Below are 72,089 nucleotides of genomic sequence, written 5' to 3'. Positions count from 1 at the left end.
TAAGTGCTTTCCACTTTAAGATTTATTTCTTAAATTTCTTACCAAAATTGCTACTAAGAAAATTCTTGTCTTGATGTTTGTTTCTGCGTGTGTTCAACATTTAACCACTTCACCTTTACGGCTTCTAAGCAACCAAGTTTAGTAGCGCCTTTGGTTTGCTTCAGTATAATGGGCACCCTTACTTGTGTTTCCAATTTTGTTTGGATAAAAGTGAGGCATGTTAGAATTGGGGATCTTATCTTAACTTCCCAAATCCCTTAATACTCCAAAGCTGGAAAGAAAACACAACTAAGATGGGGCATCTGCAGGCTTTTTCTTTGTAAACTAGCTTGAAAGGGGCCTTTTCCACAGGATAGTTTTAAGAAACAAACATAAAAATAAGCCCTGCAAGATATTATTTAATTTTCAATGAACATCCCTTTTGAGCAAAATGAGTACTAAAAATAAACATTTGTTCAGCCCCCAGAGTTATGGGTTGAGGCGTTTTAGAGAAGGCCTGGATTATTTTGGATGGCTCCAAGAAAAAGCTCTTAAGGCTGTGAAACATGAATCCTTGCTCTCCATCAAGGTCCTATTCTTCTGTCCTCAGTTGTGTAAACAAAACTGCATTGGCTACTTCTTTTCCTCAGTGCGTCAAGGCAAAGGAACTCTTGGTGGTTGCTTAATCTCACGCGGAAACAAAGATTAAATGCAAGTAGCATAAAGTCTTTTTATTTATCTAGGAGGAAGTCAAGACCTCCTGGGTTTCTTTTTTTTTCCCCACCACCTCTGCTATTTTAGGTGACTTTCAGGAGGAGGTATGAAAAAACCTGGGTCAGAGTATTTCAAAATCCAACCAAGTATTTTTCTTTTGAGTGTTACATAAAACAAGGTGAAGCTGTATGGGCTTTGGAATGGTCTCTGAGTTTTTGAAATAGGTAACCACATCCGGACTCTGGATTTATTTCGTGTATGCTACTCTCCGCTCCTCTACCCCCATTTAATTATCAGCAGGAGCAGCTAATCAGTTTGTTTACAGATATGGAAAGGAGGATGTGAGCACCAATTATAGAAACCAACAATAAAAAAATTTTCTTCCCTGATCAAAGAGACCAAGAGATCCATCCACGCTGAGATGAGCAGAGGTCGTTTTTCCCTCGGCATTCCCGGCATTTACAATATGTGGCAAACTCCACCAGGCTCTCAGCAGCATTGCTGAATGTGACAGGCCTAATCAGATGTTACACAGGCCAGACACACATGGGCAATTAGCACTTTCCACAGGTCTCTAACCTGTGACCCTTCATTCTTTCTTGATTAACACCCGGGCCTCTGATCCACCGACATTGGTAAACAATTCCAATCCAAGTATGGTACCTAGAAAGGATGGAAAGGGATTCAGAAAGTTGCTAATCACATTCAAGTCTGCCAAAAACTGAGAGACATGCTGGACTCTGTGGAATAGCCATATAGTATAAACTCATTATGCATTAGTATGCTACGTGTTAAAAATTCTGCCCCCTGCCAGATACGTTACATTAGCATATTTATAATGGAATACTGGATTAACAATGTTTGACATCTTCATTGCGTTCACTTTCAGTTCTATTATTACTCCAAACAGTTCCTTCAAAAACATTCACTGGCTAACAGGAGAATTGTGAGCAATTTGGAGGAAAGAGAAAAGATTATTAAAAAGCTATTTATATTTTTATTGAGTTGCTTTTTGGAGAATGATCCTGGATTAGTTATAGCATTATAAAAGATGCTATAATTTGGAACACTCTTTCCCGTATTCAGTCACACGTAGAACTAGATTCATAAGACTTCTCTGGAAGTTTCAAATCAAACACAATGAAAATGGTCTAATTTTTGATAAGAAAATGGCAGAATGCTTGGATAATTTCACACCTTATTGGTTAAGCAGAAGAAAGCCTAAATCTTATTCATCCATCACTACCTCCAAAGGTGATCTTTTTATTTCTAAATGTCTCAAAAGGACTTCCTGGTAGGTACCATATTTGGAGGATGGGGCCACTTGTTTTAAGGGAGAAACATCAGCTTTGCTGAAAGGCAAGCCTGGGCTTGAAAACATACTGGGTATGTGACCTTGGACAGGCTGCTCACTCTTTTCTGGTCTTCTTTTGTTTTTCATTTACAAAAGACGATAATGTTTTTCAGGGATGATTTAGGATTAAAAAAGTAACTGTAAGAAATGAAGGCAGATCACACTTCCCCCAAAAAAGTCACTATTCCTAGTCTTGTATCTCACTCAAATATAAAAATCGTTCTGAGAAAATAGTCTCAAAGTTTCCATTTAAGTCACTAAAAACGAATTAAATGATCCACTAAGCATGAATTTCTCTTCAGAAACATTTCCTAATCTGATCTTGTCTGGCTATGCACAAGATGGTAGTGAACACAGCGCCTGGTCCATCAGACAGCTTATCACGAAACTCTACAACAGCACTAAAGCTTAGAAGGTCACGTGCTTTTACGAGTCCCTGGAGAATTGCTGCTAGTCACCATAAACCACTGGTTCCAAACGCTTGGCGACAGAAGCAAAACAAGCCACCCATGAATTTAACCACAACTGTATTTTTTATGAAGACACTTGAAATTTTGTTCCAGAACAATATTTTATGCCTGGTAAGGCCATTTCTCTCTTACCAGCTTGTTTAAAAAATAAAAAATAAATGTTTCCAAATGGTCAGTCAGGCTTCTTTCATGAGAATGCTTGATGGAATGTTTTTCGTTAAAAGTCAAATTTTTTTCATTATTAAATGTATACTAAGAAAAATAATTGATTTAATTGTACTAAAGGAAAATAAATCATACCTACACGCACACGCTCACAGCTGGACTGGAATTATTTCCCCTGAAGTTTCTGAATACAAACTTGTGTTTTGACTGAGATCAATTTAAGAAACTTCAGTTCAAAAGCATTTGCATTAAAGAGTTCTAAACTATGCGTGCATGGAAAAATGAAATGGTAAATATGCTCTTAATGTTATTTGAATCCTTAATTTAAAGTAAGTTTAATGGGAATTAATATTTGTGACATATTTGCAAATAAGTGTCATAACATTCACATGCATATCTGTATCATATATGGGCCAAGAAGATAATAGAACATCAGAGTAATTTAAATAATTAGGTAATATAGGGCAGATTTTTCTTAAAGGACAAGTTTGAATAACATCATATTTAATGAGATTCTAAAGTCAAAATATAGGCAAGTTTAGACTCAGTGTTCTCAAGCAAAAATATCTCACAAGCCTGCCATCCATGCTTATCATGTTCTCATCAACCACCCCACTTCTTACACTTTCTTGAATCCCAAATCCTAGCAGGACTTCTCATGCCCAGGAGCCACGCTTAATTGCTGAGGATTTTTCAGAGATTACACATAAAATATATATAAACCAATAATACATATCATACAAAAGCATGACCCATAAAATACCTGTCAAGTGAAACTCTTTCTCGTCTTGCAAACTCAAAATTCATCTAACCACAACAGATAGATAAGGCCTATCTAAATTAATTCTTGCTCTGAAGATCCTTGAAAATACTGAAACACAAAATTTTTAAGCATTGTTTTGCATTAAATTCAATCTAATTTTTCAAAAATTTTACTCAGTGCACACTTTCTTTTTAACAATTCAACTCCAACTACAAGAAGAGATAACCAAATGAGAAACCTGAAATTTTAGTAGAGTGCTGTTAAGATTAAGAGAACTTCGGGGCCGTTATTCCTTCTCCTGGCTCTCATTTGAACGTCACTTTTTAGTCTATTTGGAGAAAAGAAAAGTAATATGAATATTTCATTAGAGGGGAGATAAGAGAAAGCGAAATTAATATATGAAGAAAAGACAGGAATAATGAAATGGGAAGCCAGTCAGCTGAACGTGGTGTTAAAAAAGGAATGAAAATGTGGGACTTTGTGAAATGTTGTCCTCTTTCCCCAAAAATATAGAATGAAAAGAGAAATGAGGAAAGGTGGTCATTTCAAAGCACACACTAGCCTGTGCCTCCTAGCCGGTTTCAACTGGCTGATGCAAGTTGGAATGCAATGATTTTGCCTGAAATTAGACAAATTAGCTGTTTTTAGGGGTTTTTTTTCTAATTTAGAAATCTTAATATTAGAAACAGCTCCTCTTTTAGAACTGTTCCCTCTCTAGTAACAAAGAATACACTTACAGAATCCCTTACCAGTTTTGGCTTATTGTTCGAGTAAAGTTGCTATTTTTCTTTTACGATATATTGAATAAATGAAGAAATACCAAAAATAATTAAGAAATTATTGCAGTATATGATGCTCAAGTTGGGCAGAGTTCCATTTTCCAAGCTCCCAGGGCCTGAGGGTCAAAAATAAACCCAGTTTGGGGGGAAAAGAAAGAAGACATTCCCTAATTTAAATGTTTAATCTTCAGAAGGTAAAAGTTATGCTAAGAAATCTTTCAAGAAAGGCTGTTTTAATTAGTTTGTTTTTAAGCAGCCCCAGGTTATTTTTGCTTGTCTAAAATGAAAACACAATTAGACAAGAATGTGAAATCACTCAATAAAATTTTAAACTATGTTTCTGTTTTAAATCCAGCAAAAGAAGTTTTAAATGGATACGCTAGACATCATTATACCCATTAGAAAACCACAAAGCCTAGGAGGAAAAGATTGGTCACCTCTGACAATGAGTGTGTTCACTCATGCAGCCCAATCAGAGGGGAACAATTGCCTAAGCTCTAAAAACATTTATAGACACTTTTAGAAAACGCCAAACTACCACAATTGCAAGCTGAGGTAAACTAAGTCTTTAGTTTGCCTCATTGGTTTCAAAATGAAGAATAGAAATTCCAAAATTCACCCAAATCAGAACTCCTCAACTTCCGCTTCCCACTCATCAGTTGTACTAGCAAAAGCTACAAGAAACCCTTGCTCCTGGAATTCAACAACAATCCAAATCATATACTTTTTCTCTTTTCAAGATTACAGTTGGGTTGACCATCAATAAATATCCTTCTTTGTTAACTTGGTTCCTAAGTTATCTTTCTTCTTATTTGAATTGCCATGTTACAACATATTTGCAGAAACATTAACTTGAGATTCAACTTGTATCTTATAAATGCATTATTTATGTATGTGTATGAATGTTGAGGAAGAGGAAGAAAGAGCTTAAGCTCCCGTGGTGTCCATGACTGGTACTGAGATGTGGTAGGTTCATTAAGGGTCAGCTTGCATGAGACACTGAAGATCCTGCTGCAGAGAACTTTTCTTACGGGAGAACAGAACAAGACAGACAAATCAGGCCCAATAACAAGGCTTGGGAAATCAGAGGGATGAAATGGACTTTACTAAGTATTACATGGTGACAAGATCAATATTATTAACTTGACATTTTTGTTATTTTTAAAAGACATTTTTTCCTTATGGAAAATAAGACCCAATTAATTTGAGTTAAAAGAGTTACACCACCAAAGTAATTTTGACCTCCCTAGAAAATTCAGACAGAATACTTTCTACCACATTAAATACTTACCAATTAGTTTATAATATTTGTAATATGCTATGCATTTACAAAAATTATAGAAAACTCATTTGAACACTCATAGTTCATTTGGAATTTTTCATTAAATATTTTTTCAAAACTGGTAATTAAAGAGGGGTTAATTTGTTTTCACACAAGTTAATCACTGGTTAGAATTTGGACTGATGTATTTTGTGACATCTTTGAATCAGAACTGTAAAAATATGATTTCTTGTTTAGAAATAAAAAAGAAAGAAACACTCCAATTTCTAATAAGTGGCTATTGCCACATTTCCTCACCCCGCATTTTCACCTCCTTCTTCCAAACCCTTCTAGTTCGTTCCTTCCCCCAGTTCCCATCTCAGGATTTGTTTCACAGGTGTTCTGGTAATAATAAGTCGTATTTTAGTATTTTAGATACAAATGGAAAGAAGAAGAAGAGAAAGAATAACAAAAAAAATACGAATGAGAATAAGAGTAACGGCTGACGTTTACTGAGTTCCTGCTGTGGACTAGGCACAGTGTTGAGCGCTATGTGTCTATTACCTCACGTAATCCTCATGGCCCTGTTAGTTCATTGACATTATTATCTCTATTTGCAGTTGAAGAATAGGGCAGAGAGAGATTAAGTAACTTTCCCAGATTACAGTTAGTAAATGAGGCAGCTGAAATATGACTCTAAACCATCTGAATTCAGCGCTTCCACTCTGAATCACTCTGCTGTTATAGAAAAGAAAATAACTTGAATTGGTTTCATGAAACTAACCGAAAAGGTTTCAAGATTAATTAACTTTACTACTTTATCAATAACCTATTGAAAAATAATTCATGATCAAAGAGAAGATACACTTTCCAGTTTTCCACTTGTCACTACAAACTGCACTCATTTCGAGCAAAAATAGGTTACAGTGAGTTTGAAAACATTGCACTCTTTTCATCAACCTCTATTTAACTGAGTTGCCAGAATAACTGAGGTTCTCCATTTCCCAGTGAATTGTACTATTGCTGCCCACAGGATGTTAACTCCTTGTAGCTAATAATGAAATGTGAATCTACCCATGCCCATTAGCTACCACCAGTTGAGTTGTATGCTCACCAAGAATTGTTTGTTTTCAATTCCATTTCTGTACTTTTTTTTATAATTATTAAATTTAATAGGAAACTATGTAAAGTGATGACTGAATGAAAGTATGGAGTTGTTTCTATGAAAATCAAGTTGAAATCTTTGGAAAGACTCAGTAAACTCAAGTTCCTAAAAAGTAAAAATGCAATTGAATTAAATATGAGTAATATTTATTAATATAAATATAATAATAATAAAACAGTGAAAGAATTATGAATTTTTAAATTGCTTCACCACTTTCAAAGCTGTGCTTTTGGAAAGAAGGAAAATCCAGTCTATTCCACCTGGTCCTACATCATTTAATTAGCAAATGAACTTATATATTTATATATTTTAAATACATATGCATTACTTTTAAAAATAATTCTCCATTCATTTTCAATTTCTTACAAACTGCTGGGGGTCCTATTGTTTCAGCTTCCACTGTACTTTTGAGTTAAAATTTATTTGGAATAATGTTGTTTTGAAACTGTTAGGACAAAGATAGAAAAAGAATAAGTTATTGATATACTATTTATTTTGTATTGGTTATAAGGAAGTACAATTTAGTGGAAACATTTAACCAGTAACAATTTAAACAAACCAAAAAGCTTCCAGGGATCTTGACTTATCCACCTAACATAAAATAGAGGGAAAAACAGACCTTACTCCATACCGTGATACGACACACATGTTCTCTCTCATTAAATATTGTCACAAACAAAGGAAATCTCCTTTAGCAGTTCCAAATTCTTCTCATATAAATATTCACTAGCATGAAAGACAAAATCTGGGCATGCAGTGTATATGTGCACCAGACTGTCACACTGAGGTTGACCAGCTACAGAGACCTATGTAGTCATGGAAAATATGAACTAAGTGGTGTTTCCAGGACTGATGGAAACTTTGTGCCACAACTTTATTTTTTTACTAGCCATTGTTTGTTAACGGGATTGCACGTTTCTGAAAACAAACGCTAAAAATATTTTTATAATCATAATTCTGCTATCCATTGACAGCTTTTCATTCAACAGTTAATCTCAGGCCCCCATACAGTTTTATCGTCACATCTGGACCTTTCTTGACTGTCAGGTGGTGTTAGAAACTACAGCACACTGCCTGCCAGTCTGTGCTCTTTTCCTTATTTCACTCTTTCCTCTGCTTACAAGTATTATTATGGATGCATTCTCCTTCTTTCACATGCCTTCCTCTAGTTAAAATGTATGATCTTTCCCTCAAAGTAAGGCTATGACTACTGATAAAGAAGAGTGTTTGGGTTGAAGAACTAGGAGAAATCGAGAGTCAGCAGACACTTAGAGGATGATGAATATTTCAGTGTACCTAAAGTACTCGGCTGGATATGGATAAGGATGAGATGCGGAAGGATAAAACGGAAAAGGGACTTCAGGGGCCAAGTTACGCAACAGAACTAAAACAAATTCTACCTTAAGGAGAAGTTCACCTAATTGCATTTCTTTAAAAAACCCAAGAAATTGTAATTGCATCAAAAATTATGTTCCGTGATAAATACAAATAGAACAGGTCTTTTTTCATAGCCAACAGCTGCAAATTAACAGTGAAATTGAAGATAAAAACATATCTGGCTTTTAGGCAAGTTTAATTTAGGTCAAGTTCCAAGATAAATAAAAGCCATTTATTCATCTTGCAAATTAGAATGTTCTCTCTTCTCAGTATTCTTGTTGCTTTTTACCTTTTAATGGAGCCCTCACTCTGTGCCTGAATGTCTCTGTTTGTTTGCTTCCAGCTTCGCAAAATGTGGGGTTTGGGCATTTTTCTCTATGACATAAGACAGAAAACTCTATGGAAAATGAGTGACTTATAGGTCTAAAAAAAAAATTTCATAGAGTTAGTAATATTACCCAGTATCACTTAACTCCAATCTGAAAAGGATCAGCTTTGATTTCCACAAAACCTTATAACCAGTGAACATGTGACCAGTATTTTTTCCGACTGAGAAGAGAGGTCTGAGCATTAGATTTCTAAGGACCACAACTTCTTAGGGACAGAACTTGGAGACCAGTCAACTGGCAATTTACATATAGGTCACGAAGGGCAGAGTTCTGAGGTTAATGGTCTGTAATTTCTTTCTTTCTTTGGGATTCACATACCAAACTATTACTTAAAAACTTTGCTCTGATCTTGTTGTTTATTGTGGAAAAGGAGAAAAGAGTTTATTTGAGTTTTTAATTTTGGTTTCTCAGCCTATCCCTATTCCATTCTGTTTCATCATTCCATCCCATCCACCAATCACAGCAATCCAAGAAAAGGCCTGGGGAAAAAGGGTAGCAGTCTGCTCCTCACACACAGGTTCGTGTCTCTTTTGGCTTCTGGCTTTCAATTTGACATAATCACAGATTTCTTTGTAGAGCTCAGGTCAGATGTCACTTCCTCAGAGGAACTTTCTCTGACCTGCCTGTCTAAGCAACACACCCCCCCTCCCCACCCCACTGCCATCCCTGGTCACTCTCAAACTCCTCATCCTGTGTGAGTTTTCCTCACAGCATTATCTCCATATAAAATAATAGGTTATATGTACACATTTAATTTTAATTATAATAATAATAGGTAACTTATTGAGCTCCTAATATGAGGCAGGGACTGTTTTCAGGGTGCTAAATCATTTGATACTCATATATCCCCATGAAGGAGAAACTAATGTCCTCCCCTTTTAACAGATGGAAACAAGCCCTGGAGGTTAACTAACTTGCCCGAGGTCATGCAGGCAGTGCTGGGCTCCCTCCGGGAAGTCTGGTTCCAGAGCCTAGCTCCCCACGGGGGAGTTACCCAACCTCCGTAAGACAGGAATTTGATTTATTCCACCAACATGTTTCCTGTGGCCAAAACTGTACCTAGCACAGAGAGGTTACTCAATCAGTATTGTATTTGTACAATGAACGAAGGAGTGAATGAACGAATGAAAGGATGAGTATAGAGAAATTAGGAAGCAAGTTAATTCCATATAGCATGTCAAACCTGCTGCATTCCAGAAAAATCAAATTAGCAAAGACAGCCAGAGTCAAGATGTAGGTAATTAGCTAAATGTAACAGGGCAACTGATTTTGTTCCAAACTCTTAAAATCCTTTGACTCATCCTGACCTGTAAGGATTTTTGTGTCGAACATCTTCCTTTAGCCATTAATGTCTCTAATCCCCTTTGAGCCTGTTTGATAAAGTGAGTATTCCAAGGTCGTAAATAGTTCTGAGTTTTTCAGTATTGTCTTTATTTTTAATCATAAAGGAGGAAAGACTACATTGAAATCCTGTTTCTCATATAAAGTAATATTATTACTGGGTCAGAAAGAGCTAAGAAAATGTTTCATTAAAATGCTAGAAGAGATGCTGTCAGTGAAAACTGCTAAACCGTAGCATGCTGTGTTAAGAGACACTGTTCTTAGGGGGAGGCACAATTTCCATTTAAAATTATTGGTAATGGTTTATGTGCATAATTTGGAGGGCAAGATAGAGGACAGAGCAAGAGAGTTTTGGAATAAAATAAACCTACATAAATTGAAGTTATACGTCTAGTTTAAAGGGAAATGGGAAGTTAAAAACAAAAGGCTTTGCTTTAATTTTCTCTTATGTAGACCAAAGTTCGTTGACTGGTGTTTAGATGAAGCCTGTATATATGACATATTTTGAACTGTAATTCTTAAAGTAGTGGCTTTCAAATATTTCAAATAATGCTGTTATATTTTGGGAAATGATCATTTTTGGAAGACTGATAGAATTTAGGCCTCACACCAATTTCAGGCTTTGGAAACATTGCTTTTCTTAGAAAACTTTGGTAAAACTATGCCCTATGTGGAACAAAAATTAGTCAACTTACAAAAATCAGAGCTATTCAGATTGAAGTCAGAATGGGGGAGGAAACTCTCCATCCCTCACTCTCCTCTCCCATATGAGGTCTCTTGCAGAGCTTCAAGACACCATAACACAGGCACCACTGAGCTAGTAGGATAGAATAGCAACTCCTTTTCAACATGGAAACGTTTATGAAGCATAAAATCACTACAACTTATCAATATCACAAATATCTTTTAATTTTAATTTCTATCTATCCTTTGAGCACAAAAGCTGACGTGTGAAGTATATCTAAGATAAAATTATTTTTCTTATCACTGAACACCAAAAGCTTTATAACAACTCTCCACCAGACTTTTCTATATTGTAAAATGGACGTGTGTTTTGGAGTCAGAACAATCTACGGTTGGCCTCTACCTCTGGCACAGGTCCTGACACATTCGATGCTCAGTAAACTCGGTTCCATAATTACGTTCGGAAATCACCTCATCTGCATGTGTAGATCTCTCCTCCATCGCTTTTTGCCTGCATCCATTCTCTTCACCATCTCAGAGCTCCACATTCCTTGCCTTGGTTCTCTTGGTTTCCATGAGCTTCTCCCTAGCAACTGTCAGCAACCATGTTCTCAGGTGGTACGTGTCACCACAGAGTACTCATCACAAGCACCTGTCTGCTTAAGTTTGGAGCAGTACTAGTTAGAAAGAAGCAGATGCTCGAATTTCTTATCTTCTACTGAAATGCTATTTTTGATTCTTTTCCCTTTTTTTGTATACACATTTCTAGGCTTTCTTAGACCCTCGTGTAAAGACATCATGCTCTTTTGTCACAGCACTTAGTACTGCTACAATGAAATGAATTTCATTGAACGAATGAATATCTTTCTGCTCTGGAAAATGTGTTAAATAATTCAAACCACTGTTCTCTGAAATCTGAAATCGCCAAATAAGTATCCTCCTTGAGTCACGTCTTCCAATAATCCCTAGTTGTCCCCGAGTACATTAAAACTCCTCAAAAACCTTATATGGCTTTTGAAAGACCATGTAGGGATAATAACAGTAGCTGATATTTATTTTTTATTTTATATTTTCCAAAGCACTTTTTTATACATGACTGTTTCTGATCCTCAATATAATCCTGTGAGAGAGATATCTAATTATTCTATTCTCAGATGAGAAAATTGAGGTTTGGAGATTATAGGATACTTGCCTTTGATCACTATCTGACCAGTAAGTGACTAAGTAATTCTAGGATATAGACTTCTTTTTTCTTTTCTGTTTTTTAAAGATTGTCACCTGAGCTAACATCTGTTGCCAATCTTCTTTTTTTTCCCTTCCTCTCCCCAAAGTCCCCCCAGTACATGGTTGTATATTATAGTTGTAGGTCCTTCTGATTGTGCTGTGTGGGACACTGGCTCAGCATGGCTTGATGAGCAGTGCCATGTCCGCACCCAGGATCTGAACCAGTGAAGCCCTGGACCACTGAAGCAGAGTGCGCGAACTTAACTACTCACCCACGGGGCCGGCCCCTGAAATATAGATTTCCCCATTCCAGATCCTGTATCTTTTCACTACATTAACCTAAGATTCTTGGCTTAAAACAAAATAATGTCAAATATAGAATAGAATAGAATAGCCAAGTTCTCCTAAAATTAAGAGAAGATAGAAGGGCTGAAAAGTGAATGAGAAGTTTGCTTATATATGAATTCAGCATATTTTTATTGGGCATGAACATGTACTAGTCACTAGTTAGCATGCTGGGAATACAGAAGGGAAAAGATAAAAAAGGACTTTTCCTTATGAATCTTACATTCTAACAAGAGAAGAGCAACTAACTCATATGTCAAACTGAAGACTAAAAATGAAAAAGTAGACTCTTCGTCTAGTTTTCATGTGTGTGTGTGCACACGTGTATGCACACGTGCGTATCTAAGATAAATAACAGTGAACAGGTGCCAAGAAAAAAAATAACACCCTAAAATGAACACTATAAAATAAACTTACAGAAGAGAGAGCCTCGCCAGCACAGCCCTGGATCTACTGAGAATCACAAACACAGGACGTGGGACCAAGAAATGTAAACTCTTAACAAACTCTCCCAAATGACCACTTGTCGACTATACTAGGTAAAAAATGTTAAATATGAGATAGAATAGCAATAAGTTTAAGTAGCACTCACGTTCAAGGTCAGAGGATTGAGAATTAGACATCCTGAATTCTTCGAGATACATGCTGAGTACTCAGTACATGTGTCATTTCAAGTCAATAATTTAACCACTTTATGACTTAGTTTCCTCATATACGAAATAAGGATCATAAAAGAAGGAGGAGGAGGAGGAATGTGAGGATAGAGAGATTGTGAGCAAAAAAGTAAAATGCTGTAAAATTACTACTTGGGCTTCAACCAAGAAACAAAGGCACAAACCAACTTAGATGGAAACATATGAGTTGATTACTAAGTCAACAAAACCATAAATTAGGTACGTAGATTGACCTAAGGTTTTTTGCTTGGTATTTATGTGTAGTCAATCCATATAAGAATAAATCCAACATTGTACAAATAAAGTCTTTTTGAAGAATAGAGAAAAACAAAGCAACAAATAGTTTAAAAAGTTTTATTCACCCTTTATAAGTTCCAGTTTTTCCAGAAAGAGTTTACAATGTCCTTGACATTTGATATAAAATAGTCATATTTATGGCTCTCATTTTATAATGGTATTTCCTAATATTGAAATAAATTGCTGTCCTAAAAGGAATCTATCATATTTTAAACTAAAAACCTCATTCACTCTAGGTTAAAATTAATTTATACATTTTATGTGACAGATTGAACTAGCAGCCCCAATTTTTCATTTCTCTGTAATAGGAATATACTGCCACATACTTGCTAGGCCTTACGGTGGGCAGACTGTACTTCCCCAAACCACGTCTGCTTTGGCCGGAGGCTTGAAATGTGCTGGAGTGCTCATGTTGCCCTTTACTCTTCTGCCATTGTCCCCAGAAGAATGTGCCTAGGCAACCCACTGACTCCACGTAGATGAGAAAGTGGGGCAGAGTGAAACCAAACAAATCACACCCAGCAAGCCCAGCTTTGCGGACGGGGGAGTGAGAAAAAAGGGCTTATTTTTGCACGTCACTGACATTTTGTTAGTTATTCAGCATCGTTTTGGCAATAGCTGTTGGGTATGCTGGAGTTTTCCTGCAGCCTGATGTAGACTTACTCCAATCCTTTCTCAGGCTTACGTCTTTCAGATGCCTGCTAAACTCCTTAGGAAACTCCAGAAGAAAGAGGACCCGTTTCAAAAATATATTTGTACTATCTAGCATTTAATAAAGAGTAAATCAAAGTCATTCATGGGCTCTTTATTCTGTAGATGAGCAGCGCCTGGGTTCTACTTAACGTTTAAATAAACCGAAAAGAAAACTGGCTGTTTTTTGTTTTTTTTTAAATCTACCCATCTCAATCCCACTCTTCCATTTGCAAGCATACAGTATTATTTTTTTTCTGCCCTCCCTTTTTCTTTTATACCCCAAAAATAGGAATGGAAAAAAGCACTTGTACCCAAATCACACGGTATTTGCAGCACCTACTAATTTACACGATGGCTGGGTTTGGGGTTAAATAAATATGTTCAAGAGCCAAAATAAAATCCATCACTTGGCATCAAACTAATGCCAGACTGATATGCCACTAAAACTTTGGGTTCCATGGCTACACAGACTTAGGCCAGGAGTCGAAAGCTACCATTTGTGGTGAAGACAGTATTCCACACCAGGCCATCCCTTTTTCCATTTTTGATATTCAGCCCTTTTACTTTATGATCTATTGCCTTAGAAATTTGGGACAGACTAAGTTGGGGTGATGTGAGTGAGGAGGGGAGAGGAAAATAATTTACAAGACATCATGGAAATGAGAAATGGCAAAGAAAACACACAGACATCGAGCCAATTTCTCACGTGTATTTCTTCATTCTGTCCTTAATAATAGCAAATGGCTAAATGAGATTGTGTCAGTTTTACAGATTTTAATCTCAAATGTTTTAACAGTCTTTCCCTATATTTGCTAAATAAAATCCTCTGAAGGTTGTTCACATATTTACAAATTTGTATATAATCAAAGTTGATCATAAATATTTAAAAATATTGCCTGACTATGAGAGCACTGACTCTCAGATCACTGGCTGTGAGAAAAAAGAAAAAAAAGCAAACAGTGACTGTGTTTCAGACTCAAACTAAGGATTGTTCGTCGGAGAGTTTAGCAATGATAGAAAACACAAGTTTTTTTCTTTAAAGGTTGGCCCTGAAGTAACATCTGTTGCCAATCTTCCTCTTTTTTCTTTTTCTTCTCCCCAAAGCCCTCCAGTACATAGTTGTGTGTTCGAGTTGTAGGTCCTTCTAGTTGTGCTGTGTGGGACGCCACCTCAGCATGGCCTGATGAGCAGTGCTAGGTCCATACCCAGGATCCAAACCAGCAAAACCCTGGGCCGCCGAAGCGGGAGCATGCAAACCTAACCGCTCGGCCACAGGGCCAGCTCCAGAAAACAAATTTTGGTATAAAGGACATGGAAAAAAATAAGAGGTGACCATTTTAGGGTTTATGCTGATCTCTGTGACTGCCTGTACTTTGAAGACTGGGGATATTCATGTTGTCCTATATGAATGTCAGTGTACCGTGATCTAGTTGGTTAAATAATACCAGGAGCTATTTTGTCTGAGTTCTAAACAGGCCTCTCCTGGCCAGTGTTCTCTACGTATAACTGGAAGACGCCCAGAAGCCCTTTGGAAGAGGAGAGAATCTATTAAACAAGCCCCAGTCTGGATAACATTCCCGTTTGTTGTTACCTAAATTCAGATATCTGGATCAATACAAACTACTTCAAACTGACTTTTCTTATGGAAAGGGAGGTCAATGGGACCATTTTAGTGTCGAAATGCTCAACAAATGTTGCTGGAGCACCCACTAAGTCCAAGTACTGTGCTAGTCTCTGGGTACAGAGTCGGGTCAAGTAGTAAGAAAGAGCAGCCTTTGTTCGCATGAGCACTCACAGTCCAGTGGGGGAGATATCTAATTACAAAATTAAGAGATATCACATACGTTATTATAGATACCGAAAAGATCCCTGAAAGGAAGAGTGAAGGAATATTGAGTGGGGGACCTTCTCCAGGATTCATCATCATCAAATCCTAAATTGCCAAACTGGATTTGAGTGACTTTCTTAACTCTGATGGATAGTGAGATTTTTCAGGCATTTGAAATAATTATTCTCATCTTTTTATTGTTTCCTTCATAATTTTTTTGGTTAATTTATTTGCATATAATGTTAAGGATAGTGTCATTAAGACTTTGTGCTTTGGGGTAGCTAGCTGAGGGTATGACTTACATCTTTTCCAACATTGTTGATGTTTATATCTTTCAAAGCCTGCAGATGCTGTCCAGGCTGAAATTGGTTTCAATCTTTTTGAAAGAGGACTATTTATGTTTTTGATTACTGGCCAAAAGTATGTTACTTATTTGAAATACTATGTGCATAAAAATATGCTAACTTTATCCCAGGACACTAGTAATGCAAGCACCAACTTTTTAAAATGTAGTCAGTTGTTGTTTCTAAAACAACTGAATTATTTTCCCTAATCATCACGTGGGTGAGGATCAAGTTTATTTTCTCATGTCTTTTGAAGCTCTCATGAGGGAGGACAATGTTTTGAAATGCTATCTGGTGACTGTTTGTTCCTGGTAATTCTTGCTGCCCTGAAGTTCTCCACCCACCGCGTGAGGCATCCTTAGCTTCAAGGAGAGGGCAGAGGCCAACCAAGAGCAAAGGTGACCCAGTTCAGATCTTGACTTGTAAAGCTAACACTTAATACTCTCTCCAGAGACGATAATTGTGGGAATCCAGACTCTTTAGAAAAGGAAAAACATCTTCTAAATTAAAATAATAGTAATAACAAATGTGATTTAAATAGTAACAAGTGGAGATTTCCAACCAGGGAGCACAAGATTTTTAGCATAAGCCACAGAGTAAGACAGAAGCATATATGAGCTGGAGGTAGATCCCTCCCAACAGACAGGAAAATGTCCTCGGAGCTGGACGGAAAATGCCTGATGGAATTGACAAGAATGTGTAGCCTTCTCTGTGTGTGCGTGTGCACATACACACCCACCCTCACTCGCACTCCCCGTCTCGGCCGAAATCCCAACATACAAGAGGACCCTTTCTCATAAGACCCAGCACAGAGCAAGGTCAGGTGGAGAATGCAGCTGAGACTTAGAAGGTCAAACAACACCAGCAGTGGCCCGGAGGTGATCGCCCCCAGCTGGATGATAAGGTCACGCTCCCCAAGGGCAATCCCTGTGAAGTGTGTTAACCCAGGGGAAAGAGCATGAGTTAACTAGACATGGATTCTTCAAGAGGGACACCATGAAAACAGGCTGGTGCCCAAAGAACAGATTGGACTAGACCCCTGAGAGCCAGTCGAAGACAAATATCTTTTCCTGGTCAGAAAAAATATGTAAGCCCGATCCATATTGAGATCAGGCCTTAAGAGAAGGGCAGATGAAGGGAAAAAGGGAGAATGCTGAATCTGACTAAATGTTTACCCATAAGGGACTAACTTTATAAGCCAGAAGAGACTGAGATGCCTTAAAACGGTAATATTAGGTCCTCCTACCATCATGAATTAAAAATAATAGAACTTATGCACATTTGATTTGCAGTATATACGTTTAAACCTATTACACTTAAGGCAGTTATTTCATTTTGCTATACCTCAGTTCAAGTATAAATATTATAAGGAGGAATGTCAAGTTCTACTTATAGAGTACACTCATTCACTTACAATATTCTCCAAACTACGTGTTCCACCAAGGTAGGAGCTTGAGGCTGTATTGTTCATGGATAAATCTCTATTATCTGGAACAGTGCCCCACATATAATTGATATTCAATGATTTTTTTAATAAATAAGTAAAATACAAAATTATTCTTTAGTTATTTGATAAAAAGTCCTTAAGAGATTTAAAGACCTCTAACTTTCAAGCTGTTTATGCTGGCACCCTTGCTTTATTCCTGAATTTAATATGAATAACCAATCTGATCAAAAAGGGTGAATTAGAAAGTACTATTACTGAATTGCGTCCCTGCAAAATTCGTATGTTGAGGCCCTAAACCCCATGTGATTGTACTGGAGTTAGGCCCTTAAGGAGGTGATAAAGGTTAAATAAGGTTATATGGGTGGAGCTCTGATCCTTTAGAACTGATGTCCTTATAAGAAGAGGAAGATGCATCGAGTTCTTTCTCTAGCTGTAAGGACACCACAAAGAAGGTAGCTGTCAGCAAGTCAGGAAGAGGGCCCTCACCGGAACCCAATGATGCTGGCACCCTAGTCATGGATTCCAGCCTCCAGAACCATGAGAAAATAAATTTCTGCTGTTTAAGCCCCCCAGTCTATGATATTTTGTAATGGCAGCTCAAGCCAACTAAGACAGAAGGTGATTGTATTTCACTACTAAAAATCATCTTTGCAGTCTATCTAATATAAAACAGTAAATAGCAAACTTCCTTGATACATTTAAAACGCGATCACTTTCCATGCAAATTGACAAGATCGTGTCTATAATTATCCATAACCTGCACCAAGCAAATCTCACTTGAGGCTCTAGTGTATGTATGTTTAGCCCTGAACTGAAAAATTGAAAAACTCACCATAAAAAAGCTGACATCCTTGAAATTAACCTTTGGGAATTCAAATGGACACACAATGGTCAAACACATGTAACACTATAAGTAAACCGGGCTAATTTTCAAAGGTATAAAATTTCTAATTAAAAAAGCCTTGACCTTGCCTCTACGTTGCCTTATGGTTGTGTAAAGTTTCATTTTCATTATCATGCCCATTTCCTACCTTCTCTTCCTACTCCCACTGAGATTTTCTTAAGCTTTTCTTTTCATGTATTATGAATACATTCAAGGCAGTTGTCTGGGATTTATTCCAAGTAAAGAACAATGAAACTTTAGCTTTTGATTTTTATATTCATAAGTTGTTTTTGGAAGGGGACCATTTGAGAAACACTAGTAGTAATTGCCTGCTATGTGGAGTTGTGAAGGATCGGTACCCACAACTGCAATTCTCTTGAAAGCAAAGCACCAGGAGCCCACAAATTGCCTTCAGTCTAGTGCCAAACCTACGCTTCATTCTCTGGAAGGAACTGTTCCTTCCACTGGAAAAGATAGATACCAAACTGAGAGTCTTCTCTGTGTTTGTTTTGGGAACGACTTAGTCATTGGACCCTAAGTAAAATAATTCCAGTGCGGGGGGAGGTCAGGGGTGGGGAATGTTGATATTAATTTACACAACTGAAAGGTTTTAAAACACAGTTGTGTTGCAGTAAGAAATGATCTCAAAATCTTAGTTGCTTACAAAAAGGGTTTGTTTCTTGCTCGCTGGAGTTTATCACACAACAACTGCATTTTCCCTCCTTGTCCTTATACCAGAAACCAGGGAGAAGAAAGAGCCTCTATCTACATTTTTTTGATTACCATGGCACAGGGGAAGAAGAAATGGCCATCAATACATTGGCTGTTAAAGTTTATGTTCAGAAGTAACACATCTTATTTCTGTTCATTTTTATGAGCCAAAGAGAGTCATATGGCTAAGTCTGGAGTCGTGGGTCGGGGAACTATGGTCCTCCCCTTGCGAGGAGCTTCAGATGTGTGGGAACAATAACACAACGTGCCACAACACCTTCCTATACAACTGGATTCTACATTATGATATATTCACTTACAAATAAATATAACTCTTTATTTAAAACTTTTCTACTTAATAATATGAATATGAATATCCACTCTGTTTTTATTAACTGTCAGGATCAGTGAGAGGCGAAGTGTTATTTCATTTAAAACACAGGTACATGATTATCCCCATTTTAAAGATGAAGCTAGTGAGGCGTGGTAAAGTGAACTTGCTCCGTGTTGCATAGACGGCACAAGACGAGGTAGAGCTGACTCAGACTCATCACACACACTCACAGTAACAATTTGCTGGTGTACAAATGAACTCATGATCAAAACGACTCTACTATTTGTTTTCTTTTTTCTTTATAACTTGGGTTATCTCGAGATACAGCGACAGAGGTCTCTGAATAAAATATCGGTCTAGGGCCCACAGAGAGCAGCACCCCTGAGAATAAGGGTGAAGAGAAGGAAGCTGCTGCCTCCACTGAGCTCCGCAGAATGGCGCTGTCAAATGGAGGCCCGCCAGGCAAACCACGAAGGGGCCCTGGGCAGTGAAAAGTTGAGCATCTAATGGTGGAGACTCATTTCTCACATGTGATGTCTGATCCTTTAAAACCGAGCAGAACTAGCTTTATTATTGCTAACATTTTTAATTTAATCACTTGACTTTGGGAAGAATGAATAGATGCAAGAGAGGGGAGATAGTGAATTTTGATAGTCTTCTCAATTAATAAATTTATTTGATTCAGTCTATCAAAAGTCTATTGGCAACTATGAAAACAACGGCAAAAATCTAAATTTTCTTTGTCAGTTTTAAGAGTCCTCAAGAGGCATATGGCTGGTGCTGCCGTCTGTGTCCTCACAGTGACAGCAGTAGCAGCATCCTGCGGGCACATGTAGAGCTAATCCCCAGGGCTTAACTTGTCAGGCCGATGATTCAGTCTGAAACTGGGTAAGCGGTCCTGAAATGCTTCTCATTAATAAGTCCAGAGGGAATTGCTTGGTTTTTATGTTTTGTTCGGATTTGGTTTGCTTTGAATAGCCTAATGTGCCTTTTCTTTCTTCCCTTCTACTTTATCTTGCAGGACTTGTTCGGATCATAGAAAACAAGTCCAGGAGCCTCTCCTACCGACTGTTATTTCTGCCCCAGACCACCTCAAATTTTTGTGCTCACATTTTATTAAACAAAGCAAATGAATATCTGGAATATCTGGGACCTTTATGAGGCATTTGAAGCAGAATATAGAGTGGTCTCACCTCCTTCTTTTATCTTCCTTCTGGTTGGAATTTTCCACTTGTATCATAGATTTTTATTACTAATGTTCTCTGCTGTTTTTAGGTATGAAGTTGTGTGCAAATGTGGAGACCCAATGTTTTGTCACAGGCATAAATTATACACATAAACAACATAATAAATAAATAAACAACAAATTTTCTTTATAGTCACAAAGCATGCTCATCTCTAACTGAGGTGTCAGTAAGCCTTAGTTGCTAAAATTTGCAATGCTTCCTGAATCTGCTCAAGCAATATTTTTTCATTCAGCCTCTTGTATACTGACCACTATCTTTGGCATGTCCCCTGTTGCTTCTTGATGCTGACCATTGACCACCTGTTGTAAACCCACTGCTTCCATTGGACAGGAGGCCACGCAGTACCCTGGACCCACAGAGTGTTTACTCATCTCACTATCCATGATTCAGTCTAAAGCAGATTGCAAATAATGCTTCTTCCCCTATCTCCAAGGATGCTTTCATGTACATTCATGGCTTTAAATCATTAAGTGCAGGTAAGTACATGCAGTCTTCAGTCATATAAAAGAACTAAAGGATTAAGTGTATTATGATTCTCCAGAGAAACACAATCAGTAGGAGATATCTATATCTATATTTATACTTTTATATATGGAGATTTATTCTGAGGAATTGGCTCATGCTTTTATGGAGGCTGAGAAGTCCCATGACCTGCTGTCTACAAGCTAGAGAGCCAGGAAAGCCAGTGGTATAATTCCAGTTCAAGTCTAAAGGCCTGAGAACTAGCGGAGCTGATGGTGTCAATCCCCGTCCAAGGGCAGAAGCAGACTGCTATTCCAGCTCAAACAGTCAAGCAGGAAGAAAAAGGGGTGAATTCCTCCTTCCTCCACCTTTTGTTCTATTCAGGCCCTCAACAGATTGAGTGATGCCCACTCATGATGGGGAGCGCAACCTACCTGATTGAGTCCACCAATTCAAATACCGATCTTATCCAGAATCAGCCTCACACACATGCCCAGAAATAATTTGTAATCTGGGTAGTCCATTGTGCAGTCAAACAGAAACACAAAATTAACCATCACATCAAGTAGACTAAGATAATCATTCAAAAGTAAGAGTGTCTAGGAGCTGGCCCGGTGGTGTAGTGTTGAAGTTTGTGTCATCCTCTTTGGCAGCCTGGAGTTTGCATGTTGGGATTCTGGGTGCGACCTAACACTGCTCATCAAGCTGTGCTGTGGCAGCATCCCACAAAAAATCTGGCAAAGAAGTTAGCTCAGTGATAATCTTCCTCAAACAAAAAGAGGAAGATTGCCAAAAGTAAGAGCGTCTCTAAGTTCATAGAAAATGTATTTATTATAATTGCTGAGATTTTTTAATTCTAACATGTATTGCTGACAAATCTAAGATTCATTTTCCAAAGCCAATATTCTCTGTAAAGTCAGACAAAATTTTAAAAATATTTAAACTATTTTGAATATTTATTTTCTAGAAAAGGATGTGATCATCGATAAGAATGGCTCCTTACAAATGGGAAAAAATATCTCTTATTTTTCGAATTTTTTTTATATCAACATTTTTATAGAATGTTAATTGTTGAGTCCGTGACATTATATCATGTTTATTAATATGAAGGAACATCTCATTTATATAAAAAATAGCAGAATGCAGTGGAATAAATTTTATAACAATGTTCAGAGCCAAGTTACATTTTTCATTTTCTGGTGCATTATGTCCATTCAAATGTATAAAATAGTTTGTTTTAATAAATATTAGATACATATTTGTATGGTTAAATATCATTTACTGATACAAAATGCTTTTTGACTGAGTTCTTTTAGTTAAGATTCAAAAATATCACAGTATTTTTAAGGGAAATACAGTAATTTGAAAATTTTTTTAGATGCAAATAGTCTTGGGAACTTTACATACTCCTTTCCACCATCCTATGTAGGAGTAGTATAAGACTAAAGTAATAAATGCAGTAAAAAATTTTAAACCTCCAGATTTCAAATGTTTTTTTCCATTTTAGGCTACAGCTCAGAAACCATGATCACTAGAAAACAAATTATTAGAAATTTATTAGAAAAGAAATAAGCAGAATATTTTTTAAAAGAAAAGAGATTGATTATAGATAGATATAACTAAGTGCTATCAAAAAATTTACTTTCTATGGAAAATCTTTTGACAAATTTTAGGAATTATGGGCTTCAGGTCCATAAATGGGTCAAAGGAAATCTCACAGTGCTCTCGCTTCAAAACACAAAGCTAACTCCACATAATTTTTTTCTTCAAGTAAAACTTGGAATGGGGCTGGCCCAGTGACGTAGTGGTTAAGTTCGTGCACTCTGCTCAGGTGCTCTGGGGTTTGCTGGTTCAGATCCTGGGTGAGGACCCACACACTGCTCATTAAGCCGTGCTGTGGTGGTGTCTCACACAGAAGAACTAGACGGATGTACAACTAGGATATACAACTATGTACTGGGGCTTTGGAGAGAAAAAAGCCAAAAAGAGGAAGATTGGCAACAGATGTTAGCTCAGGGTCAATCTTCCTCACCAAACAAAATAAATAAATAAGTAAATAAAAGGAAGAAGAGAAGAACAGAACTGGGAAAATAAGCAGAACCACGCTGCCACCCCTCCCTGTCCTTTAAAAAGCAAAAACGAAAACTTGGGATTCAGGGTTATCTCAGGACTGAACTTATTCAAGAAATTATTCAATGGTTCTGACCACTCTTTAGCAGGTCTAGTTTCATCCCTATGGAAACCGGATTACCCCTTATCCCTAAAATACGTGAACTTTAAAAGAAATCCATTAGACTTTTTAATTTTTGAAAAATGTTTAAGTGATTACTTTATGCAAATAGCAGATATAGACATAAACAGGTTAAGAGGGAGGAAGAATGTTCCTGACATACTTAAACAACATTCTCCTATGAAATGAAATGAGCATATCCTATGTAGATGAGCCTAAGAAATACAACAATAGCTAATAACTTACAGTTTCCCACAGTAGAAGATGTCTGAGGATCACTAGAAAAAACTAAATCAGACAAGTCAAATGGCATGTAGCCACCTCAGAAAGCTGAGAACAGAGCTGTGTGGACAGAGTGCACATTTACCCATAGCAGGATGACAATAGGATGACTTTTTCATAACATTTTATGACACCAACAGTCATGCATGGGGACTCTGATTTTCATCTCTACCTTCCCCGCTGCACAAACACGCACACACATATACATCCCCACACTCTTGTACTCACCAAATCCAAACAGCTTTTCTACAGCCAAGGCATCGTTAAATCCACCAGACCAAACAAGATAACTTAGAAGTCCTCTGAGCTCACCAACGCAACTGCTTGCTCACCTTCCATCTAAGTATAGAGTAACCGCCCCCACCCCATGTTGTTCTGATATCTTCAGAACAGCTTTCTCATAAGCCGGCAGTGAGAAAGAATCCGAAAGAGACTCCTTTTATAGACTCATATTTTATGACCATGAAACTCCATCCTATTCTAGAAATACCGAAGAAATTAACTCATTTTGCAAACAAGTCACAAACTTGCAAAGATTAAATTAATGAAGCAAATAAACTGTCTGTCTGGAATCACTGAAATTGTATTCTAAAAACACTTAGCATCTAGGTTCATGTACCACACAAGGTTAAATAATTCATACTACTTGATAGCATCTTGTTTTCTAGAGCTTTTTAATTGTTAAAACCATTTCACTGAAGGGAGTTGCACACTCTCCAATCAATAAAAGCATAATGCTTTTGAAAGAAATGAGCAAAACAGAACCAGAGAACAAGATGTCTTCTTCCAGTAGAAGATGATATTTACTTGTGAGTCTGGCTCCCTGTTTTTAAGCAGAATATTGTTATAAATAATTCACATTCTACTCCCCAAATGTTTTACTTTCCATTTTGTGTCTTGCAGTATCTAGACACATCCTGAAAAGAAGGTCTATGAGATCATCGAGCCTACTAGAGGCTGCTTATATTTGTTGAGTAATTTAGTGATGGGCAAAGGTATACTCTTAGGAAGGTGGCAGAGATCTTGGTAATACTGGGTTGATATTGAGAGGTGGGAATACAAGGGAAGAGGTAGAATTATTGAATGTGTGTAAAACAGCACTGGCTTAAAAGGCTACTTTGGGCTTTCAGTGTAGAGTGCCTTGGAATCACTAATGCCTCTTTATGTTACTTTGCTACCGTAAACACAAGGGAGTCAGCAAATGGAAGGCTGTTCCAAGTTCACCAAAATGTTATATTGTGCTCTAATATTTAGTTCTCAATTCATCTTTAGTTCAAAAACAACTAAGTGACGGGACTGGCCCGCTGGTATAATGGTTAAGTTCACACGCTCTGTTTCAGTGGCCAAGCGTTCGTGGGTTGGCATCCTGGGTGCGGACCTACACACTGCTCATCAAGCTATGCTGTGGCAGTGTCCCACATACAAAAATAGAGGAAGATTGCTGCAGATGTTAGCTCAGGGACAATCTTCCTCACACACACAAGAAAAAAAACGCAAAAAAACCAACCCTAAGTGACTATTATGTACAATGCACGGTGTTTGATGTTTGGAGGATTCAAAAATAAATAAGCCGCAATCCTCCCCTTAAGAAATTTTTGATGTGGGAAACTGAGAAGGATGAGAAAGAAACATTTCTACACATTCTACTATTTACAAAACACCAAGTTCAAATGTATCCTCTTATTTAAGCCATACAACGACTTTGTGAAATACCTCACGTCCTATTCATCTCTTTTTATTGATGGTTCAAAGATGCTCAAAGAGGTTAAGAAAACATCACAGCATGTTAAAATTAGCTAAAGGAAGAACCAGAACTAGGGTCCAGATTATCTAAAATTAGAGTTAAAATGTGACCATTGGTTTTTTTTTTTCACTATGTGACATATGTGTGTGTGCTTGGGTGTAGTTAATGTACAATTTTCTACCTTTCCATGGAAACATTCATGAAAACATAGAGATGCCAAAGTCCCAACTGTGAGAAAAACTGAAATTAACTATCTAGAATATTTCATATTGTAAAATGGATGTTATCTTATCACGGGTGGCTCTTTGAAACAGAGAACTTGCCGCTCGTCCCTCATGGAATACCCTTAGCTCAGATGCCCAGGGCTCAGTACACAGCAGGCTTTAAGCCAGTCCCCACACCATCCCTTTCCACCTTTTATAGGGGTGTGTGCCTTTTGAAGTTTCCAAAACCATGTAATGTGATTTGTAACATCTCCCGCGAATGCATTCCTTCTACAACCGCCCAAGGTACCATCATCTGTAATAATTCCCATGAGTACATTTCTTTCTACATCCACCCATTCTGCAACCAAAGCTTTCTATAAAGTAACACAGCTAGGACTGAAAGTGACTAGTTAGCACTGATGATGTAGGGGCTTCCTAGGACATTGGAATTGCATTGGGAAAGGGGGGGAGATGAAGACCCGAGAGAACAGCATCTCTGGGATTGTGGTTTTTCACTCACTGTCTCAAGGAAGAAAGCTCAATAAACTGCTTCAAATTACCTTTGATCCATGGGCCCATGTATTCCAGCTTTGTGAGAATGTATTAGCTACTGGTTCAGAGTCTATACCACATCTTGTATAATAGAAATCCAGCCTCTCAGGGTGTGTCATGTTCTTCTGGGCAATGTGAGACATCATGAAACTAATAAATCTTAAGGGCATCACTTCTTAAAATGTAAAATGAGCTCCATCATCAGTAGCAGTGATATGTAAAATATCATGACAGAGAATAAGAACTCAGCAAATGCAAAGAATTTACTACTGAGTGAAATATAATAGAGGAGGGTCCATATTCAAAAATAAGTGTCTATTCCAGTGAGGACAACTCTCTACTCCTTCCGTAAAGGAAGGAGAAGAACATTATTAAAATTTTCCTAGCAATCTAGCTGGTCCCAGCAAGCTATTGCACCTTCTCAGAGGCTCAGGGTTGACCACAGCTTGGGTATTCATCTAGAATAGCAACCAGCTTGATGAAGGGAAGTCCATGTTACTGAACTCATGCATAACCTCCACGCTGCTACAATGGCCACCTTGTCCATGAGTTCATTGAAAAGACACTGAGGAGGCTGGGAAAGAGGCTGACTGCCATTAAGAGAATCAATCACTCTCTGGCCCTACTATTTGTGTGTCTCCTGGATAGGTGTTCAGGGAGAGCATTCACAGGGGCACAAAGATTCTCAGACTCTGTACATTCCAATTTGTTCACTTCTATTGCAGACTCTTTATCACTGGTCCTCTTGTTCCTTCCAAGGTCCTTCTAGTTTCTAATTGACAGTCACTACCAACAAATATATGCAGATGCATACTTCTAGATAAAGTGAACAAAACCAGATATACTGTTCAAATTTCTGCCCTTTGAAGGCTTTCCCTGACCCAGTTTTTCCCTAGGCTAAGTGGCAGCCTACGTTTAGGCTTGTACCAGCATATTGCACAGAATCATCTGTAAACTGGCTCAACTTTTTTCTCTCTCTTGGTTAACTGGTTAAAAGGAACTCCCCATGAGGTTTTATTTGTGGGTTGAGGGCAAGGTGCCCATGCAGCAGAAATCGGTGCCATGGAGGTCTGAGTAACCTGCGCATACAACCTTTTCATGCCTGTAGGACTTGCTCAAGCCTGACGGCCTACAGACCAGTTTTTCTGGATGATATACAGCAACTGCACCTTCTATACTATTTCTCGATGGATCAATAACACCCAGTTTATAAAGGACACTCGGGTTTCATGGTCACTTGGTCACTTGGTGTCCCACGATCAGTTGTTCAGTCTTACAAAAGCCTGGTAGCAAGCCAAGAGCCATTTTTCAGTAGATAATTGACAAAAAGGAAGTCAATTTCCTCCAAACTCCTAAATTCCACACCGCAGGTGTCAGTTGGGCTCCCTGGAGAGTCCACACAGCACCGCGATCCGCTGCAGACTCTCAAGCCTCGCTGTGTGACCTGAACAGCAAAGCTGCTTCTACTCCAGCAGGTACCAGCCACAGAGCTGCCTCTTGCTCTGGACGTTATTGAGTGGGCAGTCTTATGAATCACCCTGTAAATGAGCTGAAGCAGCATTCACAAATATGGCATATGTCGCCTCCAAAATTAAAGAGGCCAATAGCATTGTGCCTTTGTCATAGAGATCGGTGTTCCGGGTCAGTAACCTGTCTTTTCTCAGCGGAGAGGCAGTCTACATGCTGCAGACCACGGAGATCCTAGAGGTTTTACATGGCACATCTATCTGTGCAGAGGCCAAATGAGCATGTTAAATTGACATTTGATAGGAACCCACATCTACAGCTCTTTCAGGTACCACTAACCTTGGGTATTTCCATAGGAATGCACTGCTTTTTGATTTACGATTTTGGTGGGTTGGGGTAGTTCAGGGATTCAGTCCCTCCTATATTACAGTCCTCACTCCTTGGGTCAGCGAGCCAGCAGACACCCCTCTACTGCTCTGCTACTTTAACGATACATCCTTTCTGATGGATCTCCTGTGAAATGAACTGTGGATGATATGGTTTGAATATACGACCCCTTTAAATTCCTACTCTGCTGAACCACAATGGCATTTTATTTTCCCAGGGATTTGAGTAAGCTCAGAGTCAGTGTTTAACACTCTCCTAATATTCTGAGCATATCTCTTTATCCAATATACAAAGACTATGTAAATGGCCACAGGTTCCTTTGGGAACGATTGCAGTGGGAGGCAGAGGGAGCTGAGGAAGGGTATTTATAATGCAAACTTGTAGCAGTATTGCAGTGTTTTTCCTTTAGGGAATGCATCCTCTCGACTGTTTAAGGGACTTTGAGTCTGGGAACAAACTGAGGTCAAGGAATTGGATGAGGAACCAAGGTTCCTCATCACTGTAACTTATATCAGGTCTCTGTTCTCCACATTTAGAGTTTCATTTTTCGACATATATATCAAGTAGGAGTCAGCATACTGCTCATGCAGACGTATGTGATTCCTAGGGAAATCGTGACTGCTACGGGTCACATCAATCCAGTTCATGCTTTGGCCCTGTTACACAGTAAGATATTCAAACATCCTTCACTCCTGGTGCCTAGGAACTACCACATATCTCTGCATTTCGGGGATTCCATCATCCCATTGAAATCAAGCAGCCATTTCAATCACGGCATCTTCCACTGTCATCTCCAGCTTTCAGAAGATAGTTACAACAGACTTTCCCCAGGAAATTGATGCTTCTCTCATCAATGTATTTCTCATTGATGATAGCAGTACTTTTAGAAATTTCTTGGGGTACATAGTGGTGTAGTGGATATATTGATAACGTGATAAACTCTCAATGCTTCACTTCCTCTAGGTGTAAGTCAAGATAAACTAGATTATGCTGCAGTAACAATCCTCAAATCTCAGTGGTTCTATATTAAAGGCTTATGTTGCACTCATGCTGCTTGTCCACTGTAGGTCAGCAAGGGGGTTCCACTACTAGAGTCACTCAGGCAACCAAGCTGATGAAACAGCCACCATTTTGACCATCACCTATTGCTGTAGCAAAGGGATCTGTAGCTCTAGAAGTGTGGCATCAATAACTAAATACCTTGACCTATTAATGATGTATGTCATGTTCTCCCACAGTTTATTGAACAGAACTAGTTACACACCTTCCACTAACTAACAAGGGGGCCTGGAAGTGCAATCCTTTGATGTTATCAGCAGAAGACTTGAAATGTTTGTCAACAAACACTAGGGTCTACCACACTCCCCATTATACCAAGGAAATTTGGCACCCATTTTAACTTAATGCAGGCCACCATTGAAATTTCTGTTCACGAATCAAGCATATTTTCAATGCTGATCTCAGACACTGAAGCTAACACATTGAATCTACATCTCTGGTAACTATACCCTTATAGATAAGTTCAACCCACACTTGCAAGTTTCTCCCTTCCTCATCAGCACTCTTAGAATTCATTCCCATACATATTGCTCAGGGTTCTACCAAGGTAAATTAGCAAGATCTTAAAATTCTCTTTGGTGTGTAGCTATTGTCTTCTGCTTCCAAATTTGTAATTGTTCTTCTGAGACATGCTGGCATCTGACTCTAATATGGATCTGACGGCAATGAGAGGTGGACAGAAGAGAATTGGCATCCCTTTGTGGGTAACTGACTCAGGTAAAGCCCTTGCAGGATCCTCAAGCAAGACAGCACTAGCTTCATCTGTGAGAAGGGATTACTGACAGCAACGAAGCTCAGCGGGACTTGGTGGTTCACAGAACCCAAATTCATCCAAATCCACCAGTTGTTCCTATCTCATTCTTAGAGTCACACTCTTTCCTAGTCAATGTCCTAAATTTCACATAAAAGATATGGTGAAGCAATGAATTTAAACTGTGTTGGAACTAGGCAAACTGCAAAATAAGACTATGTCTTGTTTTAAGCCACATCAACTCTGCGTCTACAAAAGAAGAGATTCTTAGAGAATTCATAGAAAGTCTCAGGTCCTCAGACCATGCTGTGAGATCAAAACTTAAAATTTGCAACGTTTTATCCTTTAACTCTTCATTATTTCTGGAAGTAGCCACTGACCCACAGTGGAGGTAGGTATTCCTTGGTCCCATCACAGTGATTTATGACTCAGCTACATAATGTGCCAAAGCCTTGCCTTATACAGCCAATTCCCTCCAGGCAACCTCAAGTAATCCTTAATAGATAGTTTTTTTAATTTATTCAATCAACTGCCAGTATCTCATTTTCCACTGGCAATGAGGTCATTGTTGCCTGCAAGCCCAACCTGGTGAAATAATATTCCAGATTCCAAACTTTGTGAATCTGTTTATGGGAATAGGTTTCAATGTAGGAAGGAGAGATCAGCCTAGATATTTCACACAGAAAAGGAATTGGGCACTCACAATTTTACTGGAATTCATGGAAGAGTGGAATCATGAGGCTACCACCAGACTACAAGGCCACACCATGCAACTACTATCCAGAGACCAGAAAACTTGCTGCCATTCTGAAGTCAGGAAACATCTGGAAACTGGTGTCACTATCACAGCTGCCCATTCCACCAGAGAATGCCAAGGTGCAGTGTGGCTTCTGAAAAACTCGGGTCTGCCAGGACTTGTCCATTGACCATCAGCACCACAAAACAAAAGCCTCCACGTCATCCACCTTCCAGATTCCATACAAGTGCATATCTTCAGAGTGTTAATCCTCCTTGGTAAAACGACATCAAAGTACATATTTTATTTTGTTCTTTCTAAGTTAACTTGTAGCAAAATGCAATTCCCATAAAAATCTCCCCTCCTTTTTTTCACTGGTACTTGAGACATTGACTCTGAAGTTCTTTTGGATGAACAAATAAGTTGAGAAGAATAATGAAAGAATTTATGTGCTCAGAAATGAAAATGCATTATAAATTTTTATCAGCACGTATTGTGGTCATGATATAAGATTGGTGAGATAGACCAATGAAAAAGAACAATCATCCAGAAAGAAAGTTGTATACATAATAATGTAATAGGGGATGACAATAGCTTCACAAGTCAATGAGAAAAGGAACAGTTGCTCAATTTACCATAACAATTTTTAGGTATTTGTAACAAGAATAAAAAGTCAAGTTTGAGCCATTATTTCATAACATATTTTAGACTCCATATTTTTTAAGTAATTGTGTGTAAAATTATAAGCCAAAAAAATGGAAAATTGTAAAGGTAAATACAATTTTCATGAATGAAACTTCCGAGAATAAATGACCCCTATTGCTCAGTCATCAGCCAAGATCCATCCTATCAGACTTCATCCAACATCCATGGGAAGCTTCTGCTTTCCTAGGGGTGGTGGTGGGTGACAGAATGGATAGGTAATAAACATTTTTTAAATAAAACACTAGAGAAGGCCTTTATTATTTTCTGAGGATCATCCTCAACTAGCATTGGGGAAAAATTTGCTGTTATGAAAAAAAATTAAGCATTTTAATACGGATTCTAAAATTCAATCTCAACGTAATTTCTTCAAAATTAAAAAAATAAAATATAATGATAATTTAGAGGAAAAACCTTCTTGTAGAGAGAAGAGCAGTGCAAAGATCATAGACGAGAGTGGGTTTGAAAGTGTTCAAGGAACTATAGTAAGTAGCTAATGTATATTCATTGAATGAATGAATGAAGTTCCCCCCAAACACTAAGGTTGTCTTAGAATAACACTAAGCCAATGACAGTTTGCATTTCTTAGGTAAAGTTGCTTTTAAAAAAAAAATCAATAAACAAAGTAAACAACAAAATCATCATTTTCTACTTTGCTTTGCTTAAACTTTTGGTCTGTAATTCTTTTGAAACTGAGATCAAACCCTAATTTGCTCTGCCTTATATTGATGTACCATCCATACTCTGGACTCTTTCCACATTTTCAACCCATCTCCCTATATTCCCAACTATTTCTCAACATGAGTCCTCCTCCAGTCAACCGTGTCTATTTATTATTTGTCAAGCACACCATATTCATTTCCATCCCAAATCCTTTGTTCTTGCTGTTTCTCTGATCTGGAATGCCTTAATTCCTCCTCCCCCTAACTCTGCTGATTATCGAAATCCTGTCCACACTTCAGAGCTCACTTCAATTTTCGGTAGTCCCTGAAGCCATCATTCATTCCCTCCATAGCCTTACCTCTCAGAACTCTAAATACCTTTTTCACTCAGTTTACTAAATAATTATATTCTTATTGATGTTACTGTTCCAGTTTAGGTTGACAAATTTCTAGTAACTTATTTTGAATTTCAAATTTACAGAAAAGATGCAAGAAGAGTACAAGGAGCTTTTGTATTTCTTTCATCTAGCTTCCCCAACAATTGTCAAAATCTCACCATATTTGCACTCTCAATCATATATATATATATATATATTATGATTTCATTAAATTTTTCTCAGTTGTTCTCAAAATATGTACTCACACAATAGAAGAAAAAATATTTTAATTATCTTCTTAAATAACCAGAATTACTTACTAATGAGATGTGTGTGCCTGTCAGGGACACTGCACAACTTTTCAGATCAGACTAGGCCTCACCACGGTCATGTCTTGTTCCACATATATTTTCACACAATACTTGCTTTTATCATTACAACTACCAAAAACTCAGCTTTGCAAAAATATGATGCCATTTAAAGAAATGTATTTCAAACTATTGGAACTATGTGCTACCTCAAGCTAGTTGACGTGGTCTCAAACAAGTGTTGTTAAGTTGGATTGAAATCTCCAAATCTAAAATTTCCCATTTTTCTGAATGCAATTTCAAAGGTTTCCTAAGGCTATGAGAGCTCAAAGTCATACACACAAGGAAGTATCAGTTTAATCAGGTATGGTGTGACCTCAGGTAAAAATTTTAGGAAGCTTTCCAAACCTTCTCAGCAAAGCCATTTTAAATATTCACTTTCTCTAATTTAATTTTTGTGCCCGTCTTTGCTAGATAAACGAAAAGTAACACATAACCTATTATTGAACTCTTCAAAGAAGCTTTGGAAAGAGAATATGGTGACTATTCTGGCTCTTTCTTTGGAGGTAAACATCTTTGAAAATCTCATATGAAAGAAATATAGCGATAGAAATAACTGTTTAATAGGTATTGTCTTTATAATAATTATCTTTGCTTCTGTTGTTATAATTAATAAACCATTTCAGATCATTCCTCCTACATTTCATGAGTAAATTAAGAAATTTTGGTCACTTATTTTGAATGAGTGTTGTCAAGCAGCCCAGTTTGGAACTGTAACATGAGCTTTGTTAGCATTTTAGGCTCTGCAAGAAGACATCAACATGTTCATAAGTTTTAATATCAGAGAAAGAGTGTTCATTAGCGGGCTTCTGCCTAAACTTGTCTGGCCTTCAACAGGGTTCAAATCCAGTTAAATTCTTATTTCATTCAAACAGCTGCTATCTCCTTCTTTGTACATCTTTGCCTCAACTATAATAAGACAGTGATCTAAATTTGCCTGACAATTGGACCCTATCCCGAGAACTTGAAGTGTGTTCTGGCCAAATGCAGATTAAATTGGCTAAGTAACAATACCCTTCAAATTGCTGCACCCTGCTTCATAATGAAGTATAACTCCTAGAAACAACTTAAAACCAAGTTGTTCTTCAATTTATATGCCCTTCCTTTTACGTTGAACATAGTTTGAAGCTTTGAAAACATCCGCAGAGGGAAAATGGGATCAACAATGATCCAGCCGTGACCTCACTACTTAATAATTGTGCTTTTAGCTGACTCCACTACTTGTCTCCTAATCTTGCACATTTTTAGCGGGAGTAGCACTAATCCATTGATCCACCAAGCTTACCTTTTAAAAAATGAGCACAGGGAAAGGCTTTACCGTCAGTGATTTACATAAAGTTTCAATAAAGTGCAACTCTGTAGTCACTGGCTAGAACTTGTGTTGTAGAATTCAAGTGCTCAGAACTAAAGATCATAATATGATTGAATTCAAAAGAAAATCAGAAATATCCGGTTATCTAGTGAAGATGAAGGCACTCTGAACATCACCCACTCATATTTTGCTTTGTTTTCACTACTGACTTTATCCCAAGTGAAGAATCTAAGAAGATTGTCTGTTTCTCACTTTCAACACTAGCCCTAAAATGACAAGGCTCCTGCAGGATGAAATCACAGGCTCAGACCGGCTCTTCAACAGAAGGTCAAAGGCAGTGGTGAAGTCACCTCTCACTGGAAACACCCAAAATCTTCCAGGCTGAACACGTCTGGGCTCAAGTCTTGCCTTCCCCAAATTCACAGGTCTCTTGGGACATCATTTCATGGAGCTGCAAAGGATGAGAAATTCCACCCCAGAGAATTCTGTTTATAAGAAATTATTCACATCTAATAATCTCAGGAGATACAAACACAGCAGCGTTGAAAATTACCTATTAATTGTTAACACTTGGAGAAAAAAAATTAGACAATTATTTTTGAAAACATAAAAAAACCTCATATAACAAAAATTAGACTCCCACATGTGAGTCAGCTTCTACTGACTAATTAAGGAGAAGTTAATAATTACTAAATTGCTAGCAATAAAAAATCATTCATCACTGGAGAAGTGATGAGCTTTTACAAGAAATGATCAAGAATATTCTATTGGCTTTGGAGATTTTGGGATCTAAGAATTTTCCCAATATATATACACGCAGCTTGTCACCCTGCTTAACTTTCCAATAATTTAAGGTTGATTTTCTTTTACTCATATAGTAGTTAAGATTTTATTTCATATTGTAAAACTCATTGATTAGTAGTTTAATAAATTGTTCTTTCTGACAACTCCATTTCACTTTGACAGATAAGGCTCTCTCACAACATAATAAGTTTGGCTTCAAATTTTCAACATTGAGTGATTTTGAAATCACGCCAATTTTTTAAAATCTTATAGCTGAACTCTAATGTCTGTAGATGTTGGCCAAAAGCTTAGCACTCAAAAAGAAAAAAAAAGCAAAGGGAGGGCGCTTGTCTTTACAAATGATCATATGTGCCTTTTAATGGGTACTTGTTTAAAAGTTATACATTTTTACAAGGTGGTTATTTACATTTTGCTTAGAGCATAAGTCTTCTTAGCAGACCAAATCGCATAAATTAGAGAACATTTTGGTCACTCCGACAGTTAAAGATACATTGAAAGCCTTGTAAAAGTAGTAAACTTAAGTGTGCCACAGCAATATTCAGGGTCTTATCATCTCATCATAACAGCATAAAGCTGGGGGTCCTCTGTAGTCAATATTTTCAAGATTTCTTGGTTATCGAAGTCACTGTTGGCGGTACTTTCTAGAGTGCAGCTTTTACCCTGCCACTTCGCCAGTCAAAACCCTGTAGCTTCTCCTCAATCCCTTCTAAGTAGAACACTAATAATGTGCTCTGACATTTTTATTGCCCTGAGTAATCTGGTCCAACTTGAATTCCACTTCTACAACGTTCAGGTGTTGACGTCATTGTCTGTATTATTTGCTAAGGAAAACATCCTCCCCTTCTCCCTTCTTTCCTGGGAGCGTGTTAAGTAAGGAAGGAGGTTGGAGAATTACGGCTTCTGCTTTTCTCTCCACACCCTCACTCACTCCTTTCTGAGGAGGCAAAGTAATGCATCTAACTGAAATTTTGAATCTGCCTACCTGCAAGGAGCACGCACTCCCTATTTTCTCTTGCCAATACAGAATTAACGGAGCAGGCTCTGTCTTATTCCACCAGAAAGGCTGCAGCGGAACAAGGCAAATTCAATTCCTAGGAATTGAAATGAAAACAAGTGAAAATATCTGTGGAGACCCAGAAACTACAAAAAAGATCTGAAAAATAACTAAATTAACTGTAGAATTAATAATACAATAATTAAAATTAAAAACTCATGAGCCACATTTGGACATATGTTCTCAAGACAGAATTAATGAACTGGAAGAAAGATCAGAAGAAATTACCACAAATGTGACAAACGTCAGTCCCAGATGACTTTACTGGTAAGTCTACCAGACATTCAAAATTAAGAAATTAAAAGTCTAATGTTGATCTCATATAACCTCTTCCAGGAAATAGAAGCAGTAAAAATGCTGCACAACACACTTCCTGAGAGTCGATACCAAAGCTTGACAAGGACAAAAGAAGGGGACATCTGCAGGGCAATCGCATCCATAAACACAGATACAAAAGTTCTAAATCAATTACTAGCAAATTGAATCCTGCTACATATAAAATGAATAAAACCAAGATTAAGTTTATCTCAGAACTATAAGATAAGTTGAACATTGTCAAATCTATGAATGTATATAAAATAAGCATAGAAAAAGAGCTTGGTAAACAAAAGAACTTTTAGCAAACTAGAAACAAAAGAGAACTTTCTAAATATATGAGTTGTCTAAAAATAAACTACAGTAAAGGTGCATGATGAACTACTGAAAGTTTTCCTTTGGATATCATGAATACTACAACGATTTTGCTATCAACACTTTGATTCCACATTGCATTGGTGGTTCTATCCAATACGGTAAAAGGAGAAATCAGGTCTATGACGGTACTGGCATTACAGATCACTGGAAGGAAAATGGACTATTCAATAAATTGGTACCTCAATAATTGGTTCTATATAGGCAAATTGGATCCCTACAAAGCAACCCACACAAAAACTCTCTCCAGATAGACAAGGGATTTAAAACTTTTAGAAGAAAACATAGGAGACTATTGTTGTAACTCTAGGGTAAAAAAAAATTCTTCAACATGGCACGATATAAAAATCATGCATAAAAATATTGATAAATTAGACTACATCAATTTTAAGAACTTATGGAAACTGATGTTTCCATAAAGATACTGGAAAGGCAAGCCATAACTGGAAGAAAATATTTACAAAACACATACTCCCTACAAAAGATTAGTACCCAGATAATATAAGATATATTACAGAATATATATGAGTCAACAAGAAAGTAAAAACATTAAAATAGGATAGATGGCAAGCCTTAAAACAGAAATGACCAATAAACTTGCGAAAAATGCTAACATCGTTAGTAATCAAAGAAATAATAATTAAAAACACAATGAGGTCTCTTTCTCATCTACCATTTTGGCAAAAATTATAAGTCTAACAATTTCAGGAGTTGGTGAAGATGTGGAGTAATTGAAACTCATAAATATCCACCAACGATAGACTTAATTAATAAATTGTTGCATGTTCACACTATGCAGTAGTGAAATTAGGCAACTATAGGGATGCAAAGTGGCATGGAAAACATAGAAAACAATTATGAATGAAAAAAGCAAGCCACAGAAGAGCACAGACAGTATGATTCCATTTATATAAAGATGAAAAAACAAGCATAATTGAAAAGTGTATTGTTTAGGGATACGAATGCACTGGGTAACGTATAACACAAAGTTCACGGCAGCAGTTACTTGGGGGTGATGGTTAATAGACGTCTAGCATGTACAGCACATGTGGAGGCAGCACATAGCACACCTCCAGAGCTGTCCCCATCACTGGCGTGTGTAAGGATTTTCTGAGGCTACACTGAAAGTTTCGTGAGGTCAAGGACCCAGTACTTTCTCTTCTCCGTTTTATTTCCTGAGTCTAACAAAATGCATGGCACATTGCATGTGCTTAACAAACATTTATTGGTTAAATCAATGAATACACAGCCTTTGTAAACTGTAAAGCTATGCAAATCAAGACTTTTTATTATTTACTATAGTGTAGCTTATAGAATCATATACAAGGTAATGAACCATAATATTCAGGAAACACTATTGAGAGTTTGACATTAACCTGGCACGATTGAATTGAAATGAAACCTGGCAAAATTAATTAAAATTTTAGTTTCTAAAAATTGTGATAATTACAATTAAATTTAAATTGCCACATGAGGATAAAACACAAAATCTGACTTTGGAGGAGCATAATTTGAGAGGCGAAGCCAAAAAACAAATAAAAAGGAATGAAAACTTGAGCTGGTCAAAGTCTGCAAGTTTTACTATTTAAGCTTTTTAGAAAATAGTTGACAAGTTGGAAGTTTGTGAAATGTGGTTAACATGGAAGTAATTGAGAGAGTTTGTAAACTCAGATGCCCCTCTACCAATGTGTCTCCAATTAGAAAAAGACATCAGATGAATTAAATGTTCATTATATTTGAAGTGTGGAATCAAGCCATAGTAACCCATTGTACATTTGCCAGTTTTCTGATTTTTTGGCTCCATTATCCAATCGTCCTGCTGAGATGTTTGTATATTATATGTGAAAAATATGTATTTGTACGTCCATTACAGCAAAGTCATATAATCCACATTAGATATTGCTCCCGGCTGTGTTTAATGGAATTTATCCAACGAGTGAGCAAAGTCTTCAAGTTACCAACGATATTCAAAGAGGACTTATATCTCAACCAGATACTGTGCTTTCTTCATGTTACCTACGCAGGAATTTCTATGTACGTATAATTTGAGCCAGGTCGCCAATAAGGAAGATTTGTTTAGAGGAAGAATTGCATGTTTTGAAGGCCAAGCTTATTATTTTATTTTACTTCATTTTATTTATTTTTTACTTATTTGCTTGTCACATCTCTGGAACTGTGTCCAAATAGAACTTTGCAGATAAAATTCCATGAAAGAAATTTGTTGAGAAAACATGTTTTACTCTAGGAATGGGCAGCAAACACATATTAATAAGCTTCCTTTGCACTCACCTCACCAATTAATTCTGAGCCGATCTCCTGGCTGTATTTAGGAGACAACTTGGTGACAGATTAGAGAATTACTTTATCGTTCAGAAAACAGCCTCGTCTAAGAAGAGGGCAACTTCTGAAGCAGGGTATCCCTTCAAAGTTTGGTTTTCCTTCTGCACACACACAAAATAGCGTATTATGGTAAAACATTTGGTTTTTAAATGGCAGCCACAGTTACTATCCATCAGGATATATTTTGGGGCTTTGTATGTTCTATATAACATTTAAAAAAAGCTTATGATGTATTAGGTAATGTAAAATTGGTGTACATAAACAAATTTTACAAATTACTACAGGGTTCAGCAAACTCTTTCTGTATAAAACGTTATATTATATCACGACTTTTTAATATTCAAACGGTTTCTTGGCAAGAATATTTTCTTTAACATAGTAATCAGGAATTCAGGCTTATCTTCAGGAGGCAAAATGAAGTAAAGAAATGCATAGTTCACAATACTCTATGGGAGTGGACACTCAACCTGAGCAGATAACACTATATCCAACAGTTTAATCAAAATTATTTAGACAGTAAGTTTAAATGACTGCTTGATTTTTTACTACACAAATAGACATACTTTTACAACTATTTAATAATCAAACCTATTAATATTATTGCTTTATTTATGAGTCATACATCTATGGAACATCAAAATATCCATTCAAAAATGAATATTTTTCAACAATGATTTGGTGTTTTAAATACTCAGAAGTCTGGTTTTAATCAGAAGTTTTGGGATGGTTGACTAATTTTGTTTCCTGTTTGGTATGGTGTGTTCAAAGTCTTCCAGCCTATCCTAACATCGATTGATGATATGTAAAAAATCATTTTTTTCAACTCTCATAGACATTAAATTGTTGAAGTTGTTTTTAATAAAAAGATTTTCTGTCTTTCAATATCATTTACAGCGATTTAGATCTAGTCTAATCTGTTCAACCTGTTAATCATTGTCAGGTGCCAGATTCCAGTTGGTTCTCAATTTGCCCGTGTGGCTTTTATTTCCATATTCTTTGAGTTAAATTTCTATTACTTATTTGAATGTTATTTAACATAGCTTGTACATTTAAAATAAAACCACCAGGTAAAATGAGCTCTGGCTTAGCACAAAGAAGCTGTTACCAAATTAGTGTTCCGTGTACAGATGGACGCTGCTCAACAACGCTGATTCAGACGAAAGAAACAATGGCTCGAGCTGACGCATCACCGTGACTCAGCCTCTAACGTGTTTGCGAATAAATCCCGATTTCAGCACGTTATCCAGTTGCTTTCAGTGCCTCTGGAAGGTGGTCTATCAAGAATCCCCATGCTACTGTTTGGGAAGCCGGAGTCTGCTGTTAAGTAAGAAATTAACCAGAAGGCATTTTTATAACCTTACACCACATTCGGAAAAACTGAAAAGTAATACCAAAAATGCAAACTATATCACATGGAAAAGGGAGACCCTGACTATCACTTTCAATATTTGAGTATTTAAATTTTTGGTAAAATAGCTTCAGCTTACCATCAGCATGAAGAAGAAAAAAAAAATTAAAAGAAAAAAAAACCCATACATGCAAATCTTAACATCCACCAAGACATACGTATTGATCTTTGTGTTGGGAGAGTGTGAACTGAACATTTTGGCTAACTTAATACAACTCTTTTGACCATATAGACATGATGATAAAACTATTTAGATTTGATTTGAGTGAAAATTACCCACATTATAAAAGTGCTACTTTGTACTTTTGAATATTCCAGATCAGGACAGCCCTGATCTTCAACCCAACATAGATGGCAACCCATCTGTCAGGCTCTCCTGGACTGGGGCCTCACTAAGGCTCAAAGATGGGTGGGGGAACCTAACATTGGGGGAGGGAAGACAAGAGGGACGAGGCGGGACTGCCAGCTCCAAAGCTCAGAGATTGCCTGGGGGCCCAAGATACGGTGACGTCAGGGACCCACTGAAGCTGTCAACTGTGAACATTGTGGGGTAGCAATAAACACACAAGGCAGAAAACCTTATGGTTGAATTCGGGGGGAAGGAGTTCCTGGGGTCAAAACAGCCGTGCCAAAAGGATTGAGTCAGAATGACACGTATCAAAGAATTATTAAGAGGAATGTTTACAAGCATATTAGTATATGTTTCTAATCATAACAATGTCCCTTTTTGTAATATCAGCTTCCCCAAGCTTGAGTTGCCGTAGATAACCTAAGACAGTGCTAATACATAGTAGGCAATTAGTTGTCAAATTTTAGAAATTTGCAATGATTTCCTTGAAATCTGTTTCCTGTATAAATCTCATCGAAAGGCTCTATCCAGTGCCTCTTTCCCCTCGGTCTTTTCCGGGACCCTCTTTTGCCTGATCCTAAACCTTATTTAATTCAAGCCACTTCTAAAGCTCCAGATGCAATCACAAAAAAAGAGCAGAAATGAAGCCAAATTACCCCAAACAGTCCACGTCTAATATATAAGACAAATGTACCCAAAAGCCTACAGGCCAAAAAATACTGGGTTTAAAATTCAACTTAAATTCAGCAGTAGCAAGCAAAACCATTTACTAAAATTAGAAGTCACAATGTAGAAATCTTAAATCTGTTATTGCAGCAAAATAATGAGATTGTCACTTTGTCATTTTCAGGAAAGGATACATATATTAAACTTGACAAAATATACCTAATTAGTCACAATAACATATCTGTGAAATATGAATGATTTTGTTCTTATTCTCAAATATTTACTATAATATGCTGAGATAAAGACTTTTGGTGAAAAATATTCATAGCTATGATGTATAAATCAAAACAGCCCTCTGGGGAGAAAAATGGTACTTTTATTAATAACGAAGGTTGAAGCTTCAAGGATGTAAAATAATTTCTCCTGGTCACACAGCTAATGACCCAAACCAAGCTAAAATGTGTTCCTCTGACTCTGACATTGTGCTTTTCCCAATGTGGACAACAATGATGTGACAGCTGGATGCTACTCTCAGGGTTAGTGGTGGAGAATATATCAAGACAAGTACTGTCATCCTTTGTTTAGTATTCTTTGTCATCAACATTCTCTTCTCTAACATGTTGATATTCACATTTTAAACAGTCAGTTTATACTTGTCTACTATAAAACACTCTTAAATTGGGAATTAAAATTGTAACAAAAATGTCTGTCATGAAAGTTTGTATATTTCTCAAATTTCAGCTCCATGTTATACTTCCCATCAATTCAAATTTTTTTAAAAATTTCTGACACAGAATCAGGTAAATTTCTCAGATTGAATGTATTATTCTCATCCAAAATGATTTGCATTTCAATTCTTTCTTATATTTACTTTTAGCCAAATCTGACTTCCCAAAGTAAAGATTAAAGCATTATTTCAAAGTTTCAAGGGACGTAAGCTCACCAGCATCCAATGTTCTTCAGTAAAACCAACAGACAAATAAAAACTTAGCCTTTTTTCAGGGGAGGAGGGGTGTTGAAGAAGAGTGTCCCTGAGTTAACATCTGTGCCAATCTTCCTTTATTTTGTATGTGGGATGCCTCCACAGCATGGCTTGATGAGCAGTGTGTAGGTCAGTGTCCGGGTTCCACACCCACGAACCCCAGACCACCAAAGTAGAGTGCATGAACTTAACCACTATGCCACACAGCCAGCCCCAAAGCTTAGCCTTTTATCAAAAATATTTCAATAGTTTTATCCCTAAAGCCCTAAGCACCAAGGATTCTAGATGATATTGAGTGTATGTTTAAATCAGCAAGGTGGAGATGATCATCAGAAGCTAGCGAGAGCTGGACAGGGCAGCACACTACTTGATAAAACCGTTCAGGGTTTGTTTGCCAAACAAGGAGGGACCGTAGGATCCTGCCACTACTGTAAAGTATCTTCTCTCCCTAATTTTAGTCTTCACCCTTCACTTCACAACCTCTAGACACTCACAAACCCAGAATAAGAAAAATTAGCTCCTCCTTCTGGAAGGAAACTTTCCTTCCTTTATTTTTAGAACATCTGTAGTTGAACCACCCTTCTTCACAGAAGATTACATGCGTGCATTTGAATAGAGGAACAGTGGAGGGGACCAGCCCAGCACACTCACTTCAATTGTCCTATAGCTTTTCAGGCAGTTCAAGTGCCTTTGAAAAGAGTGGGAATAAAGTGACTGCTGATTAAGCAGAGGGGTTGACATGGGAATAGGTTTGTCAATTGTTTGAAAGTCACACTGCATAGACTACAACTTTTAAAATGTAAATGCACGACACAAATACCCCAAAGCACAATAGGATGAAAATGATTGAGATGGCCACAAAGCACAGCCAAAGCTTTAGTCTAGCAGTAAAGAAAAATATATATCTGGTGTCAAAGAAAAATACATATCTGGTGTCAAAGGAAGGTAATTTGAAGTGTTTGGTAGGTACTATTTTCAATTTAAGAATCTAAAATTATTTTTAGTTTTAGTTCCTGTAAAAATTGTTTCTTACGTATTTTCAATTTCTGGACAAGATTTCCAAATATGTGCTTTGTCAGTTTGGATTCCCCAAATAATTTTGAATAGGATAGAGAGAAATACTGCTTACCAAAAATCAACTTTTCTGGTAGTAGATTAGTTCAGTTTCCAGAGTCAGCAATACTCAAATTTGACATCAGTCCATGCTGACCGATTTGATCAGAAGCCTCTCTCATACAACTTGGGGAGCTGACACAAAGAGGCAGCTTGCTCGGTGGGTAGGAAAGGAAAGGATTCATAACCAGCTGTCCAATTGTCCTTTGATGAATTAAGGTTGATTTTGGTTATTAGTTTTCTCTAATTATGTTAATAAAGAAGTAAAAAATGTCCTTGACCCTAGAGAAAATAATTTAAATGCCTGCTTTCTTCAGTCAGCCAAAATATTAACCAAAAGAATTCATGAAAATGAAAGTATTTAATACAACCATAATTTATATTTTAAAATTAAAATACTTCTAGAAATTGAAAAAGAGGAGAAAGAAAGACAGACATAAAGATAAATGGAAGAAAAGGAAATAGAGTGAAATATCAAATGTATAACAATCTAAAGGAGGAAAGCCTACTTTAAACTCTACCCCAGAACTCACTGTCTGTTTGCCCTAGAAACACAATTTCACTGTTACCTGATTAGGCATATCTAGTGAATTGAAACTTTAGGGAAAAAAGAAAGGAAATAAAATAGGTCTCCATAATCCAGATGTCTGTAGCCCCTAGATCATTCTGCTCCTGGGTCCCCACGTATTATTCCTGTTTTAGAAGCATATCAAATCAAAAATAGAATGCATTTTTTTTGAGGACCATTAAGTTTAGTTTTATATTTTTTGAGGAAGACTGGCCCTGAGCTAACTACTGCCAATCCTCCTCTTTTTGCTGAGGAAGATTGGCCCTGAGCTAACATCTGTGCCTGTCTTGTTCTACTTTATATGTGGGACTCTTGCCACAGCAGGACGTGATAAATGGTGCATAGGTCCACGCCCGCCACATCTGAACCGGGTGAACCCTAGGCCAAAGGAGAGGAGCGCACGAACTTAACGACTACTCCACTGGTCCAGCCCCCCAAAACAGAATGCATTTTAAAAAAAGAATCACAAATGCATTAGCCAGCAGTGTAGAATGGATTGAATATTTCTCAGGCAAGCTAAAGGAGAGGTCTATATTGCACACCTCCTGCAAACAATTTTAAACTTGTATATTAGGCATTTCTGTGGTTCAAATTTCCATCATGGCCAGGCTAAACAGTTTTTCCTTTTTTTACTGTCCTCCACACAACGTTCATATAGCAGCTCTGCCTCCCTCTTCCTTGTTTCTCCCAGGAACTTCCAACCCCTTACTGTCTAGGTTCTCTGCACCAGCTGCGTACCCCCACAAAGCCATAACTGGACTCAATAAAACAAGATAGCTTCTAGATAAGGACCCAAAGCATGAGAAGGCATTTCAATAGTCTCGGGTTATTTGCCCACGTTCTTTACAGTCTCATCTTTCTCTCACTCTCTAGGCATCTTCTAGATAAAATTATTTAAAAAAATAAAAAGCTGTCAAAGAAAGGCACAGTAAATGATTTTTTCCATCATTTTACAAAAGTTTGCAAGTGGGGCTTTTATCTTTAAAATCAATTATAAAATATAAATCTAAAGATTATGAGCAGAGACTCAATACTTAAATAGGTATTTGATTGACTAAAACTCAGATAAATGGAGAAATCTAAAGCAAAGAGGACTCAAATCTGTCTTCCCTATATTTCTTATATATTACCTCGAATATATTATATTCCTCTCAGTTTCAATTCCCCAGGGAATTGAATCATCCTGAGCAATTGCAACTGAGAGGAGAATAATATACTTGCTAAAACAATGTTAGCTGCTATAACTGATAAGCACTGTAATCTCAAAGGCTTAGCAAAATAAGTGTATCTCTTGGGGGTTGGCCCCGTGGCTGAGTGGTTAAGTTCGAGTGCTCCGCTGCAGGTGGCCCAGTGTTTCGTTGGTTGGAATCCTGGGCGTGGACATGGCACTGGTCGTCAGGCCACACTGAGGCAGCGTCCCACATGCCACAACTAGAAGGCTCCATAATAAAGAATATACAACTATGTACCGGGAGGCTTTGGGGAGAAAAAGGGAAAAAAATAAAATCTTTTAAAAAAAATAATAAGCATATCTCTTGCTCTTGTCACCATCCCCTGTGGGTTTTCCTAGTTAGGAGGTCTTCATCATGATCCTTCGAGGATCAGATCTCCTTTCATCTTGTGGCTGTATCCTCCTCTTTGTCCAGCCAATGGATGGGAAAAGACTTCCACTCACCTTCCACAGAGGGAGACTAGTCATATTCTCCTACCTAGAATCAAGGTAAGGAGGGTTGAGAATGGTAGTTCTGACTGGACAGCCACTTCTCAGCAACAAATCTACACAACGGAAGAAAAGCATGAATCTTTGGTTGAAAGTTAGCCATTTCTCATGCATAATAAGCATATGCATAGACACTGCAATGGTGGTGACTAAATAGATTCATTTTGTTCATATTGATTGAATTCAGACAATATACGGTTATAGTATAGCTGATAAATAGCAGAAAAAGGAACATTATTTGAAATTAGAATGTCATGGATAAAGTTATCCTGTAATTAGCAAAAGATAGGAAGACCCCATCTTGGTAGTCCCAGCTATAGCTGTACAACACTGAATGCTGTTTTTCACCAAAAATTGTATCTTTCATAATATTCAATTTATACCACCCTCCCCGTTGTTTCAATGACTCTCCAGTCCATATCAGTGGAGAATTGGTCAGCTGTCGCCTGGACAGCGTGTTGTGACATTACTGCTGGTTTGATGATGATGATGATGATGATGATGATGACGAACACTTGCTTGGGTGATGCTGATGTGCCAAATACCACCATGAGTCCTTTATATACAAACTCTTTTACCACAACCTCATAAACTACAAATTATGTTAGCCCACTTATCAAGTGAGAAATCTGAAATTAACTGAAAATTACACTGCCAAGATAATATAGTCTGTAAGTGGCAGGGCTAGGATTTAAACTTAAGAAATTTGGCTCCAGAGCCCAAGCTTTTACCCATTATACTACACACTCTCTCTCAAATAAACCACTTCTTTCTTTAAGACTAGCCTTTCCTCTGAGGGCCCCACCTCCATCAGATTGAATGAGAACAGTGGCTGCAAGAATTTTCGTACCTATAGTATCTGCACTTTTCCCTGTCTCTTTTAATAAAATCCTACTCCATTTTTCTACCCCGATTCTTAATCATAAATGGATGTGTGTAGGAACAAAAACCATTGCCATTATAGGTCTATATTAAGGGAAGAAACAAGCGTGGTAGAGGAGGAAGTGATATTCTAAAAATATAGGAAATGTGTTCATCTGCTGGAAATTAGAACGGGAGGAGACAGATTTTCCAGACATCTCCATTAGCAACCCCTAACTAATTTTTCTCATAGAAATTTTATAAAGTACAATTAAAAATAGTTACATTTTCAGTACCCATCATGGTACAATTCTTCTCAACACAGGAATAGAAGGGAGGTTTCTTCATCGGACAGAGTATGTCAAAATCCTTCAGTAAACAAGACGCAATGACCAATTCCAGAAAGCTTCCTCCCAAGGTCAATCAAGTAAAATCCATCAACCTTTCCTGTTCAACACCCAGCTGAGGTCCTAGCTGGTGCAAGAAGACAAGAAAAGGAAATAATACTTATATAGATGAAAAGGGAGAAATAAATCTGTAATTGTTATCTATTTCTATGTGCTTTTCTGTGTAGAAACTTCAGGAGTCTTCAGGGTACTACAGTAATTAAAAAGCAACTTAAACAATATTTCTGAATATGACATTCACAAACTAAGATGAGTTATATTTATACGTCTAAAATTTTTTAAATGAACTATTTTAAAAGACATAGTTAGAATGACATAATTTCACATCTAACGACATACGTGCCAAATTTTTAAAACACAGAAGATATTAAAGATGACCTAAATAAATATCAGGCTATATCATGCTCGTGGATTGAAAATCCCAATAATGTAAATGTGTCAATTATGCACCAACTGAAATATAGATTCAATGCAATCCCAACTAAGTCCCAGAAGTTTGTTTTATGGAAATTGATAGGTTGATGCTAAAATATACGTGTAAATGCAAAAGGCTAAACCTATTTAGCAATCTGAGGAAGAAAAAAATACGGAGGATTTACATTATCAGATATCAAGCCCTATTACAAGCTACATCACTTAATAAAGTGTAGTTTGTTGCAACAGACAAACCAATGGAGCAGAATAGAGTTCAGAAAGAGCCCCGCACTCAGAAGTGATGGGTTTGTAGCTAAACTGGAGCTACGTTTTCCAGAATTTCCTTCCCTGCATATATCCAAGTTGAGTGGGCCACAGGAGACATTTTGCGTGAGATGCTTTTAAATTCAGAAGGTCAGCACAAAATGCAGGTGCTGTGGCAGCTCACACACTGTCACTCATCTGGTGGCTCACTTGGTGTGGGGCAGCAGCCAGGCCTGCAGCTCCCCTGGTCCCTCCTTCAGCTTCCCTGAGCCCTGGGCCAGGGGCGCGTTAGCTCCATAGGAAAGGCATCCACTTCTCCAGATCACCCATCGCTGAAGTCGGACGCTTGGAGGGAGTGGGAGGCTGGCATCCATCTTTTGGGTTTCAGCTCATCCTCACAGGGTCCAAATTCATGTTACTTTCTCCACTTCATGTCCATATTTCCTTTCTGATTGACTGCCCTGCACCAGAAACAGAAGCAGTAGTCTCATATAAACCATCTAATCAGCCTCCAAAACTGCATAAGGGTGAATCCATATAATGCGTCGTTACGCATATGTGTATCTTCTAGTGGTTCCACTTCTCTGATCGAATCCTGACCGAAGTTCCCTTGATCGAGGGCAACAGCAATATTGTAGTGCAGTGAGAGGAATTCCTTTTCAATAAGCTGTGCGAGATCACGTGGATATGCTTATGTGGGAAAAAAATAAATTTTGACTATCACAAATCAATTTCAGCGAGATTCAAGATTTAAATTAATATATATATGAACATACATACACATATATATATGTACATAACAACTGATAAACTGGCCTGCTTTAAAACTGAGTACTTCGGTCCATCAAAAGACATTGTAAAGAGAGCCTAAGTGCAAACAACCCAGTAGAAAGACAATTGCAATGTATATATCAAAAGAGTTATCTCCAGAATTTATAATGTAGCCTTATATAGCAACAAGAAAAAGGTGAAAATGGAGTAGAAATATGGACAAAAATTTGAGTGAGCTCTTCAAAAAGGAAATATCCAAATGTCCAATAAACATATGAAAGGGTGCTCAATTTTTTGGACATGTGAAAAATGAAAATTCAAACCACAAAGAAATGCACTCACACACTTACCAGATCGTTGAAACTGAAAAACTCAGACAAAATCAGATGCTGGCAAAGATGTGGAGCAACTAGAACTCAGATTAACTACCGGTGAAATTTAAATTATTTCAACGATTTCGAAAAACTAATAAAATCTACGAAATCTAAACAGAGGCATTCCCTGCAACTTAGCAACTCTATTCCTGAGTGTATATTTGACAGAAGTGCATAGATAGCTGAACCAAATGACATGGATAAGAATGTTCATAGCAGTGCTATTTGAATAACAAAAAGCAAAAATCAAACAAAACAAAACTGGAAACAACACAACTGTTCATCACAGTAGAATAAATAATAATTTCTAGTATATGCATACATGGAACTACACACAATAACGAAATTAAACAAACTACAACTGCATATAACAAAATGGGCACACAAACATCACATTGATGAGAAGTCTCCAGCTAAAAAGGAGTACATATTTTATTATTCCACTTAAATGAAGTTCACAAGTGAAGGGAAAACTAAGGGGGCTAATTACAGGAAGAGGACACAAGGGAGCTTCTGGGGGTTGTTAATATTCTATTTCTTTATCTGATTACTGGCTACATGCATGTGTGCAATTTCTGAATTTTTCAAGGTGTACGTAAGTTTAGAATTTATGTATTTTTATGTATGTATGCGGTACTTAAATTAAAAGTTTATGTTGAAAAATGATCCCATTTATTGAGTATAATTATAGATTATTGTTTTGTCTAAAGTCAAACATGTAGTGCTCACAGCCAGGACAAGAACAGAAGTAATGTGAGCTCACTGTCCACACTCTCAAACACGATGATATCCTTGTCACATCCTATCTTATTCACAACCAAAGGATTTTTTTACAAAGTAGAGAGACTGAATACCCACTATAAAACATAATTTCTTTGGAAATATCTGCTCCATGTTCCAGGAAATCAACATAAAATAGAACTTATTAGAATAAAATCTGATTCTAAGTTAGGAACCACTAGTTTCAATATTTAATAGAGTTAAATATAGCACTACTATTTAGGGTAACGTGATAGTAATAATAGCAAATACTATGAGGAAACAAAATATACATTTTTGACCACAAAAATTTGGAGGAGCCTAGTATGACATTTTTACAAGTTTCCTATCCTTTGAGAGTTGTCCAAGTAACAAATACATCTTATGCCATCTCGTGATGGAAAACTACAGGCATTCAATTCAAACCGCCTGGTAAATCTGAAAGCTAAATGATGGCACACCAGATCTGCATTCCAAGAAACTTTGGAAATTAGTGTAGTTAAGATTGCAAAGAGTGTTTTAGATTAGAGGAGAACACAGTTACTGATGTGTTGAAAGGTTCATTTGAGGTTTTTAGAAGGTTTTGAGCCAAGTTTATTTTTGGAAAGTGTGTCTAAAAACTGCCATTCCTCTAATACTCTGCTGAATCTTTTAAAAGCGTTTCCATTGCTCAACTGAAAAATAAATCTCTCAGTATAAAACAACTTTATTTCCTTCCTTTATTCAATCATCCATTCAGCCATCCATTCACCCCTTCTAAGTGCCAGGTACTACGTGAAGAGCTAGACACAAAGGACAAACACAACATGGTGCCTGCCCTGAGCACCTCCCAACCAAGCAGAACAACACCGGGAAACAATGTGAAGAGTTATGGCTGAAAACCAAAGAGTGTTGAATACCGTGATCTACATTACAATTTCTTGAGAGTCATGGAATCATAGTAACTCACATTTATTGAGTGTTTACTGTGTGTCAATCATGGAAACTACGGTTCCAAAAGATTGAGCCAGGTACCCAATGACATCAAGCTAGTAACACCAGCCCAGGCTGTGTCTGTGTCCAGACTCCTTGTTCTAGGCTGTCACGTCAAATTAACCCTGAGATCTGCTGAAACAGGGAATATGGTGGCTAAAAGCAACTTCAAAGGAACTGCTGGAGATGGTAACACGGATATACCTCAGTGTGAGAATTACACGATAGTTTTCACTATAAAGAGCTGTCTTTTCTGCAACATGGTTATTTATCCTTCGTATTCTCATTCAGTTCCTTTTAAAGGACTATTCCACCTGTATTCATGCTGTCTAGATTTATACACCAAGTCTAAGGGTTAAATGACTAACTTACTTCAATGTGTTACCTTTAAAAAGAAAAATCTTTCCATTGGGCCCTGGCTTGTGCAAGCAAACTGCCTCCTGTTTCCAGTGTTCAGAATTGTGGGTGTGCTCAGTGGTTTCCTGGCAGCCTGAGGTCGTGGAGTTGGGTAAGGGAGATTGTTCCCCTTCAACTTTGGTCCACCCACCCCCATTCTGGGCTCTCGGTGCTCCCATTTACAAGGCTGAATACCCAACAACAGAACCTCATTACCACAGACGCAGACCTTCACAAGGGGGCATGGGTCACATTAGCTCCTTTGTTCTGCGCACTTTCTAAAACATTCGGTCTCTTTCAATTTCCCCATCTTTCTCCTTGGCTTGCCCTCCCTCTTCCTTCTGCAAATCCACCCCTTTCTGCCTTGATGCGTTTCCCCTATTATGTTGTCTGCCCTGCAAAACAAAACTTAGCAAGTAGGCACACAGTAAAAATTCTAATGGTTGAGATAGATGTGATGCTGTGCAAAGCAGACGGGAAATTAGCAACCGTCTCCTGCTAAGACGGCCACAGACGTTTCTGCCCAGTGTCCTAATAGACACAATATAACTTACTAAGATCTCTGGGTATTCGAAAGACTACACCCAAGGACACCAGTGAGAATTCCCACCACCCTCTGGGAGGCCTACTGTCACAGAGAATTGGGGTACATACCATTGGCACAATATAGGGGAAGTGAATACAGCAGCGCCTGTCTCCTTCATTCTTCACACTGCTTCCTCTTGATGCATGCATGGGATTAAGCGAAAGTTAAGCTAATTTGATGATGGTGCCATCAGCAACCATAATAAAATCTAAACATGGGCCGGCCTGTGGCGCAGTGGTCAAGTTTGCACGTTCCGCTTCTCGGGGGCCTGGGGTTCACCGGCTCGGATCCCGGGTGCAGACATGGCATCGCTTGGCAAAAAGCCATGCTGTGGTAGGCGTCCCACGTATAAAAAGTAGAGGAAGATGGGCATGGCTGTTAGCTCAGGGCCAGCATTCCTCAGCAAAAAGAGGAGGATTGGCAGTAGTTAGCTCAGGGCTAATTTTCCTCAAAAAAAAAAAAAAAAATCTAGACATGACTTGTTCCCTATCGAGGGTTTCCCTACCTCTCTTTTAAACCACGGTCCTTTTTGACAGTCACAAGGGCACTTCTGCTTCATGGCTATGGGTATTCATGCTCTCTGCCCTGCAATTCAATGTCATGCCCAGCACATGTCAGCAGTCCACCCCAGGGAAATCACCAAACCATACTCCAGGAAAGACCTCCAGAACATGGAGGAGAACTAAACAGGCTTAAAAAATATCAGAAAGGCAAAACTATGTTTAAGTGTAGCTACAATGTCATGTGTGCTTACCTACACCAGCATTTCCTGCCCGAGTCTAAATTCTGGTGGAGCAGGACATTATATTAGTGAGAAAATAGGTCCATGAGTCATACCACCAAAGACAGGCTTGTGTCCAAGATACAGAAAAGGAAAGTGAATACCTAAATAGCTGATGAAATGGCACAGTTACCTCTGTGGCTCAGTCAGGATCTACATAGCCACTGAATGCTCCTAACTTAAATCTCCCCAGTGATACATAAAAAGAAATGAAATTGATTATTAGATGACAAAGATAACAAATGTACTTGAGATTTTCACAAGCAATTTTATTACTGTTTCTTTGCATTATTAATGGTTTGCTTTCTGTGATTTTCCTCCTTAAAAAAACTAAGTTAACAAAAATCTCGTGCTAATTTTTTTCAAGAAAAATAGGAAGAAAGTAACACATTTTAAACTTTCTTTTAAAAATACAGAATGGGCTCCAAATAAAGATCTCCCTGTGTTCTTTTCTCCCATCCCCGAATTTATGTTCCAAGTGTTCTTTATAACTTGGCACATTTACATTCAACGTAAATGTTTAAAACTATTTTTAAAAGTCATTTTAATAGACATCGGTAAGTAGTCTTTTTAAAGAGACAGTTTGAAAGAAAATTCTCGTAATGCTCTCCTCTTCATATAAGACTTTCAGAGTTTGTATTAAACAATAGGGAAGAGGGAGCATTCCTAATAGACTTTGAACTATTTAGGGAGTAGAGTTTTTATCAGTCGCTTTCAAATGGTGAACTTCCTATGTGAGTACTTCTTGCTGTTCACTTAGAAGGAATAATAATTTCCCATCGTCCTCAAGCTGTTCCTGAATATATCTGCAAAGTTTATATTCTGTGATGAGACAAATTTCCTGCTAAATCAGGATTTCTCTTCCCACTTTTTGATGTTGGGCTGCCTTGATTGGACGAAAAAAAAAAAAGTAAGGAGCTGTCAATCTGTTTTCTTTTCAGGTCTTTTCTGTTCCTTTTGAAATTAGTTACAGCCTGCTTTTTGTAGCATTGTAACCAGCCTGACCTAATTTAATTACCATGACTTGTGTGGTTTAAAGATAAATACTTTTATTCAGTCTGTCTAGTTTGTGTATGTTTCCCTCCCTTTCATACAACACTCTATATTTTAGCATTCAAAACCCTTGTTATTTCTTTCTTCATGGGGCTAACAGAGTTAGTTTTTAGAGCGGTGTCTATATTCACAAGTTTTCTTTGATGCTATGTTTGCTGTGTCCTTGCTTTGCTGTATCTGTTTCTGTGCTGGGAATTGTGGGTCTTTGTGGGATCCAGACTAAACATTCTTTGACTTGAATCCCAGGGCATCACTACTGTACGTGTCCCCGGGCAGACCCAAGTGTTCTAATTTAGAAATAGAAGGGGGGAAAGAGGACTGAAAGGAACATGGCAGGGGCGTGGGGCTTAGAAACACCGGATTGAAAATTTCCAGCCCACAGAATGGACGGCCAGGCCCAAGAAAAGGTTAGACATTCCCTCAGCCTATTTAAAATGGAAAACCTATTTCTGTTATTTCCAGATTCACTGCAAGTCTTGTAAAGGGAATGCGTACTGTTTTACTGGGGCTTTCTTCCTGAAAAAAAAAAGGCGGGCAGAAAGATTTTCACAGTAAAAAGATGGCGTGCTCTGGCTCTTGAGCTATATGCTCCAATAAAATGAACATCATCCTAACGAGGGTAGTGAATGACCAGCATTATGGTCTCACGAGGGAGGGTTCAGATTGATTGGAGTTAATCTATTGACCTCCTTGAACTCACTTGATACGTACCATCTGAGGGAGCCCTTTATTTTTCACAGAAAGGAACATATGCTGAATACTTGGGGGGAATAAAACCAAGTGTAAAATCAGATCTGAGTCCTGAACGGCGTGCGTCTTGCTACAGGTGTTGGGGAGCCCTTTGCCCGCCCCTGCAGACCCTTCTCTTAAAAAAGTTTCCCACAGCACGACGCCTTTGCAAATTGTCCCACAGAAAACGTGAATGGGCTCCATTCTGACGCATGCACCGCCATCTGAAACGGCACAAAAACCTGCTGTTCCACAAAACAGACCATTCTATTAAAAAAAAAGAAAAAGTCAGAGAAAAAGAAATTCAGGAATGCTGTTTCCCGTCACAAACTCCGGCTTGCTTGGTCACATGAAAAGAGATTTTTATCTTGCAAATGAAGTAAGAAAAAAAAAATAAGTACGAAGACATCATTAAGGAAAAAGTCCTATTTGAACTGTATAAATAATATTGTACCTTAAACAAACAGAAGGAGGCTTTTTGTGACTGCCAGAAGCCAGCACCCTGCCGATCAACAGGGAAACAGTTTCATTACCTCGATTTTCACAATGCATCAAAATTGCCAAGAAAACAGTTTCCTGCCACTTTGGTCTTTACAGAGTGACAAATCCCTTTAAACTAATCTTTAGCCAGAGAATACTGAGCATAAATGTAATAAAACAATGCCAAAAATCCCACCACATAGAGGTCACAGTTTATACCAAATTAATTACGATGCTCGTGTTACTTTTAATTTGGGGAAGCAGCTATCTCTGTAGCATCTTAAGTAGTTTATGGTTAATACTGAATTTTTTTTTTGCCTCAACCATCTATGAGCTGTGGCTCCTTTGTTCTCTAGAGTCAGTTAAAGATGTAGAGAACTTGATTTCTGAGTTAATGATTCTCATGTTAATCACAGACACTACAGCAGGAGCTTGGTACCCACCGAAGACAGCAAATGACGCCTCCAAAGAGGGGCCCAGTTTCTGGTGCTATAATCCCTCGGATACAAAGTGAAGAGGAACTACATGGAAGTAGTGCTGAAAGAAGCTCATGCTTTGACAGCAGACACCAAGCTATGTAAATTTTGAACCGCATACAGTTTGAGGGAAAAAAATATGATTTTCAATGGTCATGATGAATCAATTCCAATTTAACTACATATTTTAGCCAAAATTTAAATATTAATACAGCCGTTACTTATTCGTTAATTTTTCCAATTTGTGACCAGCCCCAGAACGTCTATCCACAGGCTTATTTTAAGATAACATATGGATAAATTAGCAGTATCACAGTGAAAGAAATAAATGCAGCGGATTAGAATAAAGATATCTTAGTATCACTCAAGTTGATTAAAAGAGGCTATAACTACCTCAACAAAATTTTTTCCCTGAAATTTTCATGACATATCACACATTTAGAATTAGAATTCTAAAATAGAGATAGTAAGGGGAAATTTTGAACTACTGAATATTAAAATATAATTTAAAGTTGGAGCAATTAAAAGTTCAGTATTGATTTAGAGATAAATGCACTAAACAGTGAAATAAAATAAATAGTCCAAAAATAGGGCCAATTATATATAAAATTTGGTTTATAAAAACTGGCAAAATTTCAAGCAGCAGAAAAAATAGATTACTCAATAAACGATACTGGGATAACTGGCTAATCTTTGAGGGGAAAAACAAATTAAATTCTTACATTGCTCTCTTCAACAAGATTAATCAAGATGGATAAAGAACTTAAAGTCTAAAGAAAAAAAAGAAAAAGTAGCTCTTGAAGCGTAGGAAGAAAATGTGCATTTTAAAATAATCTTGGCATGGGGGAACGTTTTTTAAATAAGACTAAAAATCAGAAGTAATAAAAAACAATATTGATCACTTTGACCACAGGATTGTGAAATACACCATAAGTCAAAAGACACATTTAAAAATTTAGGAGAAAATATTACAAAATAAATGGCAAAAAAGGGAGATTTGACAAATGAAACATACAACAGCATTTGCAACATGAAAAAGTGAATATTCCAAGAGAAAATTAAAGGAAGCACATAGTCAATTCAATTGATATAGCTAATAATAATAATAATAATTGATAAGTTCCAGCTGTGCTAAAGAGATTAGCTGCATCCTATTATTGAATTATCACAAGCAATGTATAAAATTTGCGTGTGCTATGATCCCAGTTTTGCAAATAAGACAATTGAAGCTCAGAAAGTCACATATCCAAACTTACATAATTAAAGAGTAACAGAGCAGGGACTTGATTTTTCTGTCTCCTAAATCTGTGCTCTTAATTATTGTTCAGTAACACCTCCCATACATAAAGAAATATGCAAGTCTGAGACCCTGCTTCTCTGTGCGAGCTCCAAGGACCAGCAGTGCTGGTGTCACATGGGAATTTCTTAGAAATGCAAAATCTAAGTCCCCTCCCAGACCAAGTGAGTCAGAATCCGTCTTTTAATGAGACTCCCATTGATTCCTATACACTTTACACTTTGATAAGCACTGATGATAATCGTTAACTTTGATTAATAAACATCAATCAAAAAACACTTTAAAAATTATTTTTCAGGGGCCGACCTGGTGGCATAGTGGTTAAGTTCACATGTTCCACTTTGGCTGACTGGGATCCGTGGGCTCAGATCTTGGACACAGACCTACAAACTGCTCATTAAGCCATGCTGTGGCAGTGTCCCACATGCAAGATAGAGGAAGATGGGCACAGATGTTAGCTCAGGGACAATCTTCCTCAGCAAAAAGAGGAAGATTGACAACAGATGTTAGCTCAGGGCCAATCTTCATTACAAAAAAATAATTATTTTTCACTGGTGTAGATAAAAAAGATTATAGGTAGGATTGGGAGAAGTGGGGAGTGGCAAGAGTAAAGCCACATGGTGAATGTGTATTTTGAAACCTTTGGAGAGATTTTGAGGAATTTTGTTGTTGTGAGACAAATTTAAAATGGATTTCACCTTACAATCTCACTCCTGAGAATTTATCCTAATTGGACACAGTGGAGAGAGACACGCTGTACTAGTTTCCTACTGCTGCTGCGACAAATGACTGCAAACTTAGTGGCTTAGAACAACAGACATTTGTCTTACTCTTCTGGAGGTCGGAAGTCCTAAGATGCATTTATGGAACTAAAATCAAGGTGTCAGCACTGCTGCATTGTTTCTGGAGGCTGTAGGGAAGAATCCATTTGTTTATTTATTTGCCTTTTCCAGCTTTTAGAGGTTGCCTGCATCTTTTTTTTTTTTTTTATGCTCATGACTCCTTCCCTCCATCTTCAAAGTCAACAGCATAGCATCTTCAAGTCTCTCTCTCTCTCTTCCTCACTTTCTCTCTCTTGCCCTCCCTCACCTTCTCTGACCCTGGCCTCCTATCTCCCTCTTAAATGCACTTACGATTACACTGGGCCCACCTGGATAATCCATGATAGTCTCTCATCATAAAATCCTTGACCTAATCACATCTGCAAAGTCCCTTTGACCATATCAGATAACACACTCCCAGGTTCCAGGTATGAGGAAGTGGAGGTATTTGGAAATCCATTATTCTGTGTACCCCAGACACTAAGAGATTTTTTTTTTTAATCACAGTGCTATTTTAATAGTAGTAACAATTAAGAACAACATAAATGTCCATTCATACAAGGGATTGTGGCATTTTCATGTAATGCAATACTTACTATAGGGTCACTAGTCATTATGGTGACTATTTCTATTTATTGAGGGAAATATTCCATACTTTGATGCTGAAAGAAAAGATAGTTACAAAACAGTTCACAGACGCACACAGAACAAGACAGACAGATCTAAGAGAAACGAAGAGAGAGACAGAGAAAGACAGAAAAACAAAACTGGAAGTTCATCAATATGTTAACAGTATTTATCTCTGAGTAGAGGAGTTTGTGGTGATTTTTGCTTTCTTATTTATACTGGTCTACATTATTTGATTCCCTTACAATGAGCATATATTATTTTTATCATCATATAAACATGAGAAATCTATTTAATTTACCATACACATTTTACTAGACATCTGAACATTCATGAATACTTTTTTTAAAACCAATTATTAGCAAGTTGACTTTGGAGGCAATGAAACTTAGTAGCCTTAAAAAATACAGCGTGCATGTTCTGATTTGATATTTTAATCCTAGGCTATATGCTGCACAAAATGCCAGAATATCTGCAAGGAAGTGATGAATTTAGCTTGAATGTACATAAACATGTAAATAAAACCTAATAACACTTAACTTTTGGCAAGCAAGTTATAGCCTTGACAAATATTCCTATTTTCTTGGAGCACAATTACACTTAGGCATAAATCACTTCTCTGCATAATATGCAAGATTGAATAAATACTCCTTAACTTCTCTGGTGTGGGATCATAAACAGACCAGTAATTTGATTTCTGTAGTAACAAACGTTAACCAGTATAATATTGGGGCAAAAAGGCCTAGAAATATTAGAAAACAAAATTATTCTGGCAGAAAAGCCTTGAGGACATCTAGCCTGTGTAAAACATCTAACATGTAACACATTTTAGGATGCATTTGAAATCTATGCAGAAGAAATAGAACCAACTCATCCTTCTATGGCCACAGGCATTCCAGCTTAAATTAGGCCTGAGTATTATGGCAAGGACCTCATGGGATCATAACGACTTAAGACAGTATACTCTGATCTGGAAAATTGGTTTAATATTAAGCATCAGATGGGTCTCTTTTGAAGATTAAATGAGATACAGCATGTAAAGCACCTAGCATGGTAGGAGATGCAGAATTGGTGCTCATTAAATATTGGTTCTCTTTTTTCACTCATCATTTGGTATAGGTAGAGGACTATGTTCATTGAATTATTACTCATCAGAAAAGAATGCCTTTGAACTGAAGACATACGTATACTGAATATCTAGAAGCAAAATTTGGGGCAGGATTAGGGAACATAAAACATTTGTACCAAAGGAGCATTAGAAGTCAGTTACTCAGCTAGTAAATTACATTAGTATGGTTTTTGTTGCAAGCCAAGAATTTGCTATTTTTTTGTCCTCTGGCGCTTGCACTATATGCAGTCTGTAGACAGATGTGGTTGGGGGTGGGGGTATTGTTCTCATCAGTCTGAGAGCAAAACACAGTTTACCTCTCCTTTATGAATATGAAGTATTTCCCACAGGTGGGTTTTCATAAGCAGGAGAACATCAATTTTGGGTGGAGACTTTAGCGCATACAAAGGACTTGGGGAGCTTAATGAAATAAAGAGGCTCTATTCAATTAGATATTTTAAGAGTGCCCAGGGATGGCACTGCTGCTTTGAAGACATGGTGGAGGTATCACATGTGATAAATAGAAACGTGCCTCCCATGAGTCCTTAATCATGACATTAGCCCACCTCAACTGATGATTTTCCACAGGCTGGGCTGTTGCTCAGCACGTGACTTGCAATAGCTCACTGGAACCCTTCGAGATACATACTATTATTAACTGAACCTTGCAAATGAGAAAACGAAGAATGATAGTGGTTATGGGACTTGCTAAAATTCACACAGCTATTAACAATCACAGGCAGGATTCAAACCTAGAAAATGAGACTCCAGAGTTTTCCGGTGAACCGTGATTCCACCCTGCCTCCCTTGCTGCTCACGTTTCTGGGGCAATACCCAAAAGGGCTCTCACAGCAAAGCTCTGTGCGACCTGTTGTGATGAGTTCAGTCTATTGGGTTTGGGAACTATGAGTTTTTTTTTTTTAAGCTTCTAAAGATTGATAACATTAGGGAAACTGAGGCAATTTAGTAAAAATTGAATTGGTATTTGGAGCAGTTTTGTCTTACTCTGAGTCTCTCACATACTCATTTACTTCTGCCAATATATTTTGTACCACCTGAAATTATTTGTACTATGCATGACAAACTCCCAGGCAGTAAATATAATCTAATTTTGGAATAAAAATTGAAATAGGATTTCTCCTCAGTTCACCTCCTGAACCATGCAGAAGCTCATACTGAGCACTTTAAGAGGCATGTATTGCCAAATCATGATTTTCTAGAAAAACATCAGAGTTGGACCCAATTCAGTGACGAGGTGCCTCCCCATTACTGATACTGAAGATTTCATCTATCTTTATTTCCTTTAACCCTACTGGATCCATTTTTTCCTGGATCTTCTCTCTACCGCATCCAGCTGTGGTTTCTTCCTTTGCTTGATTTTTGATCCTCAGAAGCTCTGTTGCCGTAAGGTTGAAGAAAGAGGGCAAGTCCAAGGCTGTTCCTGATTGCCCTCTTCCCACCTTTGCCACACAGCTGTTCACAGGCTCCAGGCTGCGGCCCAGCAGCCTTCCTGGCCCCAAGCTCTTACACATCCCAGCAAAAACATTCCACTCCTGATATCACAGCCAAGGCTCAATGGGAACTGGAAGCCAAGTGTGGTCTACAAGGAGTCTGGCTTCCCGTGAATGTGGGTGAGCTTATTTCAAACTTTGCCTACCTGTGAAGGGAACACACATTGAAAAGGTTGACTGAACACATCAAGATGCTGGGAGGGTTGGGCGCCTGGAGAGGGCTTGGAAGCTCCGCACCCACCCCACCCTCCCCACATCTTGCCCTGTGCATCCTTTCCATTTGGCTGTTCCTTAGTTGTATCCTTTATAATAAGCCAGTAAGCCACAATGAGGACAATTGAGGATTTTTAAATATTTCCCCTATAGAGTCAAAACCACAAACTCTGCATTAGCTCTAGTTTGTCTTAAGAAGTCCCAGGTCCATGTTGTACTAGTGCCTTAGACATAGAAGATGGTGTTGAAGTAATAAGTCAAAAAGAAAAGAAAAGAAATACCATTCTGGCTCACATAAATGGACTTCTTGGTGGTCCGATAACGGATGTATGATGAGGACAACATGAGATTGTTGAAACAGGACATCTTCAACTGCACAGAATTACCATCATTTTTATGATTTTATCTCTTTTTTTAAAGATTGGCAGCTGAGCTAACATCTGTTTCCAATCTTCGTTTTCTTTTTCCTCTTCTCCCCAAAGTCCTCCAGCACATAGTTGTATATTCTAGTTGTAGGTCCTTCTGGTTGTGCTATGCGGGATGCCATCTCAGCATGGCCTGATGAGTGGTGCTAGGTCTGTACTCAAGATCTGAATCAGCAAAACCCTGGGCCGCCGAAGCGGGAGCGCAGAACTTAACCACCCAGCCCCAGGGCTAGCCTCTGATCTGATATTTCTTAATTTACACCATAGTTTTAATTCTCTAGAGCCCAACACAATGAAACATCCAATAATTTTATTAGTATTTCACTTCTTTTTAAAAGACAAAAATTATTAGAAAATAAGATTGTCTCAAATCTACCCGACACCCAATTCTGCAGTGCATATGGTTAACTTAAAAAAAATCCAACATCTATGGCTTATACTTAAGACCATCCATCCATTGCTACCCCCCTCCTCAAGTTAACTCCAAATACCCAGGATGTCCAGAACCTGCATGTACCCCATGGTTATTTTGTATTTCCTGGGGATACTCTGCATATTTCCATTACCATGTTTTCACTTGTGCTCTTGTCTGGTTACGTGATCTCCTTCTACTTTCCTCTGGCTAATATTGCACGTCCTTTGAGGTCCAGTTGATACATGAGCCATCCATGGATTCTCCTCTGATCTAAGGGAGCATTTCTTTCACCAAGGCAGGAATGGTCTTTATTCTCTCCAAATGGAAGTTTTTTCCAGGATAGAGAACTCATTACATTTCTAGCCCATCAACTTCAATAAAATTTTTCATTGTGATTGATGGGAAAGAAAGGGTGGAGAGGAAATAAAAAAGGAGTTCCACACTACTTAGGGGTAGCACTATAAGAGTGAATGGGCACTCAGAAAGTCTGACATTTCATATGAGGGCCAAGAATGACAAAGTCATTGATGTTAGGATAACTGGGTTTCACAGGTCCAAATGGAACCCTAGTGTAACATGGTGTCATTGCCATTGGAGGCCGAAGCTCTGGGTTTTGTCAGAAGTCAGTAACGCCTCAAGATTGGATTTGTTCAGGATTCCAGACAGAAGGTTGAAGAAAAATTGTTATGATTGGCTGAAAAAATTCTGACCTACAAAAGGAGAGATCCAGATGAGCTTTGAATATATTCATGCAGAAGTACTTCTCTAGCTCTCCTACGCCCAGTGTAGACATAAACCATAAAAACGTTTATCTAATTTCATCAGCATATGCTCATGTGTAAGCCGTCCAACCCACTAACTGAAATGCTATCTCTCCTTTGAGGTTAGAATAAAAAGCTAATCTGAAAACGGAAAATTAGAGTTAAAGATTTCAGACATGGGCAATCACAGTGATAATAAATCCAAGTAGAAACAACAGGAAAACAGCACTAAAGGGTAGAAAATGTGTTCATTGAAGTTAAAGAGACAAAGGAAATCTAAGACTAGGTAATAATTGATTATCATTCTATAGAAACTTTAGAATCTTACTTCACGACAGCTGTAGATGACTTTGGAAGGACTGTGAAAACACTGCCAAAGTCTTTAATAAACGTGACAGAGTGTTCAGTACTCTGAAGGTACTGAGAATACCTCCAGACGAAGAAATGCATAGAAGTAAGCAGTGTGAACATAAGAAGTACAGAAGAAATGGGGAGAGGAAAAGGCAACTTTCACCCGAGAGCTTTAGTTGTGGCCTAGAAGTGACTCCACATTCATTTATGGCAAGGACTTGGATTTGTCCTATGAAAAACTGAAGACTTAGGGCATACGGACTTGCATTTGTAATAATCATCTTTGAACGCTGCAACAAGCAGGAGACTAAATATATTTCACGCCTATGGAGCTGGTGCAATAATTCCGTACTCTCAGTCAATGTTTCTTGTCTTTGTTGGATAGAGTAGCAGTTGTTTATCACACCCCTGAGAAAGTGTGTGTGTGAGTTTGTGTGTGCATGTGCATATCATACATGATATATATGTGTTTATATGTGTGTGTGTCCATATATAGATATACATATATATATATCTCCTCCATAAATTTTATAGAGCAGAAGTTAGAAGTTAGGGAAGTCTTGCCAAAAGTAAGAACAGTCAAGACTAAGAAGAACCCCCACTCACACACAGTACGTCTTCATTCATTCCAATTGAGTAATGAGTGGTTAACAAATTACGTTTATGAATGAAGATCTGACAAATTTAATCTTCAGGAAGAGGCCAAATTGGAAAATTTAATGAAGCGTAATGTTTATTACTATCTGAATCTACAATCTTTACATCACAAAATTTCCGTTCTTGGTTGAAAACATTAGATGGAGTTAAATCCTTTGTATCTCCCTGTACTCCTCTACAGAGCTGTGATTCACTTACAAAACACACATACATTTATTACTTACTAAGTTCTACGTTGGGGGCTGGGTGTTTCGGGCACAGTGGTGCATAAGAAAAATTTGCCTGCACAGTCTAGTCAAGGATATTCAAAACCTAACTCCAGAAAATGTGGTCATTGTTTGAGATACTGGAGGGTGTGCAAAAATTTGGAAAGAAAAAAGGCATGCTAACTGAAATTTTTTTAAAAGAATCATTTTTATCTTCATTTTGAGGTTCTTATTAATTATTACTTGAACAACTTGAACCTTGAAAAATAAAATCTCTAACTCTTTCATGCTTACTATATTCACGACAGGATAATATGGCTTTTAGACAATATAATTCCATTTTTTATCTTCTTACATGTAAAAATTTTGATGAAGTGATTAGCACTTTATAAATAATAGAAAAGTAATATGTGTATTTTATCTGAATTATTAAAATAATTATAAATCAACCAGCAAAAAATGTTTAAATAGATTCTTTTTAAAGTAATACTAAATCATCCCAAAACAGAATTAATATTTAATGATAAGGATGAGCTTCCTCTTTAAATTAATTATGCTATTACAATAAAGAAGAAAATCTCAAATTTTCTAAAGAATGTAAGAGAGAGTTTCAACTATAAAAGACTTTGCATATGTGTTATTTCAAGTCAAATCCTGCACACAAACTTAACACTTGTCAACTGTTTTAAATTAAGTTAATTAAAATTTGTAGTATTTAAAATTAATTGATGTGATTAATTTGTGCTTTCTCTGAAAGGCGCAAACACTAAGGAGACATAGATTTTCCATCGTCACTTTGAATTGAAACAAAGAGGAAGAAGGTAAAACTTTCTAAGTACCATATAAACTAATATATTTTGAAATTATTAAGAAAGTAAATCATTCCTATTAAATCTGACATGACACATATTTTAAAAACAACTGTGAAACCTAAAAATAAAAAACAATTCAAATAAAGTGTTTTGTGAGTCCACATGAAATATTTTGGCCCAGTGAAATAGAAAGCTGGTGGCTGCAATAAAAACTGATGTTGGTCTCTGGTCACTAATTTCTCCAGCTTATTTGTAAAATAATGTTCCTGAATTCAGTCTGCCTTCCCCTTTTCTCCATCACTCTCTTTCTGTCTTAACAGTTATTCCTTACCCCACACTTACCCATCTATTAAAGAAACGAAGCGTCTGCCCCAGCCTATACAGGCAGAGGAACAATATAAAACATGCTTTACATTCCGATTTAAAATGGTATGGTTCAGCTAAATTGGATTTTTAATTAAAACAACCTTAAGAGCTTATTTCAAATTATTACTAAAACAATACACGTTTATTGCAGTAGAATTGGAGTATAAAAAGTTAACTATAAATATTATCTATGTCTATACCTATATATAAAAGCTCATCAGGGGCTGGCCCCATGGTATAGTGGTTGATTTTGGCACACTCAGCTTCCATGGTCCAGGTTCACAGGTTCAGATACTAGGCACGGACCTATACCACTTGTCAAGCCGTGTTGTAGCAGCAACCCACGTGCAAAAAGAGGAAGATTGGCACAGATGTTAGCTCAGAGCAAATCTTCCTCACCAAAAAAAAAAAAAAAAAGCCACCATACACCCACATTTGGAGAGATATATTTAGAATGTATATACATTCACACACATATATATATATATACTGATAAAAACATTTTTTGAAATAGGATTATAACACAGCCTATTTTAAAATCTGCTTTTTCCGCTTCAATATATAATATGAAATGTCTCACCACCAATAGTATTCTTGCTTACTAGTATACAAAGTTTTTTTGTTTTTTTAATGATGGCTACCCAGGGTTGATGAGGGTATAGGTAATTTGATAACCTGTAAATTGGTTCAGTCTTTCTGGAGTGAATTTAGTGATATATTTCAAAAGCTTTAAATATAATTTAATGGTGGTAAAATTGGAAAGTTTTTTCACTTCACGTTTTGGATGTATACAAATTTCCACTGCAAGCATAGTTTTTACAATGTACTTTATAATTTCCAAAAATAATACAAGACCAAGACGTACAACAAGAGGTGTCTGGTTTTAAAAATGTACAATTTGTCCACAACACATACAAATACTTTACCTTAAAAATTATGTAGGGGCCAGCCTGGTGGTGTCGTGGTTAAGTTTGCATGCTCACCTTCGGGGGTCCAGGGTTCACCAGTTCAGATCCTGGGTGCAGACCTGCACACCACTTGTCAAGCCATGCTGTGGCAGCCTCCCACATAGAGGAAGATTGGCAACAGATATTAGCTCAGGGCCAATCTTCCTCACCAAAAAAATAAAATAAAAAAATAAAAATTATGTAGATCAAGGAAGAATATGAAAATGCTTCAAAGTTTAGTTCACACATGGGCCTACACAATTTTTACACAGATTTTGTAAAATGTTGCAATCTCAGCACACATTCTTAGCCATAGTACTACAAAATGGAGAAGGGGAACTATCTCTGAAGTATGGTCGATTTATGCAGAATTCGAGAAAATGCAAACTACGTACAGCGACAGAAAGCAGATCAGTGGTTGCCAGGGGATGATGGGGAGAGGGGAGTAGTGGGAAGAAGGGACTGCAAAAAGGGAAGTTTTTGGGGTGGTGGACATGTATGCCGTCTTGATTGTGGTGATGATCTCACAGTTGTATACCTATGTCAAAGCATATCAAATTATATGATTTAAATATCTGCAGCTTATTGTATGTCCACTTTGCCTCAATAAAGCTGTTAAAAAATAACAAAATCTGACAGTACTGGGTGTTGGTGAGGATGTGGAGCACCTGGAACTCTCTTATATTTTTGGTGGAATGTTTTATATAGCTGCATTGGAAAATAGCCTTGCAATTTCTTATAAAGTTAAACATCAGACCCATCAATACCACTCCTGGAAATTTGCTTAAGAAAGATAAAAATATATAATAACAAAAAACTTGTCCATTCCTCAGATTACCAATGATCCTGTCACAAAATTTAATATGTAATTTTGGTGCTGATCTTTTTGATTCCTCAGTCATTTAACACTCCTCACCACACACTTGTTTCAGTTCTCTTTTCCCTGTCCTCCCTGAACCACATTCTCTTTGTTTTCTTCCTACATATTTGGCAATTCCTTCTCATTCACCTTTGAGATCTCATCCTCCTTATTCCAGCTATTAAATGCTGCCATCTTGGCTTACCATTAGCTGCCTTCTTTTCTCACACTATGCTCTTTCTCTAGACTAGTTTCATCCATTTCTACAGTTTTACTAAATTAATACTTCACAATTAACTTGCTCCTAAGCTCCAGACTTTTATCTTCAGCTACTTATGGAACATTCCACGTGAATTTCTCAAAGATTCAGCAAAGTCAGTACATCCTAGACTGAAGCATGCTCTTACCCCCTCACACCTGACACTCACAGTATTCAATATCTCCGTGGGTGGCAACATCACCCATCCAAGTCCTTCAAATCTAACCTAGAGTCAAGGATACTCGGCACTTCCCACTCCATCACCTCCCACATCAAACACGTTATCCAGTTCAGGCAACTCACATATCATTTGTAAATTCCATTAACTTCTCTCCATCTACTCTATCTCTCTCCTAATCAAATTTATCTTCATCTTTTACCTGGATTCTTGCAACCACTGCTCTCTCAGAATTATTCTAGTCCCTGTTCAATCTGTTCTCTATGGTAAATGTAAATTTGATACTATCACACCCCTAATCCTTCTTCTCCCCCTACACAGCCTAATTATAACGTATTTTTTTCCTGTTGTCTTCGAAAATGATCAAAATCCTTAACATGGCCTCCAAGGCACTGTTACATGGTCTGGTTCTTGCCAACCTCTCCAGCTTTGTTCCGTCCTCCTTCCTTCCTCCTCTCTCTTCTCCAGTCACTCTGGCCTTCTTTCCAAGCTTCCTTGCTTCACAAGGATTTTACATGCGCCGGTCTCTCAATATAGGATTCTCTTCTTGCTCTCCACCTGCACCTAGTTAGCCCGTACTCAATCCTCTGATCGCATGGGAAAGATCATTTCCTTCGCTTCTCCAAATTAGGTCAAGTTTGTCTACTATATACTTTTCCAGGGTTGACTTCTTTTATTTTCTTTGAACGTACCATATTTTAAATTACACATTTATTAATTTGATTAGTTGCATAATATCAGTTTCCCCTCTAAAGTGTAAGCTGCAGGAACAAGGTTTTGGTTCATCTTTGTCTCCTCAAGGATAAATTTCACCTACTGGTAATATTTCTCACAAACGAGCTACATCTCTGGAAAATAGATCTCAGCACAACACTCCTTATGTACTATAGTGATTTTTGTATTGTTTAAAATGTCCTGATGGGTAACTGATTATTTTTAATATACAAGTGTACTTGAGAGCTTTTATAAAATGTGGATCACAAATTCGTGGAAGACTTTCGTTGAAATAGGTGTCACTCTCAAAGCACTTGAATACTCAGTTCCAGATTGTTTTTGTCCTGTTTTATTTTCTTAAAGATGGCCTGTTGTCCTTTGATCTTGCTCTGACACCTGCACCAGGCCAATTCTCTCTTCTTAAGAGGTCCCTGTAGGATCGGCTGTCATGTGGACAAAATTAAAACGGAGATCACGTGATTGAAACTATTCTTCACAACTTCTCCCAAAATACACAGACACAGATTCACACAAACACTTGGATCTGATTTTCAAAGGATCCAAGGCTTTCAAATTTTATATCTCCATGGGATGAATTTTCTCACATCAATAACTAAACAGAAGGTGCCTAAATTAGTGCATTTTGTTACAAAATTAATAGTTTGTGACAGTGCATGATCATTTCCCTTTCACTGACATTCTAATATTTCCCTGCTTTTTCAATATATTTCCGTTAAACTATTTTTTTAATTCCTTTTTTATTCCAGGTGGCTTTTCTGAAAGGCTGTATCATCCGTCAAAATGAAGTGATCAGATGAATATTGCGATTGCTTAATGCTTCCTCTGCAAAATGTAAAAATGTGGGGGTGGGAAGTGGGAGATTCTCTGGGGATCCTGCTAAGAATCATGGAATTATTTTCCATCTGTTTCTTGGTAATATGTTTTCGTTCTTGGTAAAGGCAAAAAAGTGGTCTTAGACATAAGTCAACAAATCCCTTGCATAGCAAAGGAGAGTTAGATAGAATTTCTGACAGTCTTTAAAAAGAGAATTTATAGAATTTATAGAACTACTATGAAAGATATCAATGAACAAAAATGGAGCAATATTTATTGTAAAATATGAATTTCAAGCCTTGCTTCTAGAGAGGAATTGAAGAAAGCTACTATTTTAAATATTATATAACTTGAAACAACTTTATGAATTTCATAAAGATAGGATAAAACTTCCCCGAGTATGTATGTCTACTTCCAGGACCAGAGGTACCATAATTCTCTATATGTTCTGGTGACTATGTTTCCTGAATCAATCTTTTCTTGTTAACACACTTCATCAAAATTCAGTAATAAATAGTCTCCAAAGATGGGAAAAGAAATAGTAAAATTAATTTTGCATCCTTCTCACTCTTCCCCACTAGCTTCCCGAATCAAGTTAACATCTTCATGAGCAGTTCCCAAAAAGGACTCTGAGTTAAACAGTGCCCAGATATCTGCCTTTTGCTTGTTATCAGGCCCTTATCCCTGACATAGTTCAGCTAAATTACAAGCTCAGGATTAATTTGGAATACCTCTTGTTTTCTTACAGCTTGAAGAAAAGATAAAGGTCAGAAGCAGGCTTAAGAAGGACAGAAGTCACGAGTTAGAAATAAACAAAGGAAGTTCCTTTGTGGTAGGACTATTTAAAACACATGTCAATAAAATGTTCAAAGGATTCCAACAGGACTCCAAAGATAAACACATTCAATTTTTTTCCTTGAAAAACTCCACTTACCTGAAGCTGTAAACTCAAATATATAGCATGCTTCTGTGGAAAAATATGAAAAGAAAACCATTTGGTATTTTATTCATTTTCCAGGAGTTAAAACTTTGAGTGCATGTGACCATGGTTTACAGCCCAGCTCTACCTTCTGGTTTAGCTGTGACTTGGGGCCCGTCCTTCAGCATCCTCTTCACCCATTGCCTTATGCGGAAAAGGGAAATAATTACAATACTCACCTCTTGGAAGTGCTAAATGAATAATACATGGGAAATTCTTAACCATGTCAGTCACACAGCAAATGCTCGTTAAATGCCAGCTATTATTACCAATTTTATTATTATCATCATTATTCTAATGAGGCTAGATCATTGAAGGGACTGGACACTAAAAACCCTAACCTATGAGAAATTAGCAGATCTGTGGAACGTGCTGATACTTGCTTCAAAATGCAGTGAAAAATAACTGAGCACATATAGTCTCTTCTTAGTCCTCTCATGATGAAAGAGGAAAAAAGGTAGGAGACATAAAAAAAATCCAGAAGGCCCAGAGACAAGAAATAGAAATTGGAGGGGCGGGGGAAGGAGTATTAAAGAAATAACAAAAGAATATTTTCTAGAGTTGAGGAATACTACACACCTTCAGATTAAAAGGACTCGTCTAGTCCTCCAAGACAATAAATTAAAAACAAACAAACAAAATCCTCATGAAATTTCACAACATCAAAGAACAGAGAGAAAAGGCTAAAAGTTTCCAGAGATTGAAGACAGAAAGATTTGTCACCTCCCAGGAGCTAAGGAGCGAGATTCAACCTGTTCCCGGCTTTCTCACTGGCTACGTTAGATGCTAGGAAACCATGGAGTGACACTTTGAGTTCCTCACATCCCAAAACTCTGAAAATGAATTATGTTATATTTACTGTACAAAAATCCTGAATAAACATCTATTTGTTAGTTTTTGTTTCACGTTCTCTGGTCTTCTTAGTTCAGCCTATGGTGCTCTAACAAAATTATCCCAAAATAAAAGTTTCAACAGAAAACAGAAGACCGTCTTTACTGTCTCACAAAACAGTCCAGAGGCTTGTAACACAGGAACAATAGGACAGCTCTCTCATTTTCTACACACAACCAGCGTTTCCACATCCATGTGTTTTCTCTAGATCTTCCAAGACATTCATATCTCAGTGGGCAAAGATTAAAAAGCAAGTACAGTGCATATATATTCCTTTTAAGGGCTTGACCTGGAATCAGCACATATTACTTTGGTTCACATTCTTTTAGGTATAATTAGTCGTGTGGCCAAATCTGGATTAAGTGAGTCACGTTGGCCCTGACTGAGTGACTGGGCACCCAGCTAAATCTTGGAAGTTCAATTTTGAAAGAAGAAGGGGTAAATTAATCCTGATGGAAAGTTCTCCCACTGGTCTGTAAATACACCAAGCGCCATTCGATACTCCCTAGTCTCCAGCACTTTAGGACATTTTCTTTCTTTCATCATGTGACTGAGAGAGTGACCCAGGTAGACATAGATATAAAGGCAACTATTGACCAATATGCTTTATTAATTGCAACCCAATTAATCCAAAGTCCATTATTCAATAGATAAATAGAAGGTACTATGTGAAATTTCTTATGACAAAACAGAACCATTCTCGGTACAATTGCAAGTTTATGTAATACAATTAAATAATTTATTTAAAAGCTCTTGAAAATTTGAACACAATTATTTCAAGTTTACATGGCACTTTTCCTTTATTAATTTTACTTTAATAATTATTATTAACATGTATATAGAAGAATGTTAGCTTTTTTAATTAGCTATACTTCAAAACTTTTTAAGGAACAAGGAAAGTGTACAAATAAACAAACTAAAAAATTTCTATTTTTTTGAGGAAAACACGTCTATACTGCATGAAACCAGAATATGAAGAAATAAAAGGATACATGAAATATTTTTTCGATATACTCATTTAGTAAGGAAAAGTAGAGAAGAATGTAAAGCAGTTGCTACAATTACTAGGAGACTGAATTACAAAAAATATGTTGACATTAATTTGAACGTTGAGAGTTATCTGCTATCATGGAATGGTAGAAATAGCATCAAGGTTTTGCTTGAATTGCTCAGGTAATCTCTTCAATCTTATATTTTGCCTTTAAAAAATTCTGTTGGATCAGCAACTGGATTTAATAACAATATTTACTTCCTAAATATTTCCTAAAGATAGAAGACTTTTAAACTATTGTGAGAATATTGTCTTGACTCCTATAAATTCTAATTTAGAAATTTCTTCTTTAAACCTAAAGTATGCTCTGATAGGCTGTTATATAGCTAAATCTAAATCATTCATTCAATAAATATTTATTATGGGACTGCTGTATGCCAGGCATTGCTCTAGACATTTGGAGCACAAAAATGAACAACAAAAAGACACCAGCAAATGCTTGCCTCATGGAGCTCTCATCCTGCAGGAGAAGACAGACAATAAATAATAGAGATAATAAATAATTAAATTATGTGATGTTTTAAAAGATGATATGTGCTGTAGGGGCCGGCCCAGTGGAGCAGCAGTTAAGTTCGCACGTTCCGCTTCTAGGTGGCCTGGGGTTTGCCGGTTCGGATCCCGAGTGCGGACATGGCACCGCTTGGCACACCATGCTGTGGTAGGCGTCCCACATATAAAGTAGAGGAAGATGGGCATGGATGTTAGCTCAGGGCCAGGCTTCCTCAGCAAAAAGAGGAGGACTGGCAGTAGGTAGCTCAGGGCTAATCTTCCTCAAAAAAAAAATTTTTTTAAATAAATAAATAAATAAAAGATGATATGTGCTATAAAGAAACACAGAAAGTGAATATAAGGTCGAGCGCTGGGACTGGGGCAATTGGCAATATTAAGTAGGGCGGCCAGATAGGCCTCAGGGGCAATGCTGTGCAGCATCCAAATAGCTGGAGGGAGAGAGTTCTTAGCACAGGGAGAGCCAGAATAAAGGTTTTAAGCTGGGAGACTGTCTGGTATGTTTCAGGAAGCAAAGA

This window comes from Equus quagga, chromosome 3 (assembly GCF_021613505.1).
Source record: "Equus quagga isolate Etosha38 chromosome 3, UCLA_HA_Equagga_1.0, whole genome shotgun sequence".
Classification (NCBI taxonomy): domain Eukaryota; kingdom Metazoa; phylum Chordata; class Mammalia; order Perissodactyla; family Equidae; genus Equus; species Equus quagga.
Note: the sequence above shows the minus strand (reverse complement) of the source record.